The 53,753-nt window shown below is 51.5% G+C and overlaps 4 protein-coding genes across 8 annotated transcripts; 2 read left to right on the top strand and 2 right to left on the bottom strand.

Moving 5' to 3' along the window:
* Positions 1-12,984: 12,984 nt before the first annotated feature.
* ARL10 (ADP ribosylation factor like GTPase 10) lies at positions 12,985-22,682 on the top strand. The gene is made up of 4 exons (XM_057728632.1): positions 12,985-13,242; positions 13,837-14,038; positions 17,221-17,396; positions 19,112-22,682. The coding sequence occupies exons 1-4, from the start codon at positions 13,060-13,062 to the stop codon at positions 19,283-19,285; spliced, it is 735 nt and encodes a 244-aa protein (XP_057584615.1). The 5' UTR covers positions 12,985-13,059; the 3' UTR covers positions 19,286-22,682.
* Positions 22,683-24,561: 1,879 nt separating this feature from the next.
* On the bottom strand, positions 24,562-28,772 carry NOP16 (NOP16 nucleolar protein). 2 transcript variants are annotated; one of them, XM_057728603.1, is made up of 5 exons: positions 28,570-28,769; positions 28,371-28,479; positions 27,139-27,208; positions 25,614-25,720; positions 24,588-24,865 (listed from the first exon to the last, which is right to left on the bottom strand). In XM_057728603.1, the coding sequence occupies exons 1-5, from the start codon at positions 28,674-28,676 to the stop codon at positions 24,722-24,724; spliced, it is 537 nt and encodes a 178-aa protein (XP_057584586.1). In that variant the 5' UTR covers positions 28,677-28,769; the 3' UTR covers positions 24,588-24,721. The 2 variants fall into 2 exon arrangements, with proteins under 2 accessions (XP_057584591.1, XP_057584586.1); XM_057728608.1 differs by lacking the exon at positions 27,139-27,208 and having other exon boundaries at positions 24,562-24,865; positions 28,570-28,772.
* Positions 28,773-28,888: 116 nt separating this feature from the next.
* Positions 28,889-29,899, top strand: HIGD2A (HIG1 hypoxia inducible domain family member 2A). The gene is made up of 2 exons (XM_057728621.1): positions 28,889-29,101; positions 29,463-29,899. Exons 1-2 carry the CDS (start codon positions 28,948-28,950, stop codon positions 29,627-29,629), a joined length of 321 nt encoding a protein of 106 aa, XP_057584604.1. The 5' UTR covers positions 28,889-28,947; the 3' UTR covers positions 29,630-29,899.
* A 1,780-nt stretch (positions 29,900-31,679) lies between these two features.
* Positions 31,680-50,749, bottom strand: CLTB (clathrin light chain B). 4 transcript variants are annotated; one of them, XM_057728580.1, is made up of 5 exons: positions 50,299-50,749; positions 45,257-45,300; positions 37,783-37,900; positions 37,421-37,532; positions 31,680-32,133 (listed from the first exon to the last, which is right to left on the bottom strand). In XM_057728580.1, the coding sequence occupies exons 1-5, from the start codon at positions 50,483-50,485 to the stop codon at positions 31,962-31,964; spliced, it is 633 nt and encodes a 210-aa protein (XP_057584563.1). In that variant the 5' UTR covers positions 50,486-50,749; the 3' UTR covers positions 31,680-31,961. The 4 variants fall into 4 exon arrangements, with proteins under 4 accessions (XP_057584563.1, XP_057584554.1, XP_057584569.1 ...); XM_057728571.1 differs by having other exon boundaries at positions 45,257-45,303; positions 50,299-50,747; XM_057728586.1 differs by lacking the exon at positions 50,299-50,749 and adding an exon at positions 45,961-46,039 and having other exon boundaries at positions 45,257-45,303.
* Between the last annotated feature and the right edge of the window lie 3,004 nt (positions 50,750-53,753).

Below are 53,753 nucleotides of genomic sequence, written 5' to 3'. Positions count from 1 at the left end.
ATTTCTGTTGTTTAAGCCACCCCGTCTGTGATACTTTTGTTATGGCAGCCCTACCAACCTAATATGAGGAGACAGACGATGAATGAAAGATTAGGAATCATTAAAAGTGGAATATCACGAAGCCGTAGCACCAGTGCTGTGTAATAGGCGGACTGACTCTGGAGCATCAGGGGAGGGTGCCCAGAGAAATGCGAGTTACAGAGGCAAGGATGTAGGTGGAAGAGGGTGCCCCACGTGGGGCACCAAAGCCAGGGCAAAGGCCAGAGGCAGGAGAAAGCTGGTGTCTGAGGAACCGAGAGGAAGTAGCATCGGAGGGTGGGGAGCAATCAGCAGAGTCCTTGAGGGTGGCAGAGTCCCCCCGGCTCAAGGTTTATAGGCCAAGGTATGGATTCTGGTCTTTCTGCTGGGAGCCACGGGTGAGGGGCCAACTGGAAGTGGACATAGTGGACATGACTCCGCGGTCGGCCTCAGGTGGGGAGGGGAGAGAGGGGCGAGTTAGAAAGGTTAGTGGCAGTGGGCCCTGGGGTGATTTTGTTAGGCTAGGTTTTATTAGGCTCAGTTGGGGTTTATCTGGACGGCGGTTTGAGCACATTTAAATGCATTTGGGGAGAATCAGCAGAGAGGGAAGTGTGGAAGATGCAGGTGAGTAAACGGTTAAGAGCCCTGAGACACAGGAAGGGGCACCTGGTGTTTGATCCATTACCTGGGGCCTATAGGGTTTTCAGGCGCCCACAAAAAAAAATCTTTGAGTGCTAAAATGATTGGCTCCGACATTTTTTAGAAACTGCAGAATCAGGGAGGAAGGGAATACGGGGATATGTGTGTAAAAACAGATGACTGAACATGGTGTACCCCCCAAAAAATAATAAATAAATAAATTAAATTTTAAAAAAATTAAAATAAAGGTCTGGTTAACTAAAAAAAAACTGCAGAATCAAAATTAATATGTTTAATTAAATGTCTGCACAACAGGGTATTACGTCAATGTCTTTCATGATAATATTTAACTTTCATAAAGATGGAGTTGCATTTGAAAACAACCTGAGAGTTAGGTTTTTCTCACTTTGAAAAATATTCCTAACGAGCACCTTAGTGCTCCAGAAAAGAAAAAAAAAAAAAAGAAGAAAAAAAATCATAGTTAATCACAAGTTATCTTTAGCTAAGTAATTTTTAAAGAACTTTTTAATTATTTAAAATGTTTACAGCAAATATATATGTTTCACATGGGAAGTGAGTACATTTGAATATGTTTGTCTGGTACAGTATGTGGTGGAGCGTTCTAAAGAAGGACAGACTAGGGCCAGAGGAGACCTAAAAACCACCCCAGGGTGGGCCCAGAGCGTGTGACATGTGAGGAGCTGGCCTGGGAAAAAGGGAAGTTTTCAGGCGGGGGTTGGTGGAGAAGACTGGCAGGCCCCCCTCTGCTGGCTTTTTTGGTTGTCCGTGAAGTAGGAGATGAGTCGTCTTTTCTATCTGTGAGCAGAGAGGGGGAAGTGAGGTGAGGCGCAAAGAGAGAGGAATGTAAAGACTTGAAACTGCCATTTCAGCGAGTGGAGGAGGAGAAACCGCCGGAAAGTGTGGAGGACCCAGTTGAGGCTGGCCACCATGAGTAAGTGGTCCTGCCAGCCTGCCTAGTTGTGTCCTCAGGAGCGTAGTTTAACAGTCTGGAAGCAGGAACACCCTGGATTCACCCAGGGTTGGGGTTCAGTAGGGTGAGCAGGATGAAGAAGGGTCAAAGGAAGTGAGGAAGTTACCAGCACTTGAGTGCCTACATCGTGTGCAAGAATAGACACTCTTACATACACTGCTTCATCCATAAGGATCATTATATTGGTTACGATGCATTTGGCTGCAGTGGAGAGAAAAACTCAACTAACAATGGCCTAAAGGTGGTTGTTTATTTATTTAGGAGTCTGTAGGAAATTAGACCTAGGATTCCTTTGGAAGCTCCATAATATTCTCAGAGACCTGGGTTTTTTCTTCCCCTCTGTACCTTCCCTCAGCAAGTTAGGTTTCATTTGCAGCCTTGGACCTCACGTTTGCACTGTGGTCGCCCCAGCTCACAAATCATAGCTTCCTCACATGACAGCACTCTTTGTGGGAAGGGAGAAAAATACTTCCTAGGAGGCTAGCAGTCTTCTACCTGCATCCCCTGGGCCAGAACTGAGCCAGAGGCTTGCCCCTACACTGACACTGATCAACAGGAACCGGAAGGCTCCAATTAGCTCAGTTTTAAACCATGACTCCTCCCGAGGCTGGGCACATACCAAATAAATAAAGTTGGGGCTCTGTTAGCAAGAAAAACAGAGGGATGGCTGTTGGAGAGGCCGCCAACAGTGTCTGCCACAATCAGCATCCTCATTTCGCAGCTGAAGAAACAGGTTCAGGGAGGTGATGTGATGTGATGAAGGTCATACTAGGTCCAGAAATTGAGCCCAGATCTCTCTGATACCACTCTGCTGTGCCCTGTTCAGATCTTGCTGACTCTAAGGCCAGCTTTCTTTGCACATAACAATGGTTCCCAACTAGGATGTGAGGACGCTAGGGGTCCCTATAGTCCCTATAGGGAGTTGGAGAGAGGAGGGAACCTCCTGGGTATTTATTTCCAGCGTGAAAAAATTAATAAACAGAAACCTTAATTAAGTAGTCAGGAGACTGGAAGGCTCTCACACTCTGTGAGGATGATAGCAGAGCCCAACAGGAAGCAGAAGGATTCCTCTTCCTTCCTGACAAGGACTCATCCAGTGAAAAGCCATGGACTCTTTGTTCACTGAGGCCCTCCCAGCTTCCTTTTCCCCCTCTATAAAAGACTTCTCCTTCCCTTGCCATGCAAGGACTTGCACGTGGCTTTGCATGGTTGCAGGCCCCAAATTGTGATTCTCCACTCATCCTGAATAAACCCACCTTGGCTGGAGAAATATCTGGCAGTCTGTTTGTTTTAGGTCAACATTTTGGTGGCCTGTACAGGGGCCAGAGATGACCCCTGCTGGTTCCAGGACTGGTGAGCAAACAGATTGCCATACCCACAATCGAGCCCACTGTCACTCACTGCTTTTCTCGCCAACCCTGGACTTTGAAGGTATGTCCTTCTCCTGGATGAAGCTCACACCCTTTTTGCCTTTGAAGCTCTCCAGGCTTTTAGGGGTGGAGGGTGTCTACGTAAAGCTTTCAATTTTCTGGTTAAGGTCTTGTTCTGTAAGCAAGTACTTGTTTGGCACTTCAGTCTGATTTTTGAGATCAGAATGTTTCGATTGAAGCTGGCTGAGAAGCTGTGGGCCCATTCCTACGGGAACAAGAGCTGCTTCACAGAAACTGCCAGTTCAGCTATCAGCCCATTCCTTAGGAATACGGACTATTCTCTGGAAACTGACTTGAGGAAATCTTTGGCCTGGCTTCTCTGGGACCAAGCTGTTTCTTTAGAATTGGATGGTATCAGCTTGCAAGTTGTTTGCATTGAGTTGTTTGAGCTGTTTGAAAATTGTTCTTTTACACTAGAGAAACACCTGTAAGAAATGGGATATCAGTTATCCAAATATTTTGAGGGTATCCTCCCTATAGGGACTCTGAATGATTTTATGTTTAAAAACTGGATCATTCTTCACGCACATTTCAAAAAATGGACCAGCCTGACCCAAGGCAATCTAGAACATCAATGGCCATTCGGAGGAACTTTTGAAATCCCCAAACTTAATTTCCTTAAAACCAAATTGGACTGCAATGGCTCAAAAATTTCCAGAACTGAGTAGCATGCCTATTTCGATTGGTATTTTGAGGATTCCCAGTGTTATCAGGAGTCTAAAATTGCCTCTCTGCAAAATAAGATTTTAACATTAACTGACGCAAACAAAGAAAAACAAAATGGCTCCCAAAGCCTTGGTCTCCTCTTCCTTGGCTTCTTTGTCTCCCATTCTCTCCCTGGCACCATCTTATCTCTCTCCCTTGGTTCCTCACGTTCAGGCTCTTTTTCCAGCACCATCTTCCTCCTTCCCTTCTGGACCACCTACACCTCCTCTAAACCCTGAAGTCCCCCATGCTAAGTCTCTCACCAAACTTACCCTTTTCTCTGAAACTCTCCCTACCCCCTTTTCCTCTGAGCCTACCAAAATCTATCCCTTTAAAATTAAGCTTCCTGGGCTTCCCTGGTGGTGCAGTGGTTAAGAATCCACCTGCCAATATAGGGGACATGGGTTCCATCCCTTGTTGGGGAAGATCCCACATGCTGCGGAGCAACTGAGTGCATGCACCACAACTACTGAGCCTGCGCTCCGGAGCCCACAAGCCACAACTATTGAGCCCATGCATCACAACTACTGAAGCCTGCATGCCTAGAGCCTGTGCTCTGCAACAAGAGAAGCCACCTCAATGAGAAGCCCACACACAGCAACAAAGAGTAGCCCCTGCTCGCCACAACTAGAGAAAGCACATGCACAACAACAAAGACCCAATGCAGCCAATAAATAAATAAATAAATAAATAAATAAATAAATAAATTTATTTTTTAAAAATATTAAGCTTCCTGAGGATCTGGAGGCTAAACTCTTAATTTCCTATATTCCCTAGACTAAAATTAAACTGAGCCACAGTTAAAGATTTTCCCAAAGTAACTGAAGATCCTCACAGATTTGCTGAGGAATTTAATAGTATAGTCATTCAAATTTATTAACCTGGTTTCTCTGACTTAAATCAGCTAGTCCATATGCTTGTCAGTGAAGGCCAGGCCCAGCATTAGATTAAAAACCCTAATTGGGAATCATGAAAGGGCTCTTGAATTACAGCTGGGAGAGAAGCCCACTAATTTATTATATGATCAGGCTTGGACAATCACTAGGTGACTTCATCGAGCAATTTCTAGGGTTTTTCCAAAGCCTATTGATTGAGACAAAATTCAAGCTTGCCCACAAAAATCTGATGAATCTGTTCATGACTATTAAAATCAACTTCAGTTTATTTTTTAAGAAAATTCTCATCTTCCTTCAAATGTTGATTCCCCTGGATAACTTTTAACTCTATTAGTGGCCTGAACCAGGACTTTTCCCGTCTAATAAAAAGGACCAGGTTGAAGTGGGAAATTACGTCCACTCCAGACTTAGGTAAGCTGGCAAACCAGTTCTCACACTCTAGATGAGTCACCTAGAAGGAAGACCACCAAAATTCTTAATCTTCAACTCCACAAAGTTCCCTAAATAAAATCAACACCCTCCTAGTTTCTGCTATTATTGCAAAGAGCCAGAACATTGGAAAAGAGATTGTTATAGACTCAAGCACTTCAGGCACCATCAGCCCTCTAACCAGCCTTTCCAACTTCCTCCCAATTCTCAGTGTCAGCACTCCAAGGAACTACAGGGGCTCTTCCCAATCCTCCCTCTTCATCAGCCTGGAGAAACATGCCTCCAGATTTGGGATGGATCTCTTCCAGTCCTAACTGACCCTGCAGCCACACTCTCAGTGCTCAACACCACTGCTATAAAGCAGCCCCTGCCTCTAAGTACTAATACAGTTCAAGCAGTGGGGATCTCCTCAAGAGCTGCCTGTCTGTGAGCTGATTCCCTTATGTTTAGGCTCTTTGAAAGATATAAATCGTTTTCTCCTTAGTTCCTCTACCTCATCCGTTTCATAGGCCAAGACTTCTTACAGAAGCATCATGCCAGGGAATTCCCTGGAGGTCCAGTGGTTAGGACTCCGAGCTTCCACTTCAGGGCACCCAGGTTCACATGCTGCGTGGTACAGGGGAAGAAAGGGAAAAAAAAAGTATCATTCCAGAATTTCTTTCTCCCCCAAAAAAGGAGGTAATTCTAGAATTTGACAGTGGTCATCAAAGTCACCCACCATGTGAATTAAATGACCCTCTGACATCTTTTATTTGCTCCATCTCTGACAGTATGAGAACTGATTCTAGAAACATAGATCATTTGTCCCTATCAAATCAGCTACCATCCTCCTGTGGGCAAAATCGCCAACTGATGTTGACAAAATTCATAGCCCACCTCCCATCAAGATTCATGTAGACCCCTCAAAACCTCTGCCTAGAATTAATTAAGACCCTATAAGAAGTTCTTCAAGGCATAAGGCCCATAATAGTTACAAGGCTCAAGGCCTCATCATCCCTTGTAGTAGCCCAGTAACACTCCCATTTTACCAGTGAGAAAACCAAAAGGTCAAGGGTGGAGGTTTGTGCAGGACCTCAGAGCAACTAACAACTCTGTTATCCCTCCACACCCTGCTGTTCCTAAGCCTCATATGTTGCTAACATCCGTTCCCACCAGATGTACATTTTTTACTGTAATTGATTTATGCAGTGCATTCTGTAGTATTCTAGTTGATGGAGCTAGCTACCTACCTTTTTTTTTTTTTAAGAACTTTTATTGAGATACAGTTAACAGACAATAAACAGCATATATTTAGAGTGTACAAGTTGGTATCCCAATCTCCCAATTCATTCCCCCCCAACCCTCCCCACTTTCCCCACTTGGTGTCCATGTGTTTGTGTCTCTATTTCTGCCTTGCATTTCCTCTTTCATAGTTGTTAGCATTTGCCTTATGTATTGAGGTGCTCCTATATTGGGTGCATATATATTTATAATTGTTATCTCCTCTTCTTGGATGGATCCCTTGATCTTTATGTAGTGTCCTTTCTTGTCTCTTGTAACATTTTTGATTTTAAAGTCTATTTAACTGATATGACTACTGCTACTCCAGCTTTCTTTTGATTTTCATTTGCATGGAATATCTTTTTCCATCCCCTCACTTTCAGTCTGTATGTGTCCCTAGGTCTGAAGTGGGTCACTTGTAGACAGCATATATATGGGTCTGTGTCTTCTGGCTGGTGCATTTAGTACATTTACATTCACGGTAATTGTCGATATGTATGTTCCTATTACCATTTTCTTAATTGTTTTGTTGTTGTTTCTGTAGGTCCTTTTCTTCTGTTATGTTTCCTGCTTAGAGAAGTTCCTTTAACATTTGTTGTAGGGCTGGTTTGGTGGTGCTGAATTCTCTTAGCTTGTCTGTAAAGCTTTTGATTTCTCCATCAAATCTGAATGAGATCCTTGCTGGGTAGAATATTCCTGGTTGTAGGTTCTTCCCTTTCATCACTTGAAATATATCATGCCACTCCCTTCTGGCTTGCAGAGTTTCTGCTGAGAAATCAGCTGTTACCCTGATGGGAGTTCCCTTGTATGTTATTTGTTGTTTTTCCATTGTTGCTTTTAATAACATTTCTCTCTCTTTAATTTTTGTCAACTTGACTAATATATGTCTTGGCGTGTTTCTCCTTGGATTTATCCTGCCTGGGACTCTCTGTGCTTCCTGGACTTGGGGAGCTATTTCCTTTCCCATGTTAGGGAAGTTTTCAACTATAATCTCTTCCAATATTTTCTCAGGTCCTTTCTCCCTCTCGTCTCCTTCTGGGACCCCTATAATGCGAATGTTGGTGTGTTTAACATTGTCCCAGAGGTCTCTTAGGCTGTCTTCAGTTCTTTTCATTCTTTTTTCTTTATTCTTTTCTGCATCAATGATTTTCACCATTCTGTCTTCCAGGTCACTTATTCGCCCTTCTGCCTCAGTTAATCTGCTATTGGTTCCTTCTAGTGTATTTTTCATTTCTGTTATTATGTTGCATATCTCTGTTTGTTTGCTCTTTAATTCTTCTAGGTCTTTGGTAAACTTTTTATCTTTGCATCCAGTCTTTTTTCAAAGTCCTGAATCATCTTCACCATCATTATTCTGAATTCTTTTTCTGGAAGGGTGCCTATCTCCTCTTCATTTAATTGTTTTTCTGGGGCTTTATCCTGTCCCTTCATCTGGTACAAAGTCCTCTGCTTTTTCATTTTCTCTGTCTTTCTGTGGCTGTGGTTTTCAGTTCCACAAGATGAAATACTGCTGATACTGCTTGATTCTGCTGTCTGCCCTCTTGTGGAGGAAGCTATCTAGGAGCCTCCTGTGTGCTTCCTAATAGGAGGGACTGACGGTGGGTAGGGCTGGGTGGGTGGAGCTCAGTAAAGCTTTAATCTGCTTGTCTGCTAATGGGTGGGGCTGTGTTCACACCTTGTTGGTTGTTTAGCCTGAGGCCACCTAGCGCTGGAGCCCACAGGCTCTTTGGTGGGGCTAATGGCAGACTCTGGGAGGGCTCACGCCAATGAGCACTTCCCAAAACCCCTGCTGCCAGTGCCCCTGCCTCCTCAGTGAGCCACAGCTGCCCCCCCACCTCTGCAGGCAACCCTCCAACACCAGCAGGTAGGTCTGGTTCAGTGTCTTATGGGGTCACTGCTCCTTCCCCCTGGGTCCTGGTGAGCACACTTTTTTGTGTGCCCTCCAAGAGTGGCATCTCTGTTTCCCCCAGTCCTGTGGAGGTCCTGCAATCAAATCCCGCTGGCTTTCAGAGTCTGATTCTCTGGGGATTCCTCCTCCCATTGCTGGACTCCCAGGTTGGGAAGCCTGATGTAGGGCTCAGAACCCTCACTTTAGTGGGTGGACTTCTGCAGTATAACTGTTCTCCAGTTTGTGAGTCCCCCTCCCAGCATTTATGGGATTTGATTTTAACAGGATTGCGCCCCTCCTACCATCTCACTGAGGCTTCTCCTTTGTCTCTGGATGTGGGGTGTCTTTTTTGGTGAGTTCCAGTGTCTTTCTGTCAATAATTGTTCAGTAGTTAGTTGTAATTCTGGTGCTCTTGCAAGAGGGAGTGAGAGCACATCCTCCTACTCCGCCATTTTCTAGCTACCTACCTTTTTGCCTTTACTCGGGAAGAAGAACAATTCACCTGGACAGTAATGTCTCAATGCTTTTCTGAGAGTCCTTATTTCTTGCAAATCCTAAAAGCTGATTTGGATGATATAAAGTTCCCTAGAGGTTCTACTTTGTTGCAATATGTAGATGATTTGCTTCTTTTCTTTCTCAAGCTTTCTCATAGAAGGACAGCATCCACTTGCCAAAGCTTTTAACCTTCAAGGGACTGAAGGTCGCCAAAGAAAAAGTGCAGTTTGCCCAAACCCAGGTTTGATATTTAGGACACCTGACATCAGAACAAGAGCTACACTCAGATCCAGATAGACTTCATGGTGTCCTAAGTTTCCCCAAACTCAAAACTAAGTGCCCACTGGGAGGTTTTCTTGGGCTAGTTGGTTATTGCCAAAATTGGATTTTAAATTTCTTATGGCCAAACCTCTATAATATTTTACTAAACATAACCTGGACCCAGTTTTATGAGAAGAACCAGACAATATAGTTTCCAAGGCCTTAAAGGAGAGTTTGATGAACCCACCTGCTCTTGGGCATGGCAATCATCAGATTCCCTTTCTCCTTTTTGTATGTGGAAAGGAAAAGAATTTTGGGGATATTCACCCAAAAACATGGGACCACCATTGACTCTTAGGGTATTATAGCCAGCAGCTGGGCCCTGTGGCATAGGGATACCCTACTTGCCTTAGAGCCATTACAGCCACTGCCTTTTTGGTTGAGGCCACCAAGAAGATCATTGTGGGATCTCCTTTAACCATCTTTGTACCTCATGCAGTAGAAGCCTTCCTGAATTCTCATCACACTCAACTTTTCTCAGTCAGCCGCCTCCCCTCCTATGAAGTCCTTTTGTTAACTGTTCCTCACATAACTCTGTTATGCTGTGATAACTTTTAACCCTGCTACTTTTCTCCCCTCCAACACATATGAGAGACTTCAGAGCCAAACTCTTGAATTTCGCTTCTTTTTCAGAAGAAAAGTCTGATAAAATGAGTGGACCTAGGTTCCAGCGACTGGTAAAAGGGGATCGAGGATATTTAAAGTACGGTTTTGCAATCACACGTACGTGGTGCAAACCATACCCCAGCTGCATCATTTATTGACTCTGTGATCCTGGGGAGCCACTTCCTCTCTCCAGGCTTCAGTTTTCTCTTTTAGGAGGTGGAGAGAAGCTGACAAGTTGGCAGGTAGCACAAGCCAGTCCCAGGTCAGGGGGATACCTGAAAGTCACAGGGAAGTTGGCAGATCTGTGGTTACCAGAAGAGGGCCAGGCTAGGATGTGGACAATGGCAGCCCAGAGCAGAAGGGGACTGAGTCCCATCAGAGTTTTCAGATAGATACAGCCTTTCTTCTTCCCCACCTTGCCTGGGGCAGATCTTGGCCAGCCCTACAGCTGTCACCATACCACTACTACAGGCTGAGAAGGCACTGGCTGGGGTGCTTTAGAGCCTCTGCGTGGAGGGGGTCAAAAACAACTACAGGGCAGTGAACTGATCTGTACCTGAGCCTCTCTTCCGCCACTCCTCTTCCCCCTCCTGATACCCTAGGCACTAGGTTATGGCAACCATGGGTGGCAGCGTCGAGTAAGAGTCTGACCTGGACAGAGAGAGGTACAGGGAGGTTCTTCAGGGATGCAGTTGTCTGCTCAGGACAGCATTAGCCAGTAGGTATAGACTGTACACCAGAGTCTCCTTCTCAACTCACCAGGAAAAGTTCAAGCTACACTTGGGCTTTGTCCCCTCCCCCAGGCACTCAGTCCTGGCCCCAAAGAAATAGGAGCTCACAGGGCCAGATAAGAGACAGCTGAGGAACACACACCCAACAAGAGAAAGATAACATACAGGACAACCTTATCCAGACACAGTGGAATTCATGGACTAGGCAGGACAGGAAATGAAAATACACATTTTAAGTATTATTCTAAAAAGGAATAGGGAGGATTGGTGAAATATGAAGGAGGAACAAGAAGTTATACAGAAGAACCAACTATAGAGTCAGACGTGAAAAATGTAGATGAAATAAAGACCCCAAAGGCTGGCATGACTAGCAGAGTGGGTATAGCCAAAGACCAACTAAGCAAGTATTGAGATTAGGATCATGTTGAGAAAATCTGCTGAAAAGCACGAAGGTAGATATTTTTACATGGTGCCCCAGTACACACATTACACCCATACACACACACTTAAAAGTTTCATGAAAGGGTGTTATTTTCCACTGTATTCCACTATATACTGTAATTTCCACTGTGTGTGTATATATATATACATGTATATTTGCTATAAATTGATTTCACAATTTACCAATGGTCTTAAACTACAGTTTGAAACACAAGACTAGAGTCATACTCTTAGGCTCTCTTGCTAAGCCTTACTTCTCTCCAGAGAAGTGATTTCTGTGAATGGGGAATTTGGGAGAAGGCAGTAGGTATGCTCAACCAGCTGCTTCTGGGCTCTTCTACCCTGCCCATCCGTAGAGAGGGTGGGTCAGGATGCTCTCCACCTGCTGGGGAGGGGGCTGGCCCTGTAAGGTTGCTAGACAGTTTCTGTTCTCACTGCAGTGCCTACCCCTTTCTGACTGTTTGGTTCCTCTGCCATACTGGCTGTTAATGTCCTTAATGTAACTCCCGCCCTCGCTCAATGTGTTGTGTCACTGATCTGCTGGGTAGTCCACCTGCTTCAGGGGAAAGTATTAGCAAGTCTATTTTGGCCCCACATCTAAGCCACTTTCTCCAATCCAGCATTTATTGACAACAAAGATGACATGTTTCTCCCCATTTGAGCATCTTCTCTGTCTTATTTCTCCATTAGTTCTAAGTTTGGGGAGAGGAAGCATTCTTTATTAACCTGCTGTTACGGATTGAATGGTGGTATCCCCCCCAAAATACATTCTGTTGATGTCCTAACCCCCAATGTAATAGTGATAGTATTTGGAGGTGGTGTTCTTGGGAAGTAATTTAATTTAGATGAGGTCAAGAGGGTGGGGCTCCACCACAAATTAGCATCCACATAAGAAGAGGAAGAGCAAGCAGAGCTCTCTCTCTCTGCCGTGTGCGGACACAGTGAGAAGGTGGCTGCCTGTGAGCCAAGAAGGCCCTCGCAGGGAACTGAATCTGCTGACACCTTGATCTTGGGCTTCCCAGCCTCCAGAACTGTGAGAAATAAATTCCTGTTGCTTTTCACCCAGTCTGTGGTATTTTGTTATGACAGCCCAAGAAGATTAAAACATCTGCTAAGATTTTTAACAGTTAACATTTACATTTAACATTAACAGTGTTAAATGGTGCCAGGAGGTCAAACAAGATAAGAACTAAGATGCCACCAAGGAATTTACCAACAAGGGGTTTGTTAGAGACCCTGATGAGAACAGCTTCTTCGGGTGGGTGGGTGGAGGAACAGGAAATGTACATTATCCGGAAGTGGGGCTGAAATGGAAAAGAGAGGTAGTAGCCAGAGGCAGAATAAACAGGAGAGAGCTGAGCATACCTGGGGGTGACTAGTCCTCCCTCACCTGTAAGGTGGCTTGGGGTGGTTTACAGTAAAAACATACCCATTGACCCCACAGTTCCTCACCGGGCCCTCCTCTTAAGTACCCCAGGCCCGCTTCTTCTGCTTTTCCTCCTTGTGCTACACCTGGAAACTTGGCAGTCACTGGGGATCAGGGAGGACAAAGTGATCAGGTCTAAACACTGACTCTTGGCCCTGCCTGCTTCATCAGGATGCCAAGGGACCCCAAGAGAGCAGAACCCCTGGGAACCAGGCAGCAGCCAAGGGAGGGTAGAACATACTAAGAGTCGGGACCTGGGTTCCAGTCGTGCTTCTGCCACTCCGTAACCTGCCATCCCACAGGATTCCTCTCCGAGACCGTGAGGAATGCCCAGGAAACAGATGGCTCGGGTTTGAAGGCAGGCTGCACCAACGCACTAAGGTGAGACTTGGGCCTCGGTTTCCCCTTCGAAGAGGCACTGTTTTAAGGGATAACCTAGAACAGCCGTGAGCTACCCCCTTGGCACACAGCAAGTGCTCGGTAGATGCCAACATCTCAGCCTCTTGTCCCGCCCAGGCACGGCCTCTGCCCCGACACCGCACCCTGCCGAGTGCGCGGGAGGTCCCCGGAGCCCGGCTCCCGCCGCGGGGGCGCGGGTGGCCTGTCGCGACAGCGGCGGTGCATTGTGGGGCTTGTAGTGCGGGGCTGGGCTGGGCTGGGCTGGGCTGGGCTGGGCTGGGCTGGGCTGGGTGGGCGCGGCCGAGGCAGGCGCAGCGGGGCCATCTTCGGCAGGCCGGCTGGCTCGGCCCGTGCAGCCCGCGCCCGCGTCCGTCGCCCGGCCCGATGGCGCCGCGGCCGCTGAGCCCCTTGGTGCTGGCGCTGGGTGGCGCGGCGGCCGTGCTCGGCTCGGTGCTCTTCATCCTCTGGAAGACCTACTGTGGCCGCGGCCGGGAGCGGCGCTGCGGCGGGGGCGAGGCCTGGTGGGGCGCGGAGCCCGCGCGCCTTCCGGAGTGGGACGAGTGGGACGTGAGTGCCTGGAGGGGGTCGGCGCCTCCGCGCGCGCAGCCGGGGGCCGTGACCGCGGGTCGGGAGCCCGCAGGCCTCGCGCGGCGGGCGGCCGGGGTCCCGGAACCGAGGAACTGGGGCGCCGTCTGGGGGGGCGTGCGCTGCGCCGCGCCGCCGCGGGCCTGGGGCTTCCTCGCGGGCCCCGGGCTTCCTCGTGGGCCCCGAGCTCTGCCGGGCCCGGGCCGGCTCCCGCTCGCGCCTGCGCCGTGCGCGCGGGCCGGGGATGCCGGGAGACGCCCTCCCCCCCTCCCCCGGTTCCTGTGCGCGTCCCCCGGATGCGCGGGTTCCCGCCGCCTTGGGATACGCGGATTGTCAGTCTGAGCGGGCTGAGGCTCCTCGAGGGGAGGGGACTTGCCCGAGGCCACTCAGGGAAAGCCAGAAGAGCGGGTTTGGGGATTCAGGACTCCACAGGCAGCGCTCGTCCCTTTGCACCGGAGCGGGCCTGGCTGCCCCTTGACGGCGCGAGGGCGGCGATGGGCGCTTCGGGCCTTCGGTCTTCCCTAGGGAAGGGTCAGGCGGGAGGGGGCCGACCGCAGCCTGACCCGTGCCCCACAGCCCGAGGACGAGGAGGACGAGGAGCCGGCGCTGGAGGAGCTGGAGCAGCGCGAGGTGCTGGTGCTGGGACTGGATGGCTCTGGGAAGAGCACGTTTCTGCGCGTGCTGGCCGGGAAGCCACCGCTGGAAGGCCACATCCCCACCTGGGGCTTCAACTCCGTGCGGCTGCCCACCAAGGACTTCGAGGTGGACCTGCTGGAGAGTGAGCAGACCGCCCCCCCACCCAACACCCTCCACCCTCCACCCAACACCCTCCACACTCCCCATCATCTCAGCGGAACCCAAGCCGAGACTTTTTATCAAAGCAGGACACGCCCCTGTAGAAAATCCTTCCCACTGCCTCCCTGGGGCAAAGGGTATATATAGTACAAGCTCTGTACTCGGGCACAGTCGCCCCTGTCCCTCACCCCTACTGCAGCCCACATGCCTAACACTGAGATACTAGCAGCTCAAGTTTCCAGTATGCCAAGCACTTGACAGACATCACTTTAAACACCCTCCCGACAACTCCGTAAAACCGGAAAGTTATTACCTTCATTACATATGTTGTACATGAGGAAAGGAGGCCCAGAAAGTTAAATAATTTATCCGAGTTCATGCAGCTTGCCAATCTGCTAATGCAGACTGTCTGGCTCTGGGCTCTGCATGTTAAGCACCAGGTACATTGCTTGTTTCGGAAAGGTACTTGCTGTTTTCTTTCTTATCTTCTGTGTTTTGCACGCACTGTTCCCCTAGTCTGGAAAGCCCTTGGTAAACTCCTCTTCATCCTTCAGGATTCAGGTCAAACATGATATCCCTCTGAAGCCTTTTCTGACCCCCAGGCTAGGTTAAGAGCTCCTCCTCTGGGCTTCCCTTCTGCTGCATTGTTTGCCATATACCAGCCTGTGTCCCTGACTAGGCATCTGGGGCACAGATAAATCTGATCCAGCTCTGGCCCCTAGGGCCCAGCCCCAATCAGGTACCTGGGAGAGCTTGTTGAATGAGTGATCAGAGAGGGTCTGAGGAGCCCCCTGCTCTCAGTGTTAGGCTTCTTGGGATCTTGGGAGAGGATGGGAGAGAGGGTATTGAGAGGGTAGCAGTACTTAACCAGCTGTGTCCAGCCACAGACTCAGAGGGGAGAGACGGGTAGACTTCCTGCCAGCCAGAGAACTCAGATCAGAAAGACTAGGTGGGCTTAGTTAAGTGCTAAAGTGACGCTATCCGACATTGAGGGCCTGGCTGTTGCCTTGAATGGGCCCAGTTCCTCTGGTCTCAGGGCCTTGCCAGCTAGCCTTCCCTGGCTACATCTTTCCTCCCTGATTGTAGCAAACATTGATATTCACCTGGGATTCAGTCCTCTCAACAAGCTTTTCCTGTCTCCATCTCTTGTGCCAGGGACACAGAAAATTCAAGTGAGGCTTCTGCCCTTGAGGCCCACTCTATCTGACCTCCTCCCTCAACCCTGGAAGAAGGGGTTTGGTGTTTTTATGTTACCGAAGGGTCGGACCAGTTAACATCCAAGCTCAATAAGGTCACTCAACTCAGATTCAAACCCAGATCTCCCATTCAAGTCCTAGGGCTTTCCCCTTCCACAGCACTCACTTTGCTGTGGTCTCCTACAGTGCTTGGCCTGGAACCCGGCTGAGAATGAGCCCTTTGTGGATCTTTGATGACTTCTCCCTTCCCCCTACCTCCTATATCCATTTTATTAGCTAGTTTTCAGCTTTATCCTCCCAACAGAGTCTGCATCTGTCCACTTCTCCCCACCTCCATTTCTGCCTGCTTGGTCCAAGCCACCGTCACCTGTCAGTACTACAGCAGTCTCCTTGCAGGTCTTCCTACTTCCACTTCTGTCCTCAATGTCAGCCAGTGATATCTTTCACAAACCCATATCTGTGTTGGGTCTTTGTTGCTACACGCGGGCTTTCTCTAGTTGCGGCAAGCGGGGGCCACTCTTTGTTGCAGTGCGTGGGCTTCTCATTGCGGTGGCTTCTCTTGTTGTGGAGCACAGGCTCTAGGCACGCAGGCTTCAGTAGTTGCGGCACATGGGCTCAGTGGTTGTAGCACACAGGCTTAGTTGCTCCACGGCATGTGGGATCTTCCCGGACCGGGGATCGAACCCGTGTCCCTTGCATTAGCACCGGATTCTTAACCGGCAGGTGGATTCTTAACCACTGCGCCATCAGGGAAGTCCCAGATCATGTCATTCTTGCTTAAAACATTTAAGGGGCTCCCCACAGCCTCACTGTGCCCTTCCAGGCCCTGTGTGGTCCAGCCCTGGCCGGCCTTGTTGGTCATGGCTTGCTCCTCCTCCTCTGGCAGCACCTCAGCCGCCCTGGTCACCTTCCGTTTCTTGACCACATGGGTCTTGCTCTGCCTGCTGCCTGTAATGCTCTTCTCTGCCTCTTCTCGTGACTGGCTCCTTATCATCCCAGACTCAGCTCGCACGTCCCCTCCTTAGACCACCTTCCCAGACCACCCAGTCTAAAGCCACCAGCACGCACAGCCCCCCACACTGCCCCCCCTTTCACTTTTTCTGTTTTATTTCCTTTCTTTGTGGAATGTGTTTCTGTGTTACTGCTGTGTGGGTCCTGGTTACGGAGGGAGCTCCTTGAGAGCAGGGCCCCTGCCTGCCTTGCTCACCTCTGTATCCCCAGCACCCAGATCAGTGCTTGGCACCTAGTAAGCACTCAGTATATACTTGTTGAGTGCCTGCTATGTGCCAGGCATTGTGCTGAGGGCTTTGGGGGGATCCAGAGAGAAACAGCTCTAACTCTCAAAGAGCTTAGAGTCCACAAGTGTCAGAAGTATAACCAGAAACACTAGGATGCAGGGTGACCAGTGGGGGACTTTGCAGAGGGACAGAGAGGAACAGGAATGCAGCCCAGATTGGGGGTGCTACTTGGGCAGCCACGTGGTGGCAGGATTGAATATGGCATTGCCAAGAAAAGAAAATGGGGCAAGCAGACTGAACAAGAGAAGCTGAACGGAGAGTGGCTATGCACAGGCAGACCAGGGGGTTCTGGCTGCCGACCGCAGCCGCCACTGACCCAGGAGGAAGCTGGGAATTGGGAGGACGCAAGGCCCCCCAGGAGAGAGAACCAGAGGGTACTATTTATTCAGCACATACTATCCACCAGTCCCCTGAAAGGGGCATTGCGTATAGTACCTTTGGGTTTCGCTGCAACCTGTTAGAAGACGGATGCTCGGAGGTAGCAACCTGCTCAGGGAGACCTAGCTGTCAGAGCTAGAGTTAAACCCAGGTCTGACTGGCTCTGGAACCTGTGGACTTCCCCTTGCTCCTGCCTGGTGGAGCCTTGGAGGCTGGATGTGGGGCGGGGGCGGGCTGTATGCAGAGAGCCAGGGCCCAGGGAGGCTCTGAGCTGGCCCCTGGCCTCTCCCCAGTCGGTGGCAGCCAGAATCTGCGCTTCTACTGGAAGGAGTTTGTGAATGAAGTAGACGTGCTGGTGTTCATGGTGGACGCGGCTGACCGGCTGCGGCTGCCCTGGGCCCGACAGGAGCTGCACAAGCTGCTGGACAAGGACCCTGACCTGCCTGTCGTCGTGGTGGCCAACAAGCAGGTGAGGGTCTTGGGAGGCTGGCTCACGCCAGTTGGGCTTGATCCACAGATGCCTGGGCAGGGACAGGGAGCGCTGGAGAGGGACTCGGGCCCAGGCCCATGACCCGCGACGCTCGGCTGAGATGCTGTCCCCCGCCTCTGCTACCTGTGCCCTTTCCTCTTCCTAACCCTCATCCTCTCTCTGCCTTCCTCTTTGCATCCCTGTCACTTGTCATCCTGGAGAAATGAGAAGAATAATTATTAAGTGTCCACTATATCCCAGGTGTGGTTTTGAATAACATTTCATATCACGCTTCTATTCACCCTACAAAATATGAGATACTGTTTCCACTCTACAGATGGGGAATCTGAAGCTCAGAGATTTTGTACACCTTGAAAATAGTAAGATTGGAATGTCTACCTCCAAAGGCTGCACATTTTCCACTTCTATATCCTTATGATTTCTGACTCTGGATCAGAGAGCTACAGCTGGGAAGTGATAAGAAGTGGAGCAGATGAGATAAGAATAATAACTAACATTTATTGTGTGCTTACAGCGTGCTAAGCACCCAGTAATCATGACGTCCCTCTAGGCTCACAAAAACCGCACTATAGGCCTTGCTGTTAGCCCAGAGTTACAGCTGGTATGTGGCAAAGCCAGGACTTGAGCTCAGATCTTCCTCAAAGTTCCTGCGCTTCACTCTACACTGTACCTCTCCTGGCCCGGCTACTCTTGACCTCACACCCTTAAGGTGCCATTCTCAATACCAGGGGAGACTCTGCCACAGTATAGAGTCCTGTCATGTTTCACGTGGCCAGTGCCCATGGGCCTGAGGGCTGTGGGGCCTGTTTCCAGCCTGGCTTGGAGAGAGACTGTCCATCTTTGACTTCAGGATTCCCTGCCTATCAGGAAGTACTTGACAGTCATTTATAAATAAGGTAGCCATATGTCCTGGTCGGCCTAGGACAGGCCCATTTATGCCTGTTGCTCTGGTGTAACTATTAATAGTACCCACTTTGAGTCTTAGAAGTACCCCAGTTTGGACAATGAGTCACAGCCTCGTCTTATATATAAACTATAATTTGTAGTGATTTTGAACCTACAAGAGATGACACCTGGGGTCCCAGCATTCTATGAATTGCTCCAAGAAGAATCATTTTAATCTTGGGCCAGGCTTGAAATTAAAATGTACCATCACCAGCCATGTTGTGTAGTGGCCTCTTTTTTCCCTCAGTGGGTTTCTGGGAATCTAAGGGAGGTGAGGCCCTTGTCTGGAAGTGATCCTCCTGTAAGATGTCTCCACCACTGAGTGTAGGAAACTGAGCTAGGATTCCTATAAAGGTCATAAACTTGGTCATCAAGCCAACCTGGGTTTGAAACCTGGGTCTGCCACTTATCACTGTTTCCTTGGCTAAATGGCTTCACCCCCCTGGACCCATTGCCTCATCAGTTGTGTGGACTGTGAAAACTAAATAAAACAGTGCCTACCACAGTGCCTGACAGCACTAGGGAAAGTGCTGTTTCTTAGCACAGTGGCTGTGGATAAGAAAGACAGGGTGGAAAGAGGTTGATACCAAGGAAAGTCAGAGATGAGGAAGAGTTAAACCAAGCGGTGGAGCGAGGACTTAGGCCCCAGCGTTTTCCTGGGGAGCCGAAGAACAGTTTACTTCACAGATGACAAGGGGGGTTGTTGGGAAACACTGTCAGTCCTGCCTGACATCTCTGTTTCATTCCAGGACCTGAGCGAGGCCATGAGTATGGTGGAGCTGCAGCAGGAGCTGGGCCTGCAGGCTGTTGACAGCCAGCGGGAAGTTTTCCTCTTGGCAGCCAGCATCGCCCCTGCAGGAGCTGGCTTTGAAAATCCTGGCACCGTGCACATCTGGAGACTGCTCCTGGAGCTTCTCTCCTAGGCTGGCGCCCACCTGCTCACCAGCCAGCCCTGGGGGCCCCAGTTCTGCTCCTCCTCTTCTTCATCCCCAGCCTGGACCTGGGGCACAGGCCACGTGGCAGCACTTCCCTCTCCCCTCCTCGCCCTCTCAAGAGCAGGACCTGGACAAGGCCAGGAACCATATGGAAGCCTTCCTGGTGAGCTAGCCATGAGGCTGAAGTGGGGAGGTGGGTGAGGCCGAGGATGGGAGAGGACAATGTCTCGCTCATTCTGGGCTGGGAGTGGATCCCACTTTCCCCAGGGAAGGCAGACCTGTACAGTGAGCTGCTCAGCAGGCTCAGTTCTCCCCGCCCTGAAGGTCGCAGTGGTTGAGGACCAGTGTAGGTGTCCAAAGTAGGCCCAGTCTAGACCGTTCCCTCCTGGTGACTTCTCACCCTTCTCCTGTGGGCAGGTTGTGAGCAGTGCGCCGTGAGCTCAGACCCCCAGTCCTGCATTACCCTCCAACCCCAGCTGGCTTGTGGCCTTGTGCAGTCCCTGCCTCTCTGGCCTCAGGGCCCTCCTTTTTAAAGAGAGGTGATTTCTATGGCTTTTTCCTAAGTCAGAGATGTATTTCCCAGCCGTGAAGATAAGAAGCTCAAGGACAAACCTAAAGATCCTAGCAAGGAGCTTTCTGAAACCTCCCCTGCTTCCCCGAGGTTGACGCCTGGCCCGCCAGCCTCTTGACTACAGACTAAGTGGTATTCAGCCCCCTAATCAGAAAAACTGAAAGTTTCCCCCCACCCCACCCCCAAAATCTGGAGACAGAAGCTGCTGCTCCTACACGAAGTGTGCCAGTGCCCATGTTTACATAAGTCTGGGGAAGGAAGGAGCCCGCCTGTGTCCCTGGGAAGAGGACTGTCAGCGGAGCAGGATGTCGGCCTCCGAGCTGCATTTAATTATTTATTTATTTATAAAAGGAACAGACCAGCGTTTTAGGCTCTGTTTCTAGGTGCTGTTATCAAAACCCCAGATTATCTTGGAAAATTTGGATCTTTGAGGAAAATAACTGGAATCACGAATGACAGTGTGATGAGCTACGTGTGTCGGGGAGACAGAGCTCTCACTCCCCCAACCCTCTGTGGCTGTAATTGATGTCATAATACTTCACGATGATCCACATGAACTTGAACTCCCCCATTTGGCCCAGTATGTCAAAGCAACACAAACTCTGTGTAGGTAACATCTCTGGGAGAGGCAATTTCATCACAGTTATGCAGGTAAAAAGAAATGAGAATTAGCAGACCAACCAAGAGAGTAGCCTTGGGTACACCACTCAGCCTTTCCAGACCTGCTGATGGCCCAGCTAAGGCAAAGCTGGACAATTTCTGGTGTCCTCTCCAGTACACATTCCATGATTCTCTTGTTTCCAGTGATCAGCCGGTTTAAGGACTGTCTCTGTATTGACACTTCTCTTTAGTGCAGGCAAAAGAAGGAGTCTTTTGTCTGTCAGGGGCCACTGAACACTTAACAGCCACAAATGGGCTTTTTTTTAGAGGCGATATCCTAGTCAGTTTGCTTTTTAATTGAGAAGAGAGATTATGTGCCTTTGTTTCATCTGACATTTACTCAGTGTGCTGCAGTTCCATGCTGTGGCTGGTGCAAGAGGGGCAGGCCGGGAAGGTGGGCTGTAGGTGTCTCAGAATAGAATCACTTTCTTTGAAATTCTGATTAACTTTCTGCATTAAGAAGTGATTTGACTGATTTTATTTTAAACATTTCGGGAATGTCTTGGGTTTTAGAGTAGCCTTTCACATTCTGCTGACACTTTTTTATTTTGCCATTGGAAGGTTGAGAGACTTGACTTCTCTGTTCTATGAACTCCACCTCGTCCTTTAGTACTTGAAAGTTACCTTTGGAGCCAGCATTGTTGAGGGGGGCACCCTTTTCTACTAATTATGATCTGCCTTTGGTCTATTGAATATCACTATGTAGTACAATTTTTTAAAGTCCCCACTGTGGGGAGGTGAACTTGAATAGAGTTTAACTATATGTACTTGAGCAACTTTCAAAGACCACTCTCAGAACTGACAGGTCCCAGTGGCACACCAGAAGACACCACTGAGGAGGGCTGAAGGTCTGGGCTGCCACTCCCCTGGTACTTGTAGAGTGTTCTGTTGGCCAGTGGATGTGCCTCACGCCTGGGGCTGACAGCAGCACTCCTCTGGTGGGGCTGCTGGCCTGTCCTGCTGGCAGGGTACCAAACAGTTATTCATCTGCTCGGGTTCCTACCAGGACCAGACTGGGCAAAGTGGGGGAAAGGCCTTTCTTAAGAACAGCTAACTGCCTGGCCTTGTGGTGCTCTTACCTAGTTGTTCCTGAATGTGACTTTGGTTCAGGAGCCTAGATAACTGCTTTTGGGAACCAGTCGTTACCTGGAGCTGTTATCTCAAAGTGAGGTTCCTGACTAGTCTAGGTGACACTGCGCTCTCCCCACTGTCCTGACTCTTCCTTGAGCTTGGGAATAGGGAGTGAATGGCTGGGCAGCTCTCATATTCTAAGGAATATCACACAGTGCCCACTTCACATGGGAAGAAGCTTTCCGCATCTACTTGCCAGCTGAACCTGTGCCTGGATCAGTTACCCTGGCACTGGGGGCTTCTGTTCTTAAGAGTTATTTAAATGAAACCATGGCTTCTGACCTGCTGCTATCCCTCTGAAGAGAGGCCAGCCTGGCCCAGAGCTTGGATGCATGGATGGTCTGGGCAAGAGGGCTCTTGAGGCTGCTGGGATCACCACCTTGGACTGGCTGCCTATCCGAAGAAGCGTTCCCGGGCACCTCTTGGCGCCCAGAACTGCCCGTTGTAAGCTTGTGCCAACGCAGTGGTGTTCAGCTGTAAGGCCTGGGGAGGAAGTGAAGTCTGTCCATCATGGCCTCCCAATCCTCTGCAGAGAAGTGCTGATGAAAAATCTCAACTCTAGCCTGTCTGAATGAAGCCCCAGGTTCTCCAGAAAAATGTTTCCACTTGCCTTTGGAAAACATTTTGTTCTTATGCTAGTTTAGTAGCAACTGCCAGCATCTTGAACCGGCTGCTGAAACTCACCGGTGGTGTCCATCCCTGTCCTCGTGCTGCTGCCCCAGACCTCAGACCTTGGTAGTCTGAGCAGTCTGCCTCTCACCTTTGCTGTCTGCTCACACGTCCTCCAAGTCCCTTCTTATAACTATGAAAAGGGGAACCTCCAACTTTTCCTGCTGCCTCTAGGAGATAGGCCCCTGAATGGACAAGGGGAAGATTGCCATCAAAGATCTGAAGTAAAGGAGCCTTGCGGTCCCAGCCCATGCCCTGTGAACCCAGACCCACAAACTGCATAAAATGGAGTGTTGGTGGCTGTTTTGAGGTATACAATAAATGCCAAAAATTTGGATATGGTTTCATATAAATTCTGGTTTTGAGAAACGTGTTTGGTGTTTACAGTCCTGTGAAGGGCAGCTATGGCGCGTGGTCCCAGCACACTTTCTGTGACACAGTGTGTGAAACAGCAAGTCCCAGTCCCCTGGCACTTCAGTCCACATGGGGGTGGGGTGGTAAGAAACATCAGCTTTGGCCTAACTCAGTACCTTCGGGAAGGTACCCAAACCCTTCCTTGGGAGTTCTAGCTGTCAGAGCTACGCTGTGGAAGTGGGAGCCAGAACATCTTTTGACTGCCTTCAGGCCAGAGGTAGAGTGGAGGCGGTGCCTTCCACAAGCATTCCCCCAGTACCTGCCTTTGGGCTGGGCTCTGGGATTTGCAGACAAGGTCCCTGCGCTCAAGCCCAGTCTGGCAGGAGATGTCAACCAGACTAAAAGGCAGTTATGACTGTGATAGGCATTGCTACAGGAAGCCTGGGGCTGGGACTCCAGGACACTTTCACAGCCTGGGGGCAGAGGACAGTGGTATGGAAGGCCTCCTAAAGTTGGCACCTGAAGTGGGTGAAGAAACAAGGTTAAAAGCCCAGCCTGGTCAAAGGCCTGAATTTGGAATACTCTGAAGGACAGAAGTTAGGAGGCCAGTCACAAAGGCCCCCAGGAGCCCTGCTGCAGACTTGATCCTGAAGGCCCTGCTCGCAGTGCTCACAGTGGCCGGTCCTGCTGGAGTCTAGCAGCCAGATCCTATGGGGGGGGGTTCTGTCGAGCTTCCAGCCTGCCTTAATGGTGTGGGACAGGTGGGTTGCCTTCAGGGGCCAAAAAGGTCAGCAAGCAAAAGTCTAGGCTTAGTCTTCAGACAGACTTGACTTCAAACCCCACGTTAACGCCTCTCAAGCCTGTTTCCTTACCTCGAAGATGAGGATAAAACCACACAACCTTACAGGATTTTACGTGAAATGTTCTATGTAAAAACACTAAGCCCTTCTTTTCAAGAGCAGTGAGAAGAGACAAGTTTTACATGCTTTAAGGAGAAACCTTAGGAACAAAGGGTTTCTGAATTAATAGCTGAGGATAACATATCAAGAAAATGCCCAGCACCCACCCCACACCCTGTCTGTGATCCTGCTACATACCAGTCTTGCCAGGCCTGGCCCCAAGGAATGGCCATGCAGTGTGTAGCCCAGTGCTTGGCACACAGCAGAGTGGTATCCAGCAGTCCCCCAGATGGTCTCAGAAAGCAGGTTTGGGGGCCTCAGACTCCCTTCAGGAAAGACAGGCAGCAAAGGCAGCTCACTTGAAGGCAGACCAGAAGGCAGCTGTATAGCTCCTTACCCTCTAGCACTCAAGCCACAGCTGGCCTCAGACCAGGGCCATGGAGAACCCGTCCACCAGCCCCCAGCCTGGGAGGGGCAAGTACTGGAGGGCCCTCCCAAGCAGCCCAGGGTTCCTAGCAGGCTTCTGTAGAAGTGTTAGTGGAACTGCTATGCAGGAAACCAAGACAGAGAATAGTGGGACCAGAACAGGGGAGAAGAGGAGGGAGGCTGTGCCTAGGAGGGTATGTGAATGTGGAGCAAAAAAGGGCTGAATGGGCTCTTCACTTTGGTTAAGTAGGTTTTTGCAGGGGCAGCCCCAGGGCTTAGCTGGGAGGGGCAAATATAAAACCATCAGAAAAGCAAAATACTGTATTTTATTGTACACAGACTATATTCAAACAAACCACCCACTCTGAAAATAACAGGTTCTGGCTTTTCCCAGACTCCAGAAGAACATAAATTAGAGGCTCTGGGAGACAGTGCCTTCCCCAAAGGAAAGTGTGAGAGAGAGAGAGAGAGAGAGAGAGAGAGAGAGAGAGAGAGAGAGAGAGAGAGAGAGAGAGAGTGTGTGTGTGTGTGTGTGTGTGTGTGTGTGTGTGTGTGTGTGTGTGTGTGTGTGTGTGTGTGTGTGTGTAATAACCTTTTGATTCCATGGGGTTCGGCTAGCCTCATCTGTAGCCACGTACCCCTCCTTGCCTTAAACCCTGGCTCCAGCTTCTCTGGTCCAGGAGGAAGCCTCAACCTGGGGCAGGCGTAAACCAGTCACTGAACCTCCATCTTATTCTTCTGCAAAGAATCGATGAAGGCTTGCCACTCCACTGGGTAAAAACGCTTATAGACGTTGATCTTATTCCGAATCTGTTTTGGGGTATCTTGATAGTAATTCTTCTCATCCCGGGCCATAGCCTAAGAAGGGAGAAGAGCCACTTGAAGAAGGCTGGAGAGGCAAGGTTCAAATCCTAGCCCTGAGTTGGGCAAGCTACTTCCCATCCCCGAGGTTCACATTCCTCACCTCAAAAGCCACAGTGTATGTGGGGAAATGGGTACAAATGCCCTCAGGGATTAGAAAGGAGCTGGGACCAGCTGAGTAGCTCATTCTCCATCCATCACCAACTGATCCCACCTGGGCACGGGGGTCCAGTGTAGCCAGATCTTCGGGTTTTTAAGAGAAGCCAAAAGTAAGGACTTTTATTTGATACTTCCCATAATTAAAATGGCAACTACAGTTAATCCTTGGACAACACAGATTTGAGCTGCCGGGGTCCACTTCTACATGGATATTTCTCAGTAGTAAATATTACAGCACCACATGGTCCATGGTTGGTTAAATCCCTAGATGTGAGGAACCACAGACTTGGAGGACTGGCTATAAATTATACAGATAAACTCTCAAGTTGTTCAGGGGTCACCTCTAGTTCATTAAAAATACCATGCAAGCAAAACAGTATGAGTGGGATATAAACCACAGGCCACTCAGTCTATCCAATTACAAGTATTCTGTCAATGGGATCCCTTTCTTAGGGTCTCTTTCCTCCCTTTGTTTCCACTCAGTCTCAGGAAACAGGCACTAGCCTAGTAGATTGGACCCTGAATGGTCCAGGGTATCTTCCCAAAGAGCCCAAGTGGTTCCTCCTGCCAGGCCCAAGCCACTCACCTTATAGTCCTCCCCATGGTTCTCCACCATGTAGCGAACATAGTCAATGAGATCCCGAGATAGCGTATTTCCTTTCTTTTCTGGAAGGCTGGCTTCTGCCTCCAGGTCTGGGTTGAGAGAAGCCCAGAGACAGGGAATGAGACTTCGCCTCCTGCACAAGTTGAGCTGCTCACTTACTCCCAAGCCACAAGAGTTGCTACACCAGCCATCTGATGAGCGTTGCCTCTCCAAATCCAGTGCTAGAAATTTCCTCTTTAGCCCCTCAGGTCCCACACTCTGCCTGTGGCACAAGTATCTATCAGTATGGCAACGACCTGAAAGGCAAGTCACCTCTCTTTGGGCCGCAGGTGGATGAAAGGCAGGCGCCAAACTAAAAACCTCTTAGTGCCAGGTCCCGGGGACAGAGATGAAGATGACATTGCCTGTCCACGGGACAGGGCTCCCTTCCAGCTCTAAAACTGAGAACCTCTTGAAGTGTTAATAACAATAAGTGAAGTGGGGCATCTCTCTGCTCTATGTGAGGGGAAAAGCCAAGCTTCTCCTAGAGCAGCTAGGCAAATACTCCCCCATTCCTCATCTATGAAGGGAGAAAAATACCTGCCTCACAGAAGTGAGGTAGTCAAATCTTATCCGGGGTTACAGTGCTATAGTCAAAATTATCTTTGACTTGGTTACCATGGGTGGCAGGGAGGGGAGAATGGGGCGTTACTCTTCAAGGAGTAAAGAATTTCAGTCTTTCATCTTCAGATGAAATGTTTCTGTTGCATGGCAGTGTGAATATACGTAACACGCTGAGCTATACGTTTTAAAATGATTAAGATGATAAATTTTATGTTTTTTCTTTACCACAGTTAAAAATTTTTTAAAGAATTACAAGTAAAACTTTTTAAGATGAGGCTTTGACTACAGTAAGTACACATGATTTTGTACAGAAAGTCCTGTGCAGTAACTCTTACTAGAATCACTAAAATAGACTACAGACAGGAACTCACAGAATTCTATATCAAATGTCTGGTCATTTAAGTACTTTAACCGTCAGGAGAACTGTTAAAAATCTCAGACAGGAAAGAGGAAGGATGGGTAGAGAATTCCAGAGTATTCCTGCTTCCCTGCAGAATTTACCCTCTTCTGTTTTAATATTCAGTCTCTATAGCCTCAATATATATAACATTGGATTTATCACTGGAAAGATTACATGGTAGAATCTCTAAAAAATCTGTTCATCCTTCAAGTCATGAGAAGCTGAATGTGTGCCTGAGACTTAATGTTTTCTCTTCTACCCTCTTAGGCACTGGTTACATCCTCCCTGAACACCTCTGACCTCCCTCACACACTGGAGCTTAGTCAGTAGACTGCAAATGCCTCAGCCAGGACACAGTCCTAACTCTGCGAGCTGAGCCCTGGACCGGCTCACTTCTTCCCTCTGAACCTCAGTTTCTCCATCTGTAAAATGAGACCATCTGAGGGCCCTTTCCAGCTCTAACTGTGCAGGATGGTGACCTGGAGGAATGTGGCCCACACCCACCATTGAGCACATAGGGTTTCCGCACAAGCTCCTTAGGCCTCTCCTCTACATCCACTTCCATGGCCTTTACCTGCAGAGAACAAGAGACCGTGAGACCAGTAGACACAGGGAAAGATCCCGGATGAGGGAAAATTCGAAAGGCTCCTGCCCATCCCAACACAACTGCATTACCATAAGGATCCCTCCACAAGGTCAGGCAAGAATAGATGACAAAAACAACTAATGCCCTGGAAGCTTCGTGGTTCCCAAGAGGCTCAAGTAAGCAATTCATCTTTCTATACCTATCTATAAAATGGGACACAACAGCCCTTGCCTGCCTCGCTTCACTGGGTGATTATCAAATGAAACAGTGTGCATGAAAGCACTTTATACTTTACAACGAGGGAGAGGTGTCAGACATCTTTTATGCAGAGGAGCAAGCTGACAGTGCTTGGCTATAGCTTCACAACTGTTCACGAAACAGTAGTGTCATTTTCTTCTGACACGAAGAGATAAAAAGAAACCTGCCTGAAGGCAATGAGACAAATCCAATCAGCAAGCCCATTCACTAGGTTAACTATTTATTGAGCACTAGTCGCATCCTAAGCACCACTGGGGATTTAGTAGTGAGTGGAACCCAAAGTTCTTGTCCCCAAGGAGATTATGTTGGGGAAAAGAGGCACAGGCAATAAACAGATAAACATATATAATATAATATTCCATCAAGTATTTACAAGTGCCAATTAATTTAAATAAAGCAGGAAAGAAGTTACTGAGTGAAAAGGGGTGCCATTTTTGAGTGGTCCAGAAAAAGAATTATTCAGGAGAAACTAGCCCTGGCAGAAACTAGCCCTAGGAAAGCCTCAGACCAAGGATGACTGGATAACTGAAGAAAGGTGTAAGAAACCGTAAGTAAAGATTCCAAACTCCTTATTAGGAAAGTTAAGGGCAGAAAAAGATAAATCCTGGAAAATATCGCTGAGGTGGCAAGGGACCCAAACAGTTTAATTTCAGAGGAAAAAAGTGAGTGCAGAAGGAAAGGGGAAGCTCCAACCCAGGTCCAATGTGTGCTGGGGAGGGAGTATGAGGGAGACCGTAAAGGAACCCTCAACCACAGTCAGTACAGCCTGGCGGACTTGGCTGTGCGGAAGTCGCAAATCCAGGGAGGGCGTGAGGCCAGGATTAAGTTCCGAAACCCAGCTAAGTAGGGCGCGGGGCGGAGGGCAAGGGACAGGACCCTACCATGTCAGTACCTTTCTCTTAAGAAGGGGCACCGCCCTGTTGGGGTCCATAGCCAAACCCATCTCGGCCAGGTTCTGCCGCACAGATTTGGTCTGGTCCCAGGCATGTCGGATGTGGGAGCTACGGGAAAAGAGAGGGCGATCGCGGAACTGTCATCTCGCCCGCCGTCCCGGCCGAGGCCCCAGGCCTCCTGAACCCTGGTCCCCTCACCATTCGATCCGCGGCGCTGCCTTGCGTCGAGCATTCCGGTTCAGACGCTTTCGGTTAACATTATAACCGAACTTCTGCCTCCGGGTCTTCCCCTTGGCCTTGGGCATCGCGCAGACCACAGCACAGAGAACACAGACCCGGTGCCTCTCGCTCCAAGTGCCTCGTGTAGCGACTCCTTCCGGCTAGTGAGCGCGCGGCTTTTGGGAAATGTAGTCCTCCTCTCAGCAACAGCGTGCTGATTACTACGACTCCCAGAATGCCATGAGAGGTTGCGCCTGCGTATAACGCTCAGCAAAGTCCTCCCCAGCACCCTTTGATGACCTCATCAGGAGGCGGGGTTTAGCGTCCGGATTTTCTCTTACCGCTGTTGCCTGAAACATGGAGACTCCTGGCCCTGTCACTCCGGAGGCACCTTTTGAACCTTCGCAGCCCCCAGTCATTGAGGGCTTTAGCCCCAGTGTATACAGCCCTTCGGAAAGCTTCAAGGAAAAGTTTCTTCGTAAGACCCGCGAGAACCCAATGGTACCCATAGGTAAGCAAGCGGGCGCGGTAGGAACTGTAGGCCGAGAGGACAGTGATGTAGAGGAGAGTGAAATAGGGAAGGACCGGGGACGCCAAGGGGGGACCGGAATGCGAGTGGACCAGAGATGTAACCAAGGGGCCTGGCGGTGAGGGGCGAACGTGATTGGAGCAGGAGCCGGAAGGGGCGGACTCTGGTTCGGAGGACCCCCGCTTCGGCCAACCCTTCCCACCTTGTCCCCACCCGATACCTCCCTCTCCCCGGCTGCTGTTTAGAGATCTTGACCTTGTGGGGCGGGGAGGGAAGCCCAAAGCGGGGAGGGCCCTCCAGGGCCGGACCTGCCACTATCCCACCAGCTCTGTCGCCTCTTCAGGCTGCCTGGGCACAGCGGCCGCCCTCACCTACGGCCTCTACTGCTTCCACCGGGGACAGAGCCAGCGCTCCCAGCTCATGATGCGCACTCGGATCGCCGCCCAGGGCTTCACGGTCGTAGCCATCTTGGTGGGTCTGGCTGCATCCACTCTGAAATCTCGACCTTGAGCCGGTGGCCTGGCCTTGAAAACTCCACGGAGATCGTTCCCAGACCCAGGAGCAACCACCGGACCCGCCACTGGAATTATTCCCTCATCTCCCCTGACGAGCCCATGTATCAGTGGGGGCAGAAGTAGCCAATTGTGTAACCGACAGATTTTTTTCAGGAATCTGAGGTTCGGTTCAGTTTGTGTTGCATACTTCTATTTGTGCAGCACCTTCTCCACTCCCTACTAATAAACTCCGACCCACTTGTAGTTTGGTGAATTCATTTTCAGTCTCACCGCCATGATTCCTGGTCTTTGGTTTTAGGAGAAGACAGACTAAAGACTGCAGGGGCTCTTAGAAATGCGATAGTCTACTGATTCCCAAGTTTTCCTGGTAACAATCACCCTGGGGTACTTATTAAAGGTAGAGTCTCTACAGTGGTGTTATATGGAAAAAACAAAACAAAAAACTGATCTTTCCAACAATTTTCGAACTTTCAGTAGAAAACCTTCCTTCACATGAGGGCTGTCATGGTTGTCAGAGGCAGGGCGCTCTGCCCTCCGCTTCTGCTCTTAACCCTGATCCCACTTCCTGAGGCACCACTGATCTAGATCATCTCAGCTTGGTTCTTGATGCAGGTTACAGAAAGGGAAACTGAGGCTTAGAGGAGCAGCTTGGTGTAACGGAAAGAGCACAGAGCATAATCCCAAAGCTTGCCAGTGCTTTGTGGCAGCACCTAGTGTTTTATGGTTAAGGGAAAAAGGAGGCTGGGGACCTGAGCAAACTCTAGAATAGAGGCAACTCATGAGTTTCTCATTCATGTAAAGTCTCAAACAGGTGTTCCTGGTCTGCAGTCAGCCCTAAAGTGTTGATTCAGATTTAGGTTCCTTCCATCCGTGACTCCAGCTGTTTCAACACCAGCTGTATGACTAAGCCTAGCTAAGCTTCTTGCCCCCACATGGTCTTTCAGCTGTAAGACAGAGATTATAAATGTAAAACAGTACATTGTGTGGTGTACTGCTTGGCCTCCACAAGGAACAGATATGAAGTGGTAAGGACTATGGCACTTCTAGAGAGGATGGCCACTATTTTGAATTCCTGATGTTGTGTGTCACTCCCCGCCAAAAAAATATTCATTGAAGTCTTAACCCCAGTACCTCAGAAAGTGACCTTATTTGGGAGTAGGGTCTTTTCACGGGTAATCAAGTTAAAGTGAGGTCAGTAAAGTGGTCCCTAATCCAATATGACTGGTGTCCTTACACAAAAGGGAAATTTGGACACAAAAACAGCCACGTACAGGGAGCAGGCAACATGAATGAAGATGAACTCAGGATTGCAGTAATGCATGTACAAGCCAAGGAACACAGATCCCTCCCTAGTGCCTTCAGAGGGATTGTGGCCCTGCTGCCATCATGATTTTGGGCTTATGATTTTCAGAACAGTGACACAGTGAAGTCCTGTTGTTCTGTGCCAGGCGCTCTGGTACTTTCTTATGGCAGTTCTGGGAAACTAATACAGTTGCCAATTAAATCGTTTAAACACTGTTGAGGTCATGATGGCTTGAACACAGCCTGTTTGCAGCGTCTCTTGAAGGGGAAGAAGGTGTAGTCACTGACTGTTTCTCCCAAATCCACAGCTGAAAGAGGGAGAGGGTCCTGACCTATCCCAGGGAAGGGCTCCAGCAGAGGCTACCTTCACCAGCCCCCTGACCCATGTATAGAGGGAGCCCCCTCTGGGAACCTCTGGTCTCGCCTCTTTCCTCCAAGCTACTTCCCCTCTGGGTGTTGGTGGCTATATGATAGACCAACAGAATCCCTATCTCACAGGTTTGTTCAAGGATCAAAAAGGACTGAGGTTGCAAAAGCATTCTGGGAGAGGTTGTCTTTTCCTCCTGGGGCTGGAGGCAAGACATAGATTGGGACCCGCACTTCCAGCTGGGAGCTCCTGGGTTACCAGGGGAACAGCCCTACCTTCTCTCAAGTCCATGAAGCTGGGAAAGTTCTAAGCACAAACAGCCCTGACACCAGTTGTGGCTTCCAGAGAAATGAGAATGATAATAAATAAGTGTAAAAAGAGTTAACAACACACCCTTTAAGCCAAGAGAAAAAAAAAATACATCAGGAGGGACAGTCACAATTTTGTGGACTGAGAGGAGGTGTGAGGGGCTGGGCTGTAGGGCCGTGAGGGAATGACTGGTGAGGGGGTGAGGGTTCCCCTTCCTGGCCCCAGAAGATGGGGAGGAACGGAATAGGCTGTGTAGCAGCTGCTGGAGGTATCTCCCCGCTGGCCAAAGCAGCTGCTCCTCCTCTACCCGGCCCGGCCCCTGCTTGGTGGCCATGCTGGTGGCAGGCTCCTAGCGGGACAGCGGCGTCTGCTTCAGGGACATGAGCACCGAGCGCAGGCGGGACACGTCTTTGCACTGCTTGCTGCTCTTGGGGTTGAAGTCACACAGCTGGGCCACCTTCTCCCACTCTGTGCCTGGGGTCTCCTCCTTGGATTCCTTCACAAAAGCCTCCTCAGATGCCCTGCAGGTGGAGATAGGACAGAGGTTTCATAGCTGTCTGCCTTTCCCCTGGATCAGTGATGCTCTCCAAGTCTGCTTTGCCCAGCCTACTCTGGGGTACTTTGTCCAGACTGGGATGCTTTGTCCTCCCCAGCCCCGTGCCCTCTAACCTCAGGCCCACAGGAACAGCTTTTCCATCAGAGGAATCCTGCCTCAGGGCCTTTGCACTTGTGGTCATCTCTTCCCCCAGACCTGCTCACTGCTTGTTGCTTCTTGTCATTCAGGTCTGAGTGCAGACCTTACCTCCTCAGAAAGGTCTTCCCTTGCCACCATAGCCCAAGTTGTCTCCTGCCCCTGCCCCAGCACTCTCTGTTCATCACCTTTCCATCAAGAGTTCCCAAACTGGGGCTCCTGACACCTATAGGCCCTTGGAAGAACTAATGCAGTATCTCAGCTATTTTCAACATTTCCCAAAACTGGGCAGGACACTGACTAACCACCTAACTGAAGTCTCTGATTCAGCATTGCCTCAGGGTTCTGTGGACCCTCTAAGTGTTCTTCAGAAAAGGGTTGTGGTCAAAAACATATAGAAGAATCAGTTAAAGAGGATCTTCAAAACAAGACTTTCAAAGCCTTTCATGTGCTAACGTGCATCGCGAATGTGAGTACGTGATGGAGACAGAATCTACCACATCCCAAGCATATTTGACTACAGAACTCTTTTTAGCCCAGAATGACTGTTATCCCTAACAGCCTGGGCAATGCTCCACTGGAGTCTTTGCTTTTGATTAGAATTAAATTAGGATGGAAACTGGTGGTTTCTTCATCAGAAGTTCTGGCTGACAGTTATAGAGGCCACTGATAAAGGAACAATGGGGAACCAAAGTATAGTAGATGTAGTTTAGTGGACAAAACCTAAACGTTGGAGTCATTAAGAGAAAGGCAATAAGGGATCCTGAGGCGGGGAGGGCTGAGTCTGTGTCCTGTTTGGCCAGCAAGTCTCCCTAAAGCCCCTTTCTCCTTGGAAGCCCCCACCCTGCATCTCAAGCAGGATCAGTTCTGCCACATGCCAGGCACTGGCTGAAGGCAGGGAGCTCTCTAGGTGATCACCACAGGGATCGAGGATCAGGTGACCTGGCCCCTCCCTAGGGATCCTGCTTCCCTGCTGTGCGCTCACTTCCTAACCTGGAAAGTGAGAATCAACGCCTCCACCTTGCTGATCTGTCTCACTGGCCTGAGAATCAAACAACGTAGCAGGTGTGTTCGGGCTTGGGAAAATGTCAGGTGCTGTGTGGAGTTGGCTGACCAGCGGGGCTGAGGGGAGTGATCCTGGGAGCTCTCCCTTCTGGGTCAAGAGGCTCTCCTCTAACCTTGCTGCTCAAAGTGGGGTTCACGGTCCAGCAGCGCTGGCATCACCGTGGAGCTTGTTGCAAATGCAGAATCATGGCCTCACCTCAGTCCTTCTGAATCAGAATCTCCATTTTGACAAGAGCCCCTGGTGATTCACAGGCACATGGAAGTCTGAGAAGCGCTGGTCTAGACTCTTCCTCTCTTCAGGACTCCCTTGGGTGCTCCTTGGGCCATGTCTTCAGGCGCGACAGAAGCACTGACCCCCCTGTGGTATATCCCCCAGCACCGATGCCCCTCTGCCATCCCCACTCCTGCCTGAAACCTCCCATGGCTCCCCACTGCCTGCAGGATCAAGCCTGAGCTTTTAAACATCACACGACAGGTTTTTTGCAACTGGCTCCAAACGGACCATCTCCCCCCCATCCCACCGCCCCGTCCCCCCCATCCCAGCGCCCCCGCCACTGCAGGCCGCTGGATACTTCCCATCTCCGTGCCTTTGCCCCAGCAGCTTTTCCCACCTGGGACGCCCCCTCCCCCTCCCCACCAGCACACTCCTTCTCACACTTTAAGGGGCAGCTGACGGTCCGCATCTCTGAAGCCTGGCCCAGCCACCCCGGCAGAGGGTGGCTCCCAGAGCCCAGCTTGTCCTTCCGTGCAGTTCTTATCGCAACACATCTCTGGCCATGAGCAACTTGGGGGACAGATCATGTGTGTCTTATTCCTGTCCAACCAGAGACTGGTATTGGGGAAGTGCCTAAGTACTGGACAGATGGGAGAGTGGACGGAAGGGAGGAGCGGAAGGCTGTTCCTCCGGTGTGTCCCGTGTCATGTGAGAGAAGGGTTAGCCCAGACAGCGTCAGAGGCCTGCCACGGGCGCACCCAGAGCGAGGAACAGCACATACTTGGCACATACGCACGTGGCAGTCCTCACACATTCATCACTGCGTTTTTTTTCTTCGGCTCCACAGTCTCCAGCACACCGTCCCTACCAGCCAGTGGGGTGGCATGAGAGAAAATCTCTGCCCTCTCCGGTCTGGGTCAGGCAAGGACCAACCAGACCCCAAATCAGGAACACATGAGAGGGGCCCGTGGTGGTCTGGGCAGGGGCTCATGGCCAAATTCAGGCTGAAACTCTAAGGAAGAGCAGCACACTTGGGGGCGGGGGGCGGGATGGCTGTGCACCCTTTTTACCTCCAGCACCAGCACTCAGCGTCTGTTTTGTTCAACAGAAGGCTCACACCCCCACCCCACTCCCAACCCCTCTGGCTCCCACCCCAAAAAGGCATCTCAGAGGAAGGGAGTTGGGCTGCTTTGCCCTTTGCCTCTCTCACCTGGGGATGGCCAGACATTCTTTTCTTTTCTCTGCCTGGATTTAGCAAAGCTGTCTCAAAGACGCTCAATAAGCATTTGCTGGAGGGATGGAGGTGAAGGTTGGTGCCCGTCCCTGCCCCTCGGGCTCTCCTCCTGCTCTGATCATTGTCCCAGGCCCAGCCACACTCATGTATACCCCACAAGCGGGAGACTCAAGAAACTGCGCCAGCCACACACAGGGGCCCGTGCACAGGAGCAAAGGAGACACGTACACGTAGCCGATGATATCAGCATCTGGCTGCTGGTAGAATGCTTTGTCAGCGATCCTTGAGGGAAGGGGGTTAGGTGGGGGAAGACGGGATGGCAGGACGGACAGACAGGCAGAGGGTTAAAGAGAAAGAGAGACAGCATTAGTACCGCCAGCTGGAGACGTGTTAGGAAGCCCAGGTCTGGAAGGCTCGGCGATTCTCCACAGTCCAGAGAGGAACGCAGAGATCCTCCACCCACCCGAGTAGGTGCCCTTTTCTAAAACTCAGCCCTGATTGTATTACTCCTCCTGTTTAAAACCTGCGGTGGCCCCCACTGCCCACATCTGCCGGACGCTCGCATCCCAGGCCCTGCACACGGGAGCCCTCATCCCGGCCCTCTCTCGCCCAGTCCCTGGTGCCCAAGCACAACGTCCTTTCCTTCATATCATGCTGTTCCTTGGTCTAGAATACCCTCCCCCACCCCCTGCCCTCTTTCTCCTGGTGAATGCCTAGTCACCCTCCAAAGCCCAGGTCCCCAGACACAGAGGTCCCTCCCCCACCCTCATCCCTGGCTTCCACAGCCTTCCTGCAGAGAGCCCCACTACTGAGTTCAGCCGTACGCATTTGTTTCCCTCCTCTGCTCTGAGGACACAGGCTGGGTCCTTCTCACCTCTGCCTCCCCAGTGCCCAGCCCAGAGCCTGGCATGCAGCAGCTTCCAGCTGGTAGCTTCCCAGAGCTTTTTCCTTCCTGGCAAGTCTGGTACCTTGAAGGGCACAGCCTCAGAGGCAGGAGCTGCTGGCAGTCTCTAATCTGAGACCACTTCTGCAAGGTATTCTCTGGTGGGCCTCTGTGATCTTTCCTGCCCGACATCCGTCCCCCTTCTTCCAGGAAGGACACCTTGATTGTCCTTTGAAGCATCAGCCCCCGCTCAGTCCCTGTGGTTTGGGTGGGACTGGACCCCAATGTACAACCCAAGGAATGCAACCATCACCCAAGCTGCGTCCATCGGAGAGTCCCTCCCCCGGGACAGTCACTGGGCCTGGGGTGCGCATGTGACCCCCACCAGACCCATGGAGGTCAGGTCAGGACTCCCGCTGGAGCAACTGAAAGCAAGAGGTTTATTTTCACTGAAGTTTCCAAGAAAACAGAGCAGAAGCCTGGAGCTGCTGGTGGCCACCTTGGCCCCCACTCCAGGAGTGTGTGCCCAAGACTGAAGGCCATGCAGAGGAAAGCAGAGCCGAGGGACAGTAAAAGTGGGCCCTGAAGGACTTTGTTTCAGCCCCTGAGTCCACTGGGCCTGCAGCCATACCCGTGGCCTTTCCAGTCATACAGGCCACTAATGTCCCTTCACTCTTTAGCCACCCCCGGGTCAAAGTGTGGCCATTTCTGTAAGCAGTGAAACCCTGCCCACGCTTGGTTCCTCCCGCCCAGCCAGGCCTGTGTTCTCTGCGATGATAACCGTGGCCACAGGCGCCCAGGCCGAGCTGTGGGCCGCTGGGTCCTGGGACCCCGTCTGCTGCCTGACACACTCGCCTTTCTCTGTCGTGCTGAGGAGGTCAGAGCTTCATGGCGAACCAGCTCTGCAGAGCTCAGGGCGCTGAGCTCCACAGGCCGCTGAGGAAACAGCTCTGTGGGTTCGGCTTCTCCTTCCTCCGTGTTCTTGCCACCAAATCACCATCCTCAAGACAGTCCCCCACACCACAGCTCCTCTCATGTCCCCACAGCTCCTCTCATGTCCCCACAGCTCCTCTCATGTCCCCACAGCTCCTCTCATGTCCCCACAGGTCCTCTCATGTCCCCACAGGTCCTCTCATGTCCCCTCAGCCCCCTCATGTCCCCTCAGCCCCCTCATGTCCCCTCAGCCCCCTCATGTCCCCACAGCCCCCTCATGTCCCCACAGCTCCTCTCATGTCCCCACAGCTCCTCTCATGTCCCCACAGCTCCTCTCATGTCCCCACAGGTCCTCTCATGTCCCCACAGCTCCTCTCATGTCCCCTCAGCCCCCTCATGTCCCCTCAGCCCCCTCATGTCCCCTCAGCCCCCTCATGTCCCCACAGCCCCCTCATGTCCCCTCAGCCCCCTCATGTCCCCACAGCCCCCTCATGTCCCCACAGCTCCTCTCATGTCCCCACAGCTCCTCTCATGTCCCCACAGCCCCCTCATGTCCCCACAGCTCCTCTCATGTCCCCACAGCTCCTCTCATGTCCCCACAGCTCCTCTCATGTCCCCACAGTCCCCTCATGTCCCCACAGCCCCCTCATGTCCCCACAGCTCCTCTCATGTCCCCACAGCTCCTCTCATGTCCCCACAGGTCCTCTCATGTCCCCACAGCTCCTCTCATGTCCCCACAGCCCCCTCATGTCCCCACAGCCCCCTCACGCCCTCAGAGCTCCTCTCACCGGTTGTTGATCTTGTTCTTCTCAACTTGTTCACTCTGGCGCTGGTTCCACTCCTCCAGGTCCTTCTTGGCCTTCTCCCGCCACTCCTGTTCCATCACTTTGGAGGCAGCATCTGTGACCCCCAACAGGGGAATGAGCAGCAGCTCTCCAGGAGGGATGTGAGGCACAGCTGCCCGGGCTGCTTCTCCCCCCACCCTGGCAGGCAGCCCCAGGCCCATCCTCAGCCAATCCCACGTTAAGGCTGGGCAGGGCCCCGTGTACCCTAAGGCTTCCCCACCCTAGCAGGTCTCAAACAGCCAACCCAGCGGGGCGCCCGAGGCCAGGGGGACCAGCCCAGCCCCCAGCCTCAGCCCCGCCCTCACCCAGCTCCTGCAGCCGTTTCCGCTGTTCCTCTCTCCATTTGCGGATGCTCTCAGGTTCCTGCGTCAGCCTGTCGGCCTGAGCAACTGCGGCGTAGCCATCGGCTGGACCGTTAGCTTCCTAGGACACAAACACACGGCAGTGTACCCAGCCTGTCCACCTGCCCCTCTGTCTCTGATGCCTGAGTACTAGGACCCCCCCTCACATTTCAAACTACCTCACACCCACCGTCACCTGGGACTGTACCCTGCCTTTGCACCTGCTGTGGCCTCTGCCAGTAATTCCTCCCCTCGTGTGACCCTGGGCAAGTTATTCAACCTCTCTGTGCCTCACCTTCCTCATCATAAAAAGGGCTACAAAATAGCACCCATCCCATAGGGTTAATATGAGAATGAAATGAGTTAAGAAAGTGTAAAGACCCACCTTCAAATGCTTCCTGGGACACAGAGTCCCCTGGGTTTCTATCATTCAAGTCCTGCTCTATTAGTTTTATTTACCCAATATCACAGCCCCAAATGGCCTCCCTTTATATTACTGTCCATTGTCTGTCTCCTCCATCAGGATGTCACCTTTGTGGCAGCAGGGACCTTGCCTGTCCTGTTCACTGCTGTGTCCCCAGCACCCAGCACAGTGCCTGGCATATAGTGGGTACTCAATAACGATTTGCTGAGTGGGCAAGCAGCCGTGAGACAGGCAGGGTGGCCACGGCTAAGGCTGTACAGTGATGAAAAAGTCAGCTTCTGCAGCTGCACCATCTGGGTTCACATCCCATCGCTACTGCCTACTACACACGTGTGTAGCCGGGGCAAGCTGCTCAACCTTGCCTGACCTCAGTTTTCTCATCTGAAATGGGAATAATAACAAAACTGCCTCTAAGAACTGTTCTGAGGATGTGATGCAACAATATTTATAGGACATTTACAAGAACACCTGGCATGGAGTGATGGTCACTAAATGGTAACTAGAATCACCATCGCCACTATTATTATTAATTCATGTTATTATTATTCATGGGCTTCCTAGGTGGCGCAGTGGTTAAGAATCCGCTTGCCAATGCAGAGGACATGGGTTCGATCCCTGCTCCAGGAAGATCCCACGTGCCGCAGAGCAACTAAGCCCGTGCGCCAAAAAATAAAATAATAAAATAAATATTATTATTCATTCCTATTTCATAGGGGAGCAAACTAAGGCCAGGAAGATGGCACAGCGTAGTGGCAGAAGCAGGGCCAGAGTCCAGGCCTCAGCCTCCCCAGCCAGGGCTCTGCCCAATCCTCCAGGCTGCCTGCCAGGGTGGGGACTCAAAGCGTTGCAGGCTGAGAGTTCAGCCCAGCGAGGATAGGGCTCGCCTCTGGTCTCGCAAAGCTGGAGACTTTACGCCCAGCCCCATCTCCTGGCGCTCAGTGCACCCTGTGCGTTCCTGTCTGCACACATCCCACACGCCCATGCTGCCCCGCCTCTGTCTCCTCCATGCTTTCGGCCTGCCATTGCCTCCCCTCCTTTCTCCAGCTGATGAAATCTTATTCCATCCCACGAGTTTCCAGCTCAGAAGTCTCCAGCTCTGGGATATTTCTCAACCCCCAAGCGGACTTCACCCCCCTCCCTCTCTGTGCTCCTTGTCACAGCCTTCACCTTCTACTGTGTGTGTCTCCCCGCGAGCTCCCGGTGGGCAGGGCAGGACCTTGTTTACAGCCCCTGAACCCCTGTCCCATCCCTTCATTGCTCCCCGTGCTCCTCCTTCAAGCACTCATCAAAACTGTCACGGATCCCAGTGTTGTTTAATGTCTCCCCCCCACCCAACAGCATCTGTCCAGTGGTGCCCACTGTCGGCACACAGCAGGTGCTCAGTAAGCAGTGGTCGCCTGCATGAAGATCCCCCACCCCCCCGCCCCTGCCGCCGGCGGCCAGCAGGTGCCCCATTCAGAGGAAGTGCTGGGTAAGCGTCTGCCCAAGGGGCTGTGGGCAGCAGGGTGAAGGAGCACACAGATGAAATATCAGAGCTGCAACTCCAGCTGTCTGGGGGAGAGGGAAGGGCAGGCCCAGGGTGGGGCGGTGCAGCCGGGCTCCTCGGATCAGGCCCACCCTTGGGTGGGGCAGTTGGGACGCTGCCCTTATTCCTCCTTCCTGCCCAGCATTACACAAGTCAATTGAGAGAGTCTCTCAAGATATCTCGAGGGGCCTTTCCAGGGCCCTAATCTGGACCACACGGGTTGATCACTGATGTTGGGTGAGCCCCACCCTCACCAGTTCTGGGAAGCACCCTGTCCTGAGGCCAGGCTACCAGGACCTCTGCCCAATCCTACAGAAGGTCCCATCTGCAGACAACTGCAGTTACTTTTGTGTCTATGTGTTTATCCAGGTGCTACATTTTATATCTTCTTGGCACGCATGATAGCTTAAAAGACTGGTTGGCCCCCCAAAAAAATAAAAAAATAAAAAATAAAAATAAAAAATAAAGAGAAAAAAAATAAAAAAAATAAAAGACTGGTTGGTTTCCATGTTTACTATCTATCCCCCACCCCACCCCCAACCCAGTAAGTGAATTCCATGAGGACAGAGACTGCCTGTTTCCATATAGGATCTAGAACACAGAGGGCCTGGCTGTAGGAGGATTTCAAGAACATTTCTTGAATGAATTAACAGATGTCCAGGCTTGGGGACAGGGACGAACAAGACAGCCCATCATCTGGGAGCTTGGCAGAGGGAGTCCCTCACAAATGAGGACCATGGCTAGGGTACACGCATAACATGGGTCATGAAAAGAGGGGGGACAAGGGAGGGCGTGACCTTCCTAGCCTGGGAGGCAGAGTAGGCTGGGAAGAGATAGGGAAAGGGCACTTCAGACCAAGAGCTGGCATCACAAGGACCACGTGAGGCTGGTGCCTTTGGAAAAATCTGAGTACGGAGATGCTACCAGGTGTGGAGGGGATGGGGTGGGAGAGGTGGGCTGGGGGGGGGGGTGGTGCTCTGTGCAGAATTCATCCCACGGCATACTTCAGGACCTACCAGCTCCATCAAGACTGCCCTAGAATTAAGACTCACGGGTTATAGCTTTAAAACTTGCGGTTAAACGGTTCTCTTTGGTCTTTACAACTCTTCATGATGGGTTTTATGATCTTTGTTTTACAGGTAGAAGAAGTCTAGTCCCAAAGTCCCAAGGTCATTCAGCCAGGAACTGGCAGAGCCAGAAATCAAACTGAATTCCTGGGTGTAAACATAGTGGCCACATGTAGCCAATAAGGACCAAAGTCACTTCTGTGTCACGTGATTTTTGTCTCCCTGATAAGCCTACCATCCCAAGATTAGAGACTGTGCCCCCTCCTCCCACTGCCCCACGGCCCATTCCGCATCTCTCTCTCTCTCACACCCACACACGTACCCTCCTTGGCTCACTTAGTGGCTAGGTCAGGGATTTAGAAGAAGCTTCCAGGGCTGCAGAGCGCTTTTCTCAACAGACCTGTGGGGGCAGCAGGGCAGGGCCTCTAATCCCCGTTTTGCAAAGGAGAAATCCCAGCTCAGAGAAGTGACTGGTCCACGGTCATCTGGCTGGGAAAAGCCAGGAATGAAGCCCGGGTTGTCTGACTCCATCCAAACTCCTCTGCAGCCCGCCACAGCGCCCCAGTGTGTAGGAGCAGCTTGAGAATCCGCTCAGACCCCTGGTGCTTCTCTGGGAAGGGGGGGAGCCCTGGAGCAGCTGCACTGCACATCCAGGGGCACCACTCAGGGTGGTCCAAGCATGTTGTGCCCAGAGGTGGCCATGCGCTAAGCCCTGGGTGCAAAGCCTGGCCAAGCTGGGCCTGTCTCCTCTACCAGCGCTGGCACTGGCAGGCTCTGGCTGGGAGCTTTGCCTGCCCCCCCCTTCCCCGCCCCCATCTCTCCCACCTGCAGGCACACTGGCCCTGCACCTGTGGTCTCTTCAGGCTCCCCTAGCACACCCTTCTCTGCAGTAGGCGCCAGGCTCCCGGCAAGCCCCAGACTGAGTGTCTTACCCTCTGTGCCTTTGCGCATGCTGTGGTCCCCCCAGCCAGGACCACCCACATCCCCCTGGGCAGCCTGGAACCCACTTCCAGCATCCGTCCCTGTTGTGCTCTCTGACCTCAGTGCAGCATCTGGCGCCTGAGCCTGGTTCAGGTGCCAGCTCTTCCTGACTGTGTGTAGCCAGAACAGGCTATTAAACCTCTCTGCGCGTCCTCCTCCTCATCTGTAAAATGGGGATAATGACAGAACCTACGTCGTAGGGGTGTTGGGAGGATGAAATGAGTTAATCCATGTAAAGCTTTTGGGGGGTACCTAACACGTAGTAAGAACTCAGATTCCTGGCTCTTGATACCAGCCCCACACCGGGGCCCTGGCCATCCTGCACGACTTCCAGGTCTCGGTCCTCTATCAGAAGTGAGCTCTCTGAGGACAAACACGTGTTGGACCTACCTCTACATCTATCATCCTGAGCACAGTGCGTGGCACTCAGAATGTGAGTTGACTCAATGAAGGAATGAGGGGCTGCCTGCAAAGCCATGTGGAGGGCTCGGGGACAGCCTGGGACACAGCATGGGAGGGACTGGGCTTTAAGTCCCCTCCTGCCACTCATTGGATGTATGACCTTCGAGAAGTCCCTTCCCTGAGCTCCTTGGGTTTCATCACCTGTTAATCGCAGTGACAACATCCCACTCGGGGTGCAAAGTGGGACCCAAATGCAACTGCCCTGTGACCCCTGTATCCTGTAGTGGACGTGTATGTGCGCGGGCAGCAGAGCTGCAGGGCTCACCATTGTCCCTGGCAGGCCCCAAGCAGGCCGGCCCATGCTGCACCATCGCCACACCCAGGAAGAACACGGTGGTGCCGCCGGCAGACAAGGACCTGAGAAGCCGTTTGCTGGCTCCCCTTTGCCGGCTGCTCTAGACTTATTTTCCTGCCCAGCCCCTGCCAGCGAACAGTGAGGCCCGGGGTCGGGGAGGGGGGTCGTGCGGTGTACAGCAGGGCTCCTCTTTAATCGCTTGACTGTGCCAGTGAGGAAATCAGGTCAGCTGCCGGGGGACTAGCAGCCCACTAGGGCTCACCAGGGGCTGCAGCGATGCTCTGAGCCCCTCCCAAGCTCTAGGGGGAGGAGTCAAGGATGATGGCACCAAAAGGCAGGAGGCTATAGTCAGGGCGAGGCTTGTCTCAGCCCAGCTCCCGGGCACCCCTCTCCCGAGGGACCCCCCCGCTGGACACTGAACACTGAACACCACCACGAGGGCTTCCAGGGAGCATGCTGGCCAAGCATGTGCTGTGATGGCAGGGACAGCCAGGAGGATGAGGCAAACCCGATCTTTGGGATTGGTCAAAATCCCAGCTGAGCTGTTGATTCCTCTAAGTAGCTCAACAGGGATGATGGGAGTGGGTGGGGGGAAGGGAGAGAGCTTGTGTAGGAGGAGGGAGTCCTGCAGGGGCCTTCTCTCCCTACCCCTGGCAGCATCAGAAAGAACTAGAATAGGTGTGGGCAGGCTTATCCTTAGGCTTTGTTAGGGATCTGGTTCATCGCTGGAAGCCCTAGTGGCCTATAGGTTTCCAGAAAAGATTAAGAAAGGTAGCAGGAAAGTTCTGCCCAGGACCCTTGAAAGCCTGGGGCGCACAAGCCAGACCCTGCTCTATGTTCCGTCCTAAGAAAAGTCTGCAGGGGCTTCTCACCCGCAAGCTGGCTGCTGTGGTCTGCCTGGTCCAGCAATAAGGGGGTGGTACAAAGGGCACCAGATCAGGGGCAGGAGATTTAGATGAACCTGCACTTGGCCACTAAGCTTCTGAGTGACTCGTCTCATCTGTGATCCATCCCCTGCCTGTAAGGATGCTAGCGTGGCACAGATGTGAAATGATTTATAAATAAACATACCTGGGGTTATTCTTGGTAGCAGTGAGAATACGAGTTCCCACCAAGATTGGGGAGGAGGCCCAAGCTTTCTCAGATCCACTAAATGCAAAGCAAGGCCCGGGGCAGGGAGGGAGAAGGCCTCAAGATCCTAATGTACAAAAAGGGAAAACTCTCCTGCTCATCGTGTTCCAGGTGCTTCTGTGGTCCCAAGTGTATCTGCAGCTCCAGGGCCACTTTAGGACACAGACCTTTTGGGTCAAGCCAAGTCCTTTCGAGTGTGCCCAGGACAGGGGCAGCCTGAATCTCGGCGCTCTGCCAAACTGTACAGGCATCCATCCTGCTTATTCGTTGGTCTCAGGCCCAAGGAGATACGAAGCTCTTAAAGTCCTAGAGACTGACTTTTCTAGCTTGCCGGTAGTTGAGTAATTTTCCAGAAGTGGGACTTGGCCCGCTGCCCTGTGTAAGGTACCAGCCCATCCCTCTTACATAAGAAAGTATTGTTTGTTCTCCCTGAGGATTTCGGAGGCCAGCTCCTCAACGAGGCAGAGCTCAGGAGATCGTGCAGCTGCAGCCCCAGCAGTCAAGGGTCTCGGACCCAGTCCCGTGGGAATTAAAGTTCATCCAGCAAATGCTTTGCCCCACCCAGGTATCTGCAGGTTGGGGGTTGCATCTGCAGGGTCCTGGGGGTGCGATTTGTGGTCCAAGTTCTTTAAGTACTTTTAAAATGATCTGTATATGTATGAAGGGAGGGGGGTTAGGTGAATGTGGAGAGAAGCAGTCTTTAACTAGAAATATCTTTGCTAGCCATTTTTTGGGGGGTGAGTCCATATGCACGTGTGTGTGAGATAGGATCACTACAAAGAATTTTAAAACAATCCAGCGACAGTGAAAGCCCTTCCCTCATCCCCCCTCCTCCCACAACCTCGGGGCTAACCACTGCTAACAGTTGGTACACATCCTTTCAGATCTTTCATGCAAACATAATTCTAAAATAAAAAACAGGACCATACTGTGCATATTATTCTGCAAGCTGCTTTTCCATTTACTATATCATGGGCATCTTTTCATGTCAATACAGAAAGCTCTGACTGCTCTTTTCAACCACAGCATGGTTTTCCAATGGACTTACTCAGGTTCTCAATACTGGGCGCTTAGGTTGTTTCCAGTTTGTCTGCTTTATAAATAATCCTGCAAAGAACCTGGGTGTCCTTGCCAGCTATTTCCTTAGGGAAAATTCTGAGAAGTGGAATCTCTGGGTCCAAGGCCCACCCAGTTAAAATGCTCAGACATGGTGGAGATGACCACTGGGTTCAGCCTCCCTCAAGGGCATACACGTGTGCAGGGCCCTGTGTTTCCTTTAGTTCATGCCACTGCGAGCCACTTTCTCTCTCCCTCTGGAAGCTGGACATCACCATGGGCAACCTGAGGCCACAGCCCATCGATCCCTCTCTCTAGTGGTCCTTATTCTTCATCCCCTTCTCCTACATGACCCAAAAAACGTGTCAAAATCTTTCTCAATGTTCCCATCCCAATGAACAGAAATTGAAACCCTAATCCTACCCATGATGGGGGCCAAAAGTTACTGAGACCCAGGCTGTTGGTCCCTCCCCCTGCTAAGACAGAATCTTGCTTACCTGAAACACATCTCCATTGACCGTGGTCCCCATGTCCTCAGAACCTGCTAGAAAGAGAACAAGGAGACAGCATCACTTACTGCCCCAGGCAACCTCCGTATATGTCCGTGTGTGTATTAATCCCCACACATGCAGACATGATGGAAACATAAATAACCTGGGCTCAGTCCTTGACTGTACACAAAGCTTTCTCACAGCCTTGTGCTGAAGTTGCTATCAACCCATTTTACAGATTTTCAAACTGAGGCTCAGAGAGGCTACGTGATTGCCCAAGGTCACCCAGCCAGTAATAGCTCCTCACCTACCTGAAATTAACTTCCCCTCAGCCACTACTGGGAATGGCCCGACTGCCCGTGGAGCCTGTGGAGCCCGTGGAGCCTGTACCTGGTGAGCAGGCGCAGGAGGCTCAGGGCGGGTCTGCGAGGGCTCACGAAGAGGGGTCCTGCGCGTCTCTGCCTGTCCCTGCGGTGCCTTGAGCAACGGCTCCACCTGGGAGAGCAGGAATCACAGCCCCCACCAGGCAGCACCTGGCCTATTTTTCCTCCTCCTGCCCCTCCCAGAAGGATTTCATTCTGCCGTCACCTTAACAATGACTCCTCCAGGTCCCTTTCCCTGACATCTGATTAGTCATACATTCCTGCGGCTTCTGCTGCAACAGGGACCCGCAAGGCTGCCCTCCACCCTCTGCCCCCTGCCTGGCCCACCTGCACAACGACGTGGTCTGCCTGCCCCGCTAGTGGCGAGCACCTGGAGGGGCACACCTGTGTCCATCATCCTCACGGCTGTCTTCCCCAGAGCCGTGCACGGTACCTGCGGCTTAGGAAGCGTTCAGAAACTATTTGTGCCATTTACTGAATTAGTAAATGAATCAGTGCATTAAAGAAAGAAGGAATAGGCGGCTTTTGTCCACTCACCAGCCTCCTTGCCTCCATCTTCACCCTCTCCCAAACCTCCTTCCAACCGCCAGGGTTGACGTTTTGAAGAGCGCACACTTACCTATGTCACTCCTCTAATGAAAACTATAATGAACACAAACCAAAAGGAAATCCACTTCCCGTGGACCAGGGTGGCCAAAGGGTCTGCTCCTTCCTTGGGGACTCGACAGATGCCGTCCCCTCTCCCTGGAAAGCTCTCCTGCCCATTTCCACATGGGCTGCTCCCTCACGCCCTTTGGCCTCTGCTCAAACACTGCCTTATTAGAGGCCATCCTCCAACACCCCTGCCTCCTCCCCTGGGCAGTATTTTCTCCATAGCACCTGCCACAGCCTGACATGTTTATTTTTGTATGTGCTTATTATCTGCCTTCCCCACTTGAATGCCCTCCAGGAGGGCAGGGACTTTGTTTTGTCCGCTATTGGGATCCAGCACCTAGAACAGTGCCTGGCACATAATAGGGACCCAATAAAGGTTTGTTGAATGAGTTACACTGAAGCTCCAACCAGGGCTCATGGGGATCTTTACAATCTGGCCCTGCCCATTCTTCCTGCCTCACTTTCCACCCGTGCCTCCCACAAACCCTATTCTGGTTTCCTCCTTCCCCAAACACACTACGTCACATCCCACACCTTTCTTCCTACTTCCCTCACTAAAGAATGCTCTTTGGGATTCAGCCGTTCTCCAAGGCCCAGTTCACAAGTCACCTCCTCGGGGAAGCCCTCCACTGCTTCCCCTACGTCCTTGGGCACCGCTGGAAGGTCTCAACTCTGGGGTGTCCCAGAATGTTGTACCACACCCCCACTCTCTTATGCGACTGCTGTGACCTCCCAAGGGTCATGCCCTCCCTTATCAGGCTCAGTACCCCATTCAGCTCCTAAGGGGGAGCAGTAAGTGTTGGCTAAATGGACGCTGAATTGCTCTTTGGGGGCCCGCTGTCATCTGCAAGGCCTGAGGACTCTCAGAAACTGCAATGCCTCTTAGCCAAGAGCCACAGGAGGTCCACGAGATCACTGCAGATGGACAAGTACAGTTTACCAGCCAGACAGAGCTGTGAGCAACAGTGACAGTGTTTCCAGCTTGGGGACTGAAGAGAGGGACACTTGATCCCATGAAAATAATCCCCAGCTAATATAAAGTATAATCAACTTTATTTTCAGAGTCAAACAGTGATTGATTTTGACCAACCGTTCTTAGCCGTCCTCCCTACTTATTCAGATGGGGTTTCTCCTGCCTGGGTGGCCTGGTCCCTAAGTCAGTGGCAGCATCTTCTGCAAAGTGGCTTCTTCTCCTCGGGCATCTCCTCTTCCAGGGCCTTATGTTACCAGGGTCCAGTCACGATGATGCCGGCCTGTGCACCCAGCATTTCTGGAGGGGAAGCTGCACCCCCCCACCACCACGCCACCCTGACCAGTCCCAGTCGCAGGCCCCTCGCACACACGAGCTGCCAGGGGGCCACCCTGGCCTTCAGAAAGTCTCCATGCCCGTCTCTCCGTCCCATAAGCGTTCCCCTGGAAATGAGGCTTCAGCCTCTTTGGGAATCCACACACACCCACACACAGAATTACAAGTCTCTGTCCCCGCAGTGCTTTCTGACTAGCCCATGATACGTTGACACGCATGTGTCCGCAGTCCGAAGCCGGCAGAATAGGAGTGTGGCAGATAGGAGTCCCAGGGTGACCCGCGGGTGTTGCGTCTCTCAGATCCCTGACCCCTTTTGGAACAGGGGCAGACAGTGTCCAGAACATTCCTGGGAGCTTACTGAGGCCTATCAGGGGAAATGGGCTTGCCAGGAAATGACTAGGCAAATCAGGGGCAGATCCAGGCAGGGCCCTTAGAAATCTAGGTGTGAAAATGTAAACCTCCTGGGCCCTACCCAAGGCTGATGAATGGAAACAAAGTATCCATTGCTCAGACTGGCGGTAGTTTCAGAAGAGAGACTCAAAGTGGCTCAGGCTCAGGCCTATGCTAAACAGTTTCCCCTGGGGTACCTGGGGCCCAACGTCAGGGCACTCAGCACAGGGGCGTCATTTAAGAGGCGAGACTCAAGTGATGAGGGGTTCTGGCTGCGGGAGCTTCCGCCCCGCTCCCAGCAGCCCTAGGCACGTTTTCCGCACTTCATTTGGGCTTCTGGCACTCATCCCTGGTCTCGGGGGATTACATGCTCATCACCATCTAGGCCTAGGAAGGTCAGATCAATTCCATCCTATCTGGCCACCTACTGAGCCGCCATCCCATAGCACATCCTCCATCCCCGTGCCCTACTCAACTGGGCAGCTAAGCATTTGCAGCTTTGGTGGTTGTGAGTCTGGGAGACCCTCAGAGGGCCATATCTCTGCTTCTCTCCCTGCCACCTCAGGTCTGGCGCCCATCTGCACCATCCCTGCCGGAGAGGGACCCTCCCATCCAGGCTGTAAACCCCTTGGAGCCCCATTTTCCTGGGAGACAGCACAGCCTGCTCAACCCCCAGCCACCTCTGCAGCCCTCGGCCTGACTTCTTCCTGCTTAGGTGGTTCTGACGTTGGCTCTCCAGCAGGGCCTCTCCCAGACCAACCCGACTGGGGAAGCTGGTGGTCTCAAAGGGGGAAATGTGGACAAACGAATACCGGTACGTGAACGTGGGCCCACATTTCAGGGATTCCCTAGGATGCGTGAGGGTCCGTGCTGAAGTGCTGGGAGCTGCTGCTTCTTCAGAAGACTTCCACTGCTGGCTTGGTTGGGTAGCAAAACACCCCCCTCCCTGCCTCTACATTTCATCACCTCCCAGGGTGACTGCCACAGCATCTGAAAGAGCACAGAGCCCACATCTGAGAGGCCTCGGATCAAGTCCCAGATCTGTCACACAGGGCTGTGTGACTTTGGGCAAGATTCTCAGGGTCTCGGCCTCCAGTTTCTTATATGTGACAAAGGCTTGTCATGCTTCTTATACCAAGAGGATACAGAGATGCTTCAAGCTCCTCAAGCCACAGGATCTGTCTTATTCATATCTGTATCCCCACTGGGCCTGGCACACAGCAGGTGCTCAGTAACTGCTGAACGACTGTAAGGATCCTCACTTGTAAACATTTTTTAAAAATATAATAAGCTACCACTTATTCCAGCAAGCCCAATAACGCCTACCGAAATGACACCCTTAACAGGACGCAAGCACTGTTTAGGAGGCACCCACGAAAGTGATATCTACTTTTCCACTAGATACTTTAAGAAATTGTTCTTTCAGGCAGAACCAGAGCAGGAACACTGTGGTTAAACACGCCATAGCAAGGACCAGGCCCCAAACCCTGAGTGTGAAGCTAACCACCGGAGCCCTGGACCCCCTTGGGAAAACCATGAAGCTACACACCCCAGGAGGACAGGACCTCATCTGACTGAAGCCCTCTGTGCTCCTGCCCCCATGCTGGTGTCTTAACTCAGAGCCTGGCATACGGAAGACAGTGTGGTCAGGTGGAAAGGGTTAGAGTCCGCGAGAAATGGTTTAGAGTCCTCACTCTGCCACATACTAGCTGTTTCAGTACTGTACCTTTTGAGCCTCAGTGTTGCCGTCTCTGAAACGGGCTTAATAATGCACGAGAAATGATTAAATGTAAGTAAAGTGCCTATACCAGTGATGGCAGGATGGCAGGTGTTCCTCAGGAAAGGTGTGCGAGTTCTTGGAGCACCCAGTGTCCCCTGCTTCCCCAGCTGTAGGCGGGAGCTAAGTCTGAGGGGCAGGGAGATCTGGGGCTAGGCCCACACCTGCAGGGCTCAGCTTAGGGAGCCAGCCTACTGGGGAGCGCAAGGCTGGGCTGTGTTGGATTCCAGAGCCAGGCAGAAGTGGACTTGGCTTGGGGAGGAAATGTCATGACGAATTTCTATCCTAGGAGCCACCAGATCCACAGCCCCAGGTGGGGCCTGAGATGGGGACCTCCACAAGACTCCCCCCCCCCCCCCCGCCCCCACCCCGCAATTTCCTCCAGGTCCCGGTCAGGTACACACAAGCCCCAGGCCAGCTCCCGGCTGGCCATAGCAGGCCCTCTTCACCCCACCGCAGGGCCCCAAGGCCCGGGACCCCGGGGGCGAGCCCAGGCCCCCCCCCCCACCCCGGCCCCCAGGCCACCGCGCTGACTCACCCCCGCTCGCGGGTCCCGGCGGCGCCAGGGCCGCCTGACTGCCGGCAGGTGCCCCGAAGCCCTCGTCATTCTCTATGCCCGCGATCTCACTCTCCTGCTGCGCCAGGAAGGCGGCCGCCGGGTCCTCCTCGGCCGCCTCGGGGGCGCCGCTCTCCGACGACGAGAAGAAGCCAAAGTCATCAGCCATTTTCCGCGCGTCTCCGCCGAGGCGTCCGCCCGGCGCTCGGCTCTGCCCGGCGCGCGCCCCGCCCTGCGCCCGGCGGCCGCGACGCTGTCACCCGAGCCGCCCGGGGGAGCCGGCCTCGGCGGGGACGGGTCGGCGCGGCGGCCCCGCACTTCCTCTCCGCCCCCGGGCCCGGCTCGCCTGTCCCTGCGGCGGCGGCGGCGGCGGCGGGCGGGAGGAGCCGCGGTGGGAATGCGGTGATGTCACCGGCCTCGGGAGGCGGCCCGCGGGACGGCCGGAGGTGGCCTCGCAGCGGCCACAGGAGGGCGGCAGCAGGACGGCGGCGCGGCCCCGCGGCCCGGCCCGCTGCGCGCCTGTCCAGGACGCCGGGTCTCGGGGCGCGGCGCGCTGGAGAAGGGGAGCCGAGCGTGCGCAGGGCCACCCCAGCGGGCAGCGCCGAGGGGCTGGTCGCTGCGCCACCCGGCTCCTGATTCCTTCCGCGAAAGTTTCCGCTCCTGAGCTGGGCGGAGATTATGAAGACCATCATCGCGAGCCTTGGAGAGGTGACACGGCTTTATGGCATCTTTCCTGCAAGTCCAGGGCCTTTCCCGCAAGGCCGTGTTGCTTCCCTGCATTTCTGATGCCTTTCCCTTCCTTTGGAGAGGCTTCAGCTCAGACCGCCAGAGTCTGCGTGTCCTGACTAGGTCCCTACTTGGAGGCTGAGTCCCTTAAATGTCCCTTAAGTACGAACCAGCTGGGGAAAGGCAGATCTAATTTATCCAGGCAGCCTGCCACTCAGTCACCCTGAGTAAACAGTCTCCGAAATATGGTAAAATCCAGCCTTGGCCATGGGGAGATTACAATCTAGGAGGCCAACAGAGGGGAAATGGGCAGACAGCGCCGCATGAAAGGCGCTCGGACATTTAAACGGAGGGTACTGGGGAGCCCACAGAACCACCATACGATCTGGGCTTTGGGATTTTCTCTTTCTGATTTGAAACTTGAAGGTCAGCTATGAACTGGAAGAGAGAAATGGAAGATTCACCCCAAACTGTGGGTTCCCTTAGGAGGTGGGGAGCAGAAGCAAGGTTAGACTGGAGGGCGATTTCAGTTTTACACAGTTATACTCTGATGTAGTTTTCACTCTGATGATGAGAATATACTCATTTATCAGTAGCATGGAAAAGAAAGAAACTTAAGGTCCTGCACAAACTGGTCCAAGCACAGCACTCCACCATCATCCATCTCATGCCTCCTTCTTATACCCCCAGCTGCAGGCTCATGTGCTGAAAAGACCTCGAAACTTTCCTAGTTTAACAAACCAGCCATAAATATTGACTCCAGGTTTTGTAGAGACAGAAGGGCTAGTGAACATACTCTGCGCCTGCTGTGATTTCCCGTGGATGTTTTTATTTGTTTCCCGGAGACTTCAGTGCCACTGCAGGAGCTCTTCCTAATGATTTCCTCCTTCCTTCCTGCTCCTTCCTAATTTAGCCATCAGCCGAATTTAGCTCCATGCTTAATTTATACAAGTTACTGGTCCAGATCATTCTGCATCCATGATTGCTCTTGTACATGACTCTTATTCTCTTTTTTTAATGTATTTATTTATTATTTATTTATTGGCTGTGTTGGGTCTTTGTTGCTGCGCATGGGCTTTCTCTAGTTGCAGCAAGCAGGGGTTACTCTCTTTGCTGCGGAGCACAGGCTCTAGGCTCACAGGCTTCAGTAGTTGCGGCATGTGGGCTCAGTTGTTGTGGCTCGTGGGCTCTAGAGCGCAGGCTCAGTAGTGGTAGCACATGGGCTTAGTTGCTCCTCGGCATGTGGGGATCTTCCTGGACCAGGGATCGAACCCGTGTCCCCTGCACTGGCAGGCAGATTCTTAAGCACTGTGCCACCAGAGAAGTCCCTCAAAATCAAGGTATTAATACTGATATAATACCATTATCACATTGACATAACTTGCTCAGATTTCACCAAATGTCCCAACAATACAAGAAAAGAAAATCCCAGATTCTGTATGTATGTATTGCATTCAGTTACCCTTGATCTCCTTCAGTCTAGAACAGTTCTTCTCTTTATTTCTCTTTCACGACATTGATGTCTTGAAGATTACAATTCAGTTATTTCATCCTGAAATTTCATTTCTTTGTTTCCTCCTAATTAGAGTCAGGTTAAAATTTTTGGCAGGAATAATACAAATGTGATGCTGAGTTCCTCTCAGTGCATCATGTCAGGAAGCACATGGTGTCAACTTCTCCAGTTACTGGTGATGTTTATTGATGTATTTTTTATTTTTTCAGCTGCGAGGCATGTGGGATCTCAGTTCCCCAACCATTGATCAAACCCATGTCCCCTGCATTGGAAGCGTGGAGTCTCAACCACTGGACGCCAGGGAAGTCCACTGGTGATTTAATATCATTGGTCACTTGGTTAAGGTGGTGTCTGTCAGATTTCTCCACTGTAAAATTACTACTTTTCCCTTTATAAGTAATAAATATCTTGTGGAGGGATACATTAATACTTGTAAATTTTATGTCACTCTCTAAAATTACACCCATTCATTCATTACAGCATCTGTTGACATTTGCATGATTCAGGCATTATAACGATAGCTGCCAAATGGTAAATTTCTAGCTCCATCATTTCTTACACATTTATTAGCTGGCTTTCTACTATTAGGGAATGTGTTTGTTGGTTTGTTTGTTTGTTACGTCTACAAGATTCACAGACTCATTTGATTCAAGTGTGTTGTAGCATTTTGCTATCATTATTTATTTTAGTGCTCAAATTACCCAAGATTGTGTCAGTGGGAGCCCCTTCAAGCTGGCTCCTGTGTTTCTGATATGTCTGCATCATCCTTTGAGTGCATTCTCACCTTCTGGTACAACAAAATGTTCCGGGCTTAAGAATAAGCCATTTCTCCATCATCAAAACGTCTACAAATAATAAATGCTAGGGAGGGTGTGGAGAAAAGGGAACCCTCCTACACTGTTGGTGGGAATGTGAACTGGTGCAGCCACTATGGAAAACAGTATGGAGGTTCCGTAAAAAAGCTAAAAATAGAACTACCATATGACCCAGCAATCCTACTCCTGTGCATATATCCAGAAAAGACAAAAATTCTTACTTCAAAAAGATACATGCACGCCCCCCACCCCCATGTTCATAACAGCACTATTTACAAGAGCCAAGACACAGAAACAACCCAAGTGCCCATCAACAGATGACTGGTTTAAGAAGATATATATGTGTATATACCACAGCAACATAGAGGGGCCTAGACGATATC

Source organism: Hippopotamus amphibius, chromosome 1 (genome assembly GCF_030028045.1).
Source record: "Hippopotamus amphibius kiboko isolate mHipAmp2 chromosome 1, mHipAmp2.hap2, whole genome shotgun sequence".
Taxonomy (NCBI): domain Eukaryota; kingdom Metazoa; phylum Chordata; class Mammalia; order Artiodactyla; family Hippopotamidae; genus Hippopotamus; species Hippopotamus amphibius.
Note: the sequence above shows the minus strand (reverse complement) of the source record. Positions and strands in the feature narration are given on the sequence as shown.

What these genes read in the sequence shown, in the direction of transcription:
- ARL10 (XM_057728632.1), top strand. Translation starts at nt 13,060, where the DNA reads ATGGCGCCGCGGCCGCTGAGCCCCTTGGTGCTGGCGCTGGGTGGCGCG. An exon ending in CGGAGTGGGACGAGTGGGAC is followed by an intron (nt 13,243 to 13,836) that starts GTGAGTGCCTGG and finishes CGTGCCCCACAG; the next exon opens with CCCGAGGACGAGGAGGACGA. An exon ending in TCGTGGTGGCCAACAAGCAG is followed by an intron (nt 17,397 to 19,111) that starts GTGAGGGTCTTG and finishes GTTTCATTCCAG; the next exon opens with GACCTGAGCGAGGCCATGAG.
- NOP16 (XM_057728603.1), bottom strand. Translation starts at nt 28,676, where the DNA reads ATGCCCAAGGCCAAGGGGAAGACCCGGAGGCAGAAGTTCGGTTATAAT. An exon ending in GCAGCGCCGCGGATCGAATG is followed by an intron (nt 28,480 to 28,569) that starts GTGAGGGGACCA and finishes CTTTTCCCGTAG; the next exon opens with CTCCCACATCCGACATGCCT. An exon ending in GAAACCCTATGTGCTCAATG is followed by an intron (nt 25,721 to 27,138) that starts GTGGGTGTGGGC and finishes CTCTCAACCCAG; the next exon opens with ACCTGGAGGCAGAAGCCAGC.
- HIGD2A (XM_057728621.1), top strand. Translation starts at nt 28,948, where the DNA reads ATGGAGACTCCTGGCCCTGTCACTCCGGAGGCACCTTTTGAACCTTCG. An exon ending in GAACCCAATGGTACCCATAG is followed by an intron (nt 29,102 to 29,462) that starts GTAAGCAAGCGG and finishes TCGCCTCTTCAG; the next exon opens with GCTGCCTGGGCACAGCGGCC.
- CLTB (XM_057728571.1), bottom strand. Translation starts at nt 50,485, where the DNA reads ATGGCTGATGACTTTGGCTTCTTCTCGTCGTCGGAGAGCGGCGCCCCC. An exon ending in TCAATGGAGATGTGTTTCAG is followed by an intron (nt 37,901 to 45,256) that starts GTAAGCAAGATT and finishes TTTGTGTCCTAG; the next exon opens with GAAGCTAACGGTCCAGCCGA. An exon ending in GAAACGGCTGCAGGAGCTGG is followed by an intron (nt 37,533 to 37,782) that starts GTGAGGGCGGGG and finishes TGGGGGTCACAG; the next exon opens with ATGCTGCCTCCAAAGTGATG.